General features: G+C 53.0%; 2 protein-coding genes across 3 annotated transcripts; one reads left to right on the forward strand and one right to left on the reverse strand.

The window, feature by feature from the left end:
• Positions 1-22,342: 22,342 nt before the first annotated feature.
• DRD2 (dopamine receptor D2) lies at positions 22,343-36,239 on the forward strand. 2 transcript variants are annotated; one of them, XM_065881360.1, is made up of 7 exons: positions 22,343-22,635; positions 27,616-27,725; positions 28,779-28,915; positions 30,076-30,266; positions 31,170-31,256; positions 32,860-33,187; positions 34,919-36,239. In XM_065881360.1, the coding sequence occupies exons 1-7, from the start codon at positions 22,351-22,353 to the stop codon at positions 35,110-35,112; spliced, it is 1,332 nt and encodes a 443-aa protein (XP_065737432.1). In that variant the 5' UTR covers positions 22,343-22,350; the 3' UTR covers positions 35,113-36,239. The 2 variants fall into 2 exon arrangements, with proteins under 2 accessions (XP_065737432.1, XP_065737433.1); XM_065881361.1 differs by lacking the exon at positions 31,170-31,256 and having other exon boundaries at positions 34,919-35,112.
• Positions 36,240-45,809: 9,570 nt separating this feature from the next.
• ANKK1 (ankyrin repeat and kinase domain containing 1) lies at positions 45,810-58,291 on the reverse strand. Its single transcript, XM_065883117.1, has 8 exons — positions 58,110-58,291; positions 52,049-52,343; positions 50,485-50,636; positions 50,186-50,235; positions 49,407-49,562; positions 48,597-48,715; positions 47,927-47,963; positions 45,810-47,023 (listed from the first exon to the last, which is right to left on the reverse strand). The coding sequence occupies exons 1-8, from the start codon at positions 58,289-58,291 to the stop codon at positions 45,810-45,812; spliced, it is 2,205 nt and encodes a 734-aa protein (XP_065739189.1).
• Positions 58,292-69,291: the final 11,000 nt, after the last annotated feature.

The following is a 69,291-nucleotide window of genomic DNA, read 5'->3' on the forward strand; positions in this document are numbered from 1 at the left end:
AGACATCTGCTTTAATGGGCAGTAACCATAGCAGACAGCTGTCCCCAGACTGACTGGGAGGACTGCCTGGGCCCTCTGATTACCCTCCTTCCACCACGGGCCCTCAGCACCAACCTGGCTGGAGCTCACATCGTGGCAGGTGGGAGGGCACTAGAAGGATGGAGCTTTGGAGCTCCTCCAGGGCAGCCACACGTACTTGTTAGAAAAGGAAACTGAGGCTCAGAGGTCACACGGCTGGAGGTGCAGGGCAGAGCTGGCCTCCTGTGTCCTTCTGTCCTGTCACCGGTACGCACTCAGCCCCAGAGCGCTGCTTGGGTGCCAGGTGTTAGCAGCTTGGCTACCTGGCCCGTGTGCTCCCAGAGTGCTGAGAAAGCAGCATCTTTTCTGTTTGTTTGGTTTTTCTTTCCCCAGAAGTGTGATACGGAAACCTTGAGAATTGGCAAAGTTTTTTCTCTTGTTCTCACAGCCACTGCCATCAACCATGCCAGGCATCCTGTGCAACAGAGATGCAAATTCAATAGGAAACCCGAGGGACTTCCCTGGTGGCGCAGTGGTTAAGATTCTGCCTGCCAATACAGGGGACACGGGTTCGATCCCTGGTCCGGGAGGATCCCACACGCTGTGGAGCAACTAAGCCCGTGAGCCACAACTACCAAGCTTACACTCTAGAGCCCGCGAGCCACAACTACGGAAGCCCGTGCGCCTAGAGCCCGTGCTCCGCAACAAGAGAAGCCACCGCAATGAGAAGCCCGCGCACCGCAACAAAGAGTAGCCCCCGCTCGCCGCAACTAGAGAAAGCCCGCGCGCAGCTACGAAGACCCAACGCAGCCCCCCAAAAATAAATAAACAAACAAATTAATTAATTAATTTATGGGAAAAAAAGAAAAGGAAACCCGAGGGAGCAAGCCAGGAAAGGCGCAGGAGTGGGAGACAATTTTATGATTTAAAAAAAAACACTTCTCAAAGCTGTGCAACTGCCAGTGCAGCCGTGGGGACAGACTCGGGGACAGAGGAACAGATCGCACCCGAGCAGGGAGTGGGTGTCCGGCCCTCGGAGCACGCCTCTCCCAGTCCAGGCTCAGTGTGTGTGTGGGCTGCTATCTTTGGAGGTTGGAGCAGAATCGGGGCAGGTTTGGACTTCCTAGGGCTGTGATATGCTACAGGTCCGTTTCTGAGGGCTCTGAGGGCTTCTGCACAGATCTGTATCAGCTCAGTGTTCTCGGCCGAGTTCTAGCTCTGCTTCAGTTAAGGCTGTAAACGAGATCACAGGAGGCCAGTTAGGGTTTCTCTGACACCAGCCCGTCAGCATGTGTGGCAGGGGGGCAGCCAGAGGGGAGAGTGAGCGTGGTTCCGTGGAGCTCCTCCCACTTTGGAAACACCTCAGGTGGTGCCAGCGTCATCTTCATTTGCCACAGACGCCTGCTTCCTAAATGGTGCCAGTACAGCTACGCAGCTCACTGGGGCTTCCTCCTGTCTGATTGTGCATTACCAATGGACCGAAGCCACTGGGACCTGGCTTTGGTGATGGCGGAAGGAATGTGGGCTTTGGGGAGCCCAAAGGGCCTGGCTTTGAACCTTGGATCTGCCGTTTACCAGCCGTGTGGTCATGAAGTTTCTGGGTGGAATGACAGGTGGGAACCAGCAGCACTTATTCCGGGAGAGTTGGCATTCTGTCTTCACACATCAGCATGGTAAATGCTGCCCGATTCTTCTTGTTTTCACAACTACTCGAATCAACCTGTATTGTTAAATGGGGTCATCGTCTAGACTTTGGAGGACCGTCATGAGGCTGAGCAGTGGTAAAATCTCTAAGAGAGTGTCTTGCTTTCCTAGTAGTTGGTGGGGGCCTCACAGCCCAGTGGACAAGAGGGGTTCTACTACTAGACATATCCAGGCTTCAATCTCCCACTCCGCTTACCAGCTACACTAAGTTATGAACCCTCTTAGACTCCCCCGCTTCATCTGTAATGAAAGGATTAATGGTATTTATTCCTTAAGGTTGTTTTAAGAATTAGGAAAAAGGAGTGTTAAGTATACAGCACAGAGTACACAGCCAATGGTTAAGGAACAGGTGCTATTACTGTTACTGCTGCTGTCGCTGTTGTTGTAGATAAGAGTCAGCTTTGTCCAGTACTGGCGTCAGCCTCATGTCTGACCCTCAGTGCCATAGGGCTAGAAACGAGTCTTCTCTGCAAAAATGACTATAAGAAAAACTTGGACGGCGAGGGTGTCTGGGTGATTAGGGATGGGATCTGTGGACCTGGGGCTCAGAGAGCAGCTCCAGGGGGCCCTGGAAAGGGGTGAGTGGACAGGTGGAGCCTAAGACCCTCCGTTTGCTTCCCATGCATGAAGCAGAGTCCATGTGTCCCAGCAGGAGTGATGCAGGCCCTGTGGTCTGCCAGGAAGCCACAGGAAGAGGAGTAGAGGACAGGCAGAGAGAAAGACTTCCTGGGCCAGGACAGTAGGCAACTCATAGACTCAGGCCCCTGGAAATGCACCAGAACTGTGGCTGGAAAGTGCCTCCAAGCCAAGCCACTCTCAGCATCTCTGTATTCAGCTCAGGTCTGGGGACAAGCTGCCCTTGGATAGAGTTCTGCTTCCACCTCCTACCGGCTGGGGCTGTGGATACATTGTTGACCCTCTCTGGGCCTCAGTCTCCTGAGAAATGGGGACATTATGATAATTAAAGGAGAATAACTATATAAAGAGACCACTCTGCCCAGAACACAGTAGGTGATTAAAATGACTGGTATTAATCAACTGGCAGATATGAATTTGCCTCTTTCTCCTCTGCCCCCTGCCCCTTGAACTAGCAGCTTGACACCCGCGTGATGCTCTGTCTGTGCTCCATCCATGGAGGAATGGATGGGGAACCTCCTCCTTGCTTAGGAGCAGCTCTGGCATCCTTGTCCGCCGATAGGAGCTGGGGCCCTGCCCCTTCACCCAGACACCTGTGTACCGGAGGTGCTGCCCTCCTGACCATTCAGTGCTCCACACCGGAATGCCTATTTTTGTTTGAGATAATTTTAGACTTACTGAAGAGTTCCAAAGGTAGTAGAGTTCCTGTATACCCTTCACCTAGCTTCCCCTAATGCTAGCATCCTACCTAGCCACAGCACAATTATCTAAACTAAGAAAGTAAGGTTGGTTCAATGCAAATAACTGACAGGTTTAATTTGCATTTTGCCAGTTTTTCCACTGACACCCTTTTTCTGGTCCAGGATCCAATCAGAATCCCATATTGCATTTAGTTGTCCTGTCTCCTTAGTCTCCTCCAACCTGTGAGAGTCCCTTAGTCTTTCCTTGTCTTTTGTGACCTTGAGACTTTTGAAGAGTACTGGTCAGGTATTTGCAGAATGTGGGATACCCATCTGAAATATTTGTGATGGAGTGAGCAGTCTTGCTTTAATACTTCTCCACTTTCTTATATTTCTCCCAGAGCCTTTACTTCTGCCAAAAATTTGCCCCACAGAGTGAAAGATCCCATTCAGCTACAAAAGTGGTAGGAAGTGCATTTGTTTAGCATACCGCGGTAGCCATGTCACCTCTCCCGCCCAGATTGTTGCCTCTTTCCGACCCGCTCTGTCCAGCTTGTGCTCACAAGGGAGCCTCAGGTGTTGAGCCACTCTGTCCAGATGGTAGACTCCATGAGAACAGGGGCCCTTGCCTCATTTCAGTTCTGTATCCCCAGTTCTTAATCAGTGCTGCACGTAATAGGGGCCACAAACACACATGGAATAAATGAGCAGTCACCTTCACCACCAGCCACCATTTATAGATGGCTCAGGAGGTGCAAAGAACAGGCATTTGGGCTGTAGACGTGTCAGGTATGCCATTTCCTCAATAGCCCTGTTAGGGAGACAGGGCTATTTCTGTAAACAGACGGAAAATGCTAACGTGCTGGCCAGACAATACAGTAGAAGCCCTCTTGCCCAGCATGGTGGATTGACCAGTTGAAAAAGTTCATTAAAGAGCAGATGCATTAAAAAAGGATACTTCAGACATTTCATGTTACCTTAGAACATTCATGTCCACTAATTTACTAGACTTTTGGTGTATATCTTGAGTTTTTCCTTTGAGTTATGAGTCTACCAACTGGAGTTTTGCCTCATCTTATTTGCATTAGAATCCCCATAATGCCTTATTTACAACTTCCGGTATTTTTACTTTTATTTTTAAAAGCAGAGCAAAGATTTAAACTTACAAAAGAACGTAAGTGTAGACTCCTAGATTTTCAGAATTTTTAGAGTTATCTCATTCACAAGTAACTAGTCAGGATTTTAAGCGATTTTTCTTTATCAAAAAATGTCCCCAATCCATTCAAATTAGTTTTAACGGAATCAATGTTTTAACTTGGTATTAATATTTTATTGTTTATTAAACAGCGAACTAGATTAATGGCAATTACAAGGACAACTAGCATGCACGGGTTTGGGAGCAGATCTAACTGACAGGAAAGCAGACAGCTCTCCAGGTGTGCCGGGAACATAGGCAGAGCACAGCTTCGTACAGTTAACAGACCGTGTGCCATGGGCACCCGTCAAGCATCCTTTCCTGAGAGTGATGACTAATCCAATGGGCCAACAACGTGGAGGACCTTGGAGAGCTTTTAAAGTACATGATCTTTCATCTTAATTTAGTTGTTATCTGTGGGGCTCCTACTCATGTACCAGATGCTGGAGGAGCCAAAGAAGAAGAAGATACAGACCTTGCCATGAAAGAGCACAGGAGAAGGGAAGAGACAGACTTTCAGGTTTTGATACCACAAACGCCAAAAAGAACAAATCCTGTATGTGAAGTGGAAGAGGAATCAGCCAGTAATCCTCCCTTGAAGGAGATCATGGAAGGCTACCTAGAGGAGGTGGCCTCAGAGACCACGAGTGAGAAAGGAATCTAGAAGAAGCAGGGACCACTGAGCATCATCCTCTCAAAAACTTCAAGATGCTGGTATTCCCTGAAATGGAAGCAGGAGGCACCAGCAGTAGGTGCGTCTGCTGTTTACTGTCATTCCCGTCTATACTGGAGGCGACAGTAAGCAAACCCTGGCATATTTGTTAGAATTACAGATAAGGAAGGAGGGTGGAGGCGATAGAGCCAGTCTTCCCTCAGGGAGCCCAGCACCCGCGCAGAGTGAAGAAGGCAGCAAAGATAACGTGCCTAGCACCTCTCCGGGGTCAGCCCAGCCTGCCTATCAGGTTGGTACACAAGGTAAACTCCAGACCTCGGTTTGTCACATGCCAGGAAGATGGAATGTTTTGTCTCAGCCTGCGGTGTGCACCCCAGTTGCTGAAGAGATTACTGCTTTCTGGGCCACAAATGTAATTAGATGATCAACCAGAGAAAGTCTAAAGCAAAGGCAGACTTGGGGGAGAGATGTTTGTTTTTCCTATGTCACTTTGAATATCAGTCGGGCAGAAAGGGCCCCGAGAGGGTCTGTGCTTCGGAAACAGTAGGACAGGGGCCTCCAGAGAGAGGGCTGGAGTCTTCAGGCAGGGCTGGGGAGTGGTAGAAAAATCTCTGCTTTGTCCAAAAGGCACCAGTGTTTCCTAAAGCCTCCACAGCCTTGAGGCTCCCATCTTGCTGGGGCCACCAGCCTTAATAGTGAGGATCAGGTGGGAAGATACTAGAGCACCGTTCAGACCAGCCTTTGTAGTCCAGCAATGTCTTTGCGACTTGGTTACCCTGGATACCGTTATAAAACAGGTGATGCAAACTGAAATGTATGCTGGGGCCTGGAAACAGACGTAAACTGAATGACGGCAGCTGGGTGTAGGGTTATAAAGATTGGCGGGGACTGTGGTAAACTCGAGGACATTGTGCCCCAGCTAGCTGGGGCAGGATGTAGTGACAGGAGGAGGGGCAGTCTGCCAAAGCCTCGGCCCTCACCCCTTACAAGCTGGGGCGAGTGGGGAGATTGCAGCGGCGAAGAGCATGGGGTAGAGATGTAGCTCTTTCCCCCACCCCCCGCCCCGCTTCCATCCTTGGAGTGCAGAAACAGTCTCTTCCCCAAAGCTGAACCCTCCTCTGGTCGGAGAGGGCCACCGCCTTCTTCAGTTAGTGTGTGCTCTGTGTAAAAAGGGCCGCGTTTATTGACCGCGGCTCGTTGTCGCCTCTTGGGAATGCTAACCCAGTGTTTACAGAATCCTGTGATTCTTTTGATGGGAACCCGTATTCTCATGTGAAATCTCCAAATTTTAAATATGGGCAACAAATTACAGTCTTTCAACAATGTTATGTAAGCCCAACAACGCATATCTGCAAACTAAATGTGGCAGCTTCTGGTATGAAAGGGTTAGCTAACCAGTGCCGAGTCTCTGTTAATGGGCTGGCAGAAACTAAACTAAGTAGCTGGCAACCTTGCAAAAAGAAAGGATTTTACTAGCCTGTCATCGCCAGCCTCTACTTTACCCACACAACAAAATGGATCGATCCCATGTTCTGGTATGTTCTGGTGTGTTCTGGCCTGCGCAAAGTCATTACTGCTTATGGCGTGTGGCTCACTGGAGGAAGATAGCCGATTCTGTTTCTCAGATACCCAATGGCTTAGATTCCTTGGACAGCGACTTTGTGTGTGTGAGAGCACATGGCTTGCGGATAGAAGCCGAGGTGCCTTGGCATCAGTGAGTTATTTTCACAAACTTGGCAGCTCGAACTAATCCCTGAGAAGAGCTTCCCCTCCCTCCTGCCACAGCCATCGGAGCTCTCCGTCAGCCTGTGCCTCAGGGAGCTGTCACAGCCTCATTACTGTTAATTCATCTTCACTTAGTGCATCGAAAAGCTGGCTGATTTATCAAATAGGGTGGGCGCACCGGAAGTTTGATTAGCGACATTATGTTGTTTGCAATGTCGGGCTCAGAAAACTTAGCTCATCTGTGTCCCAGGAGTCCTAAGATAAGACTGAAGTGTTTATGTTCTGCCTCAGCTATTCTCAGGATGGGAAGCCAGTGTGACAATTCGAGCCAGAGGTGTTTTCTTAGTGACGTTCCCGACGGGCACTTTTTCCTCACGTCTCTCCTTCCCTCCCTTCCTCTGTCCCCCGACTCCATAGGTGGGTCTCTGGATTAAAGTTACCCAAAGAGGGCCTGGGTGAACAGGGTTTCTGGTCACATCCATTATCCTCTGTAGCTGAGCGGCTGTCCTGACTGGGAATCCTCCGTGTCTCATGAAGCATTCCTGGGTTCGGATTGTTGGTCTCTGGTATTGTCTCCACCCTTGCCCATGTCAGGCTGCTGAGCAACAAATCCAGACTTTCGGCCCTTTCCCCAGACTCCTGGGGAAGAACAGGATAGGGAAACCTCCCCAAAAGTTGTCTCAAGGAGCAGCATCCCGCAAAGCAACCTAACAGGCCCCGTGGCCCTGGGCTGCTCCCTGAACAGATGTTCAAGACACCATGCATGAGCACATGACCTGTGGTCTACACAGCTTCATCGACATCCAGAGGAAAGCAAGAGAAGAGTGTCAGACTTAGAGAGCAACTCTTATAAAGAAAGGATTATTTCCAGGGGGTGGACAGGCTGGGTGGGGACCGGATACGTAACAGGTTCCCGGATGCCTGCTGTTGCCCATCTCTGCTGACATATCTCTGGGAGACATGAGCATACACAAGAAGTTGGATGAATTCAGGTTAGACTCAGGAGAGAGACCCACAGAGCCTCCAGAGTCACTCTCCTTTAGCTGACAGTAGCCTTGAAGATGTAGATGACGACGACGATGACAGTGGCCGTGTCAGTAGCTAGCACCTGCCATTTATTGAGCCCTTTGTATGAGCCACAGAGAGGGCCAAGTAGGGTCATGCAGGGGACCCATCTAGAGACCTTAACTGCAATCCTGGTAATGAAAGCAACCAGCTCTGTGAACTTGAGTGAGTCCTTTCACTTTTCTGGGTCTTAGTTTTTTTTAATCTGTGAAATAAAGGGGCTACATCTGATATTTTCTAAGGTTTCTTTGATGAGTAAAATTCAATACTCCACATTTTTCCAGGTTAGCCATCAAGAGAATAGGAACAACTGAGTGTCTCCTCCAGACCAGAGACTATGCTAAAAGCTTGATGTATCTCGTTTAACCTTCAAAATAGCCCCACGAGGAAGGTGGTCTCACCCTGTTTTAGAGCCACGCAAAGCAGCACTATTGCTGTCGACACCCACCAGCACCACCGACACACATTAACACTTAGCAAGCTGGTATCCTTCTCAGTAGACGCTGAGGATATACATGGGTCCAAGACAACCTCTGTCCATCAAGCCCCACAGACACACCACAGGGTTGGGACAGACACAGAAGCGAGGAAGTACCAAAGAACACGTGCAAACAGCCAGCGAACGGCACCAGCCTCCGTGCCGCCTTAGTGAGGGTGTCAGTAGGATCTATTTACAGGTGACAAAGGAAGGTCTAAGTTGAAGTGCTAATAGCACACTAACATTTCTATAGGACTTTAGACTTCGCAGCACACTTTGATGTGTGTAAATTTATGTGATTATTCCACCACTCTCTGAAATTAGGTATGACTGCTCTCATCAAATTATTATTAATTATTAAATTGAGGATTAGGGAACTGGCTCATCCAAGGGAACTGGATACCTGAAGTTAGATGAAATAATCCAGGCTGATGGTGGCTGGAGGATACCTCAGAGTCCCCGGGGTCTCATTGGGTACCTGGCCCACCTCTGCCTTCAAGAGTAGAGACGTCCCAGAAAAACAGATATCGTCTATTAACGCATATATGTGGAATCTAGACAATGGTACAGATGAACCGGTTTGCAAGGCAGAAGTAGAGACACAGATGTAGAGAACAAACGTATGGACACCAAGAGGGGAAAGGGTGGGGTGGGATGAATTGGGAGATTGGGATTAACATATATACACTGATATGTATAAAATAGATAACTAATGAGGAGTGCTGTACGGTGCAGGGAACTCCACTTCGCTGTGTAGTAGAAACCGACACAACATTGTAAAACAACTATACACCAATTAAAAAAAAAAAAAAAAACAACGAGTAGAGACATCCCATAGCTGTTGTACCCATAGAATTTATAAGGAAGGCTCCAGGCCAAGTAGGGCTTTTCCTTGAAGATTTAGAGGGAAGAGGCAAGGTTGCTGCAAATCCTCGTGGCACAGGCTGAGAAGACTTGTAACCAAGGTCACCTGCCAGGTGCCCCCAACATCTCAGGGCTTTTAGCTCAGGGCTGGTTGGTGGGAACTAAATGTTGGCTGTGGCTGGAGTCTCTCCAGAGTGTTCAGAGGATTGGGGGCCACAGAGAAATAGGGGGTCTCTTTCTCTCAGGGCCCCTCATCCCAGCGTGGGTCTTTTGCTGGTGGGCGTTGACAGCAATAGTGCTGCTTTGCGTGGCTCTAAAACAGGGTGAGACCACCTTCCTCATGGAGTTAATGTGAAGGTTAAACGAGATACATCAAGACTCTAACATAGTCTTCGGCCCAGAGGAGACACTCGGCTGTTCTTCTGCTGGGACCCGGCAGAGCTCCGCACCGCACCCCTCACCCCTCCCGCCCAGCAGTGATACTAGTTGCTGATTACTGAGCATCTTATTGGCCTCTTCATTTGCATTTTCTCAGTTAATTTCACAACCACTCCAATGAGGAGAGATTTATTGTCTCCATTTTACAGATGAGAAACCTGAGGCCCAGAGCTATTACACCGTCAAGACCACACTGCTAGCAAGTGTTGGAGACGAGACTGAAACCCGGGTCTATCTTTGTGTCTGATTAAGAAAAAAACAGGCCATATTGATTGCTCTCCTTCAATTCCCAGGATAGAAGGAAGCCACTCTTCTTTATTTTCTGGTCAGCACTGCTTAAAAGCCTCAATGTTGAGGACAGGGATGGGTGGGAGGGTAATGCAGTGCCAGTGGGCACACAGCTTGCCATCAGGACTCTGTGCCCATCGCTGAGACTGCCCTTCTGACCGACTTCCGTCATGTGGGAGAGGAAGGTAGGGGCGCTGCCCAGGACCCCCAGCCTGTTGCTGCAGCCGGGAAACTGTCTCTGCTGCCTTCTGTGGCTGTACCGTGTGCCCCTCACCTGAGTGAGGTGCCAGCAGCCCAGGCGGGGCTAGATGCCCGGACCCACAGTGCCGCCCCTGTTGGTGGGTCTACACCCGCACCCCATGGAAGGAAAGGAAACCCAGGAAGGAGCAGGAGGAAGGCGGGCTGAACTGGCCCAAAGGGATGAGCCTGGAGACAGCCAGCTCTCTTCCTCTCTACCCAGAATCCTGCGCGTCTGCCCTCCTCTGCCTCACTTGGTCCAGGCAGCCTAATGCTCTGGAGACTCCAGGAGTGTCGATTTCTGGAAAACACCCGGTTGCCTAAGGCCTCTCAGGACTCTGAGGAAACTTGGGTGTGGCTTGGACCTCATCTTCCCTCTTTATAAGGCTGTGAGGGGTTCCTAGAGGTCTCCTGTGAATACCGGTCTGAGACCTAACAGCCTGGTGAAGTGAGGCTCTGGACACGCCCTTGAAGGAGCTGTGTTTGCAGTGAGGTAAAGACATCGCTCTCCTGCGTGCATGTGGGACCTGGGCCCGCAGACCTCACTCCCTCCCACTCTAGACCCCTGCTAGACCCAGACTCAACCCCTGGTACAAGAAGAGCCTGGGTTCTGGAGGCAGATACACCTGTGTTCATAAGCCACTGCACTTGGATAAACTTGGACAAGTTACTCACCCTCTCTGTGCCTGTTTGTTCATCTGTAACATGGAAATAATATCTAATCTTATAGGGCTGCTGTGCAGGTAAAGTGAAATGCATGCGCTTCACACCGTGACTGGCATAGCATAGGAGCTCAGTAGCCGTTACGTTTGTCATTAAACTGGGCATCCACCCCTACCTCCCGTCCCTACCAGCCAAGCCTCATCCTCTGTGAAAGGGAAGAGACAGCCCATTAGACCAAGGAAGGGTCCCGGGGCTCCAGCTGCTGGACAGGGCACAGGAGTGATGGGGACAGGGGGATGGTCCGTCAGGCAAGAAAGGAAGTCAGCATTTATAACAAGTGAACAGGATCAGAAGGCTAACTTGAAGGCTGGCTTACATCTGTGTTTTTTGCCGGGGGGTTGGGTGGGGCTGTGTGTGTGGGGGGTTGAGGGGGTGGGGGTGTGGGGAAAGAGAGTGAGTGGTGAGGTTTAAAGAGCAGATTCGATTTTTAAAAATAGTTTGTTATAGAAAAGTTTAAACATAAACACAATTAGAAAGAATAGTACAATGAACCCCAATGTATCCATTACCCAGCTTTAACCGCAATCAGCTTACAGAGGATTTTGTTTCATCTGCACCTTTCATCGCACCATCTCATATTATTGTCAAATAAATCCCAGACATCATTTAATTTCAACTGTAAATATTTCAGTGTATATCTCTAAAAGATAAGGCCTTGAAAATAATTAACTGGAATGCCTTTGCCACACCTAAAAATTGGTATCCGTAATTCCTTAATATCATCAAAAAATGTACTCCAAATATTCAGTAGCCTCATGAACGTCAAGGATGGTGAAAAGTTGGTTTCTCTTGAATCAGGATTCAAATAAGGTCCACATGTTGCAACTGGCTGATAGGCTTTTAGGTTTCTGTTATTATAAGTGTTCTGTCCCCACCCCCATTTTTTCTTTTGTTTCCTTGCAATTTATTTTTGGAAGAAACCAGGTCGTTTGCTCTGGCACGTGTTCCACAATCTGGATGTTGCTGATTGCGTTCCTGTGGTGAAGTTTTACCCTCCATTGTCTTTGAGATACCGACACCAAATAGCTATTTGTGTGGGTGTCACAAAGTTAAAGCTTGCTTGCCACCTCACCCCCTTTCAGGAAGGGCTTTATCCCTTGTGGAAATGTCCCCAGTGTCCCCAGAGCAAGCCTGCTGGAGCTGAAGGATGGGGGGACATGGAAAGGGGCTTCCCGAGGGTTCCCAGCGGCGTGATGGATGTTGGCTGTTATTTGGACTGGCCCCTCTCTCTGTGTTTATGAGCAGGGGTGTCTTTTCATAAAGCAGAGCCATTTTCTGCCAAATAGCGAGGACTGTTTTTTGTCCTTCTAGAGCAATAAGGTTCAGGATTTGTCTCCCTCTTGACTTTCAAGAGCATGTTTTCTCAGTTCTTTCCTGAAATTAAAGTAAAGGTCAAGGAGTCTGGTCTGAGCCCCCGCCCTCCCTCCTCTCCAGCTGGAGAGCTGGCAGCTAAGTGGGCCTGCCTCCTGGACTCCTGTGACCTGGCCCAGGCCCCAGGGCAAACCAAGCTCAACTTCCCAATTCTTTTCTTCCCCGGGGGTGGGGGTGGGGAATTGAGGAGGGAGGGAAAGAGAGAGAAAAGAAAATAGAAAACAGTGCCAGCCTGTAGACTCCGCTCTGACTGTAGATTCCCTGAGCAGTGTCTAGACGTTCCCTCCCCTCCGTGTGCTCTTCCTCGGGGAGGGGGTCCTGAGCCCCACGCCCTCCACCCTGCTTCCCACCTGCCGTTTGCTTCTCGGCACGTGAGCTGCCCCACGGCTCTGCCCCTTCCCTTGCACGGCGCTGAGCGCCCAGGATTCCTCAGCAGAAGGCAGAGCAGGTAGAGAGCAGTGCCGCCATCACCCACCCCTTAGCAGTACGGGAGCCACACTCCCTACCCCTCCCCACCCTGAGTCACTCCCGTGAACAGTTAATTAATTTGTGACACTTTGACAGTTTGTGAGGAGACGTTTTTACGGAACCATCGAAATCCACAGGGATGGGGCTGTCAGGCAGACACCCCTTCCTGCACACGTTCCTCATTCTGCTGCAGACTCAGGGACCCCAGGCCCAGCCCCCGGGAGACCCGGGGCAAGGCCAGGAGGCCCTGAAGTCCTCTCCAAGCACTTCACATACCTAGGGACACATGGCCAGATCCAGGGACACTGGGCACCCGGGGAAGAAGCAGAACCGCAGAGGGGGCGTCTGGGCTGAAGCCTCAGAGGTGAGGAGGCCCGGTCACCCTCCGCTCTGGTCTCCTGCTCTCAGACGAGTTCTCGCTCAGGGCCCCCTTTCCACAGCTGGGGGAAAGCCTCTCCCTGGGACACGCGGCCCCCTGCGGCCCCTTTGACGGGCCGAGTCTCAGCTTCACCCAGTGTGCCCCTGGGAAGGCTTTACAGCCGCTAGCCTGTGCTCGGTGAGCAGCTGGCTCCAGGCCCCTGCCTTGGCCGGCTGGGGCTTCACGCCCACAGGGGGCGCTAGTCTAGATGCTGTGAAACCCTGGGTCCCCAGGCTTTCCTGCCACCCAGAAGCCATCCCCACCACGCTCTGTGCTTCCTCTTCCTACACAATTCAGGTCATCTCCCACCCACTTCCCCACATACCTACACTCCCCTTCACGCGGGGCATTCTCTTTTCCTTTCAAGGCCTGTTCACACTGCGTGCCCAGGGATGGCCCACCTGGACGGCTCCGTGGATGAGTCCCAACAAGCTGGGCACCCAAGCCCAGCTACCTCGTGACTGGGACCCAGGGGGCCAGGGAGAGATCTCAGAGGAGGCTCCTGGTACCCCATGAGGAGGACCCAGGGGAGAAACAACAACCGGGGTAGGAAAAGACCTAGGAGCTGACTCCTTTACGCTGGAGTGAGATACTAGCTCCTGTGGACGCCTCTCAGACATTTTTGGAGCACCTGCCGTTGCCAGGCGCCCTGCCGGGAGGTGAGAAAACCATGATAAGACAGCCGTGAGCCACACACTGGTGTAGCTCACACCTTGGCGAGAAGCACAGACACTAAACAAATAATTGGACAAGTAACAACTTAATTACACCTGTGATCACTGCCACCATGGAGCACGTGTGCTGGGGGGGCCTTGAGCAAGGGGACAGCTCTGAGCCGAAGCATCAGGGAGCCTTCCATGGGGAGGGGCTGTCCTGAAAGGTGGGAAGGAGGAGGGGGTCGGCCAGGACGGGCCCTGAGCCCAGGCGGAAGGCCTGGACCTTGCTGGGAGTCAGGACACTGGAAGCCCAGGGGCGAGAGCAGGTGGTCCCTCTGCCGGTCGTGGGTGGATCTGACGACAGGAAGTGGAATGGGCAGGCGTGCCAGGGTAGCTCCTGTTTGCTGTGAGGTGGGAGGCGATGCCTGGCCTGGAAGCAGCATCACCAGCTCACCAGCTTCAGGCTGGTCCCCTGACGGCCCTCGAGACAGTGCCCACCATCCTGGCTCCAGCTGGGTGGAGCCAGACACAGCCAGAGAATGGGAGAGAGATTCACCTGAGCTGTTCCACCCTTTCTAAGGAAACCTGGGCAATTCTCGCCAGAGATAACCTAAGTTCTGTTGCCGAGCTGCCCCTGTGGAACTTCCGGCTGGACCAGGGCGGCTCTCCAGGCCTGGCACCTGGGGGTGGTGCCAGTGTGTGGCCTCCCCTCCCCACAGGCCACCACAGGCAGGTTTCCCCATTAGCCTAGGTCTCTTAACAGCAGTCCAGATCTGTCCCCAGCCCACAGCAGCACTCAGGTTCTGGGGGTGGGTGTGGCAGCCACGGGGAGAGTCTCACTCCTGAGCTCGTGGAGCCTAGGAATTCCTGGGAGCTGGACCTTGCCCGAGCCCCGGAGGGTCCCACGCCAACAGCTGCAAAGAAGCAACCCGTATCTCTTCCAGCTCCTGCTGCCTGAGCCAGACCCACGCCTCACCACCCAGCTCCCCTGCGCGGGACGCCGGGAAAGACGCTCAGGGCGAGGAGAAAGATGCTCACCCTAGCCTCACAGCTCAGTCTCCCCTGTTCTCCTCCCCAACATTCCTCTCCACTCCTCCTCTACCCCTCCTCCCACAGATCCTTCCCCACCTCCCCAGCCCCCGGCCTTTCCAGGTAAGACGTGACTGTGCCCGTCACCAGCCTTCCCAAGGTCTGGGCCCAGAGGGCTCTCGAGGCTGCCTGACCCAGGGCTCTGGGAACCCCTGCTGAGGCCACCCTCCTGGGTTCAGTAAGTGAGGCCTCATTCGGTGACTCTTCTCCTTTTTCCTTTGGAGAAAGAAGGAACTCGGGGCTTCTCCCTACCGTTTCCCCTCCCACCCTTCTTTCCCAGAGCGGCCTGAGGAGCTGGGGAAGGGCCCAGACCCAAGTCACAGCCTGGACCTTTGTCTGGAGGTGCAGAGGGTGACCTGAGTCACCAGGGTCGTGGGGAGGAGCCCCTTACCCCTCACTCCCAATTCCCACCCAACTCCAGCAAGCTGCTTTTGAAATGCAAATGCGAAGCGCTTCTCCCTGCCCCCCCCCCTTCTTTTTCATTGAAATGCTTCAAGTCTCAGAAAAGAGGGAAAAGTGATGTGTTTAAGACAGCAGTGTCTCACCCGCCATCGAGCCCGATAAGGGATTGTTAAATTTTAATTAGACAATTTGATTCCTTTAAATGCCAACCTCTCGGGGGAGGCAGCACCAGGGAAACAGGTTGCTTGAGTTTATACAGCACCAAGCGTTCCTTGCCCCCCTCCCCCCGGCCGGCGCCCCAGAGTTTCGCTGCGGGATGGAGTCAAAACCAGAGAATGAAATCCTCTCCTCTCTCCTCCCGACCACCCAGCTCTCCTCCAGGGTCCCAGGTGCCCTAACAGATTGACCCTTTTCGCCCCACCCCACCCGGCTAGGGACCAGGGACTGGCCTCCAAGTCCCTCCTAAGAGAAAATACCAGTTCGGGGTGTCAGCCTCGAACTGTGAGCTCCAAAGGAGTTTCTCTCTTCCAACACACTTGTGAGAAGCTGTTTCTGTTTACAGGCTGGGGGTTGGCCACCCTCTCCCAGCTGCAGTATCTGCCCCATCCCCCATGCCCGGTGCAGTGGCTGGTCTGAGCATCCCCCATCCCCGGTGCAGTGGCTGGTCTGAGCATCCCCTATCCCCGGTGCAGTGGCTGGTCTGAGCACGGTGGGCCGCTGGCCTGGGCCGCCTCCGTGGGCCAGCTCAGCTCCGGGTGGCTGTCTGGGCTCACACAGCACTCCTCAACTTGAGAGCTAGCTAGTTTTCAAATTAGAGCACACACAGAAAATGCTAACAGTTGGAAAGCAGGTAGGGTAATGGCAGAGGCACTGGGGCTGGACACACCTGGGCCCACACTCCACTTGCCCCGATAACCCCGTACAACTCCATCATCCCAGACAGCTCGTGAGGGAGCTCTGTTGCGTAGGCTCTGAAGAGAGCAGGTGCCACAGCAGGCTAGAGTTGGGCGGGCCATTCGGGAGAACTTGACGGAGGGCTGCTGACCACCAGCGTGGATGATTCTGGAAGATCTTTCAGTAGGTCTTTGCCCTTCTGCGTGGAGGCAGGGCAATGAGTCCTGGAGACACGTGAGGCCCAGGTGATTTCTGGCACCCACATAGATGGAGTTTCCCTGTGCTTCCGGCTCCCTCCACTTTCCCACATGCCAGGGCAGCTAAGAAAGAAGAGCCTAGGTGGCCCCAGAGCATGCCTGGATCCTCATCTGGGAACCTCTGCTCACGAAGCTGGGGTAGGGAACAGCAGTTGCCCCACTTTGCTGCCCAGGGAAGGTGAGGATGGTACTCTGGGGGAGAGGCAGCCGCTCCGTGAGTGAGGCCTGCATCTGCAGGGGTCTTTGTCAGCTCAGCCTGCCTTCATAAAACACCCTAGACTGGGTGGCTTGAACAAGAGAAATTTATTTTCTCATAGTTCTGGAGGCTGGAAGTCTGAGATCAGGGTGCTAGGACGGTCAGGTTCTGGTGAGCCCTCCCTTCCTGGCTCTCTGATGGCTTCTCCTCATGGCTGCTCCTATGGCAGGGAGAGAGATCAAGCTCTCTAGTGTCTCTACTTATAAGGGCAGTCATCCGATTGTGAGGACCCTACCTTCATGACCTCCTCCTGACCAAAGGCCCCATCTCCAAAGAACATCACATGGAGGGTTAGGACTTCATATGAACCTTGCAGGGACACGGTTCAGTCCACAGCAGCAGGCTCAGATCATCCATCCCTCTCCGAGGAGATAGGACCCAGTAGCTAACCCGCTAAGAGCTTAGAAATGGCTGTGACTATGCATGTGTTTGGAGCTCACTAAATGACATTGACTGGGGACTGCGATTCGGAGCTTTTACGCACGAGGCAGGAGCCGCCTGGGAGGAAGGTGGAGGTGGCGTGTGGAGGTTGGTGAGCAAGTTGATCATATTTTCATAATCCCAAATCAAAAGGCTTGTTCTCACAAAAGAAATTTTTTCTGTGATAGAGGATCCTATTTATCTGAGGTCTTCTAACTGTAAGAATAATTCTCCTTGGGTCATACATTTAGCCAATCTCCTTTTTAAAAAAGATCAAGACATTTGGACCATCCTGGCAAATCCAGGGTGCGAGCTGTTGGGCGGCACTTCCCACCTCCAGGAGCCCCAGAGTAGGCACTGATCTCACCTGGCTTCTCCAGACCCGGGACCAGGCCAGATTTACCAGAGCCTTCCCTTTCCCCGACAGGCACAGGCTCTGACACAGATGGAGAAGTCCGAGGTGCAGGGCAGGGGCAGGGATCTGAGGGGTCCCTCGGGTGCCCTTGGAGCGAGGAAGACCATAGCCTGACCTCTCCTTTGTGCTTTCTTCTGACTGATGCCCCTTGGAGCCCTGGGCAGGAGGAAAAGAGGAGGGGCTGGGGATGGGACAGGGGGAGCCTGGGGACCAGCAGGTTTTCTCAGGCCTCCTGAGAAAATGCCAGAAGAGAAAGTCCAGGAGGTCACTATCTTTTATCCATTCTAAGATGCATATCCTCTCTAACATTCTGATGTCTCTGAAATCAGAACGCATTTTCACGATCAACCCTATCTTAAAGCAGTATCAGAGTTAAGATGGCATTTTTTCTTCCCTAGGGGTACCTAAGACAATGGTACATCTTACATTTAATTCTGTCTTAAAGCCTAAGAAATATGGCAGTTGGTATTACAGTCTCTGGTTAGAGCAGGTGGCCTGGGAAAGCTGACTCTTCCAGGCCAGCTGCGACCCCACACCGAGGGTCTCTCAGATTCATCCTGCAACCACTGCCCAGGAATACACTTCGTCTTTTCTTTCCTTCACTCCTTCCCAAGGGCTCGATTGCTGCATCTTGGAATCCTTCTCCCTTTGTCTAGACCTGTAAAAGTCTATAGACTTCTCAAGGATAAGCGGTAGGAGGCAACAGGATGTCACAGGAGGAGCCCAGCAGGACCTGTGACCCTGATGGGCTGTATTTGGACAGCGCCTGCCACTTCATCTCTAGGAGCCTCAGGCTTGTCTAATTGCTGGTTTCATTGAATTATTTAGCCTGGTTTGGTTTTTCCATGAGGGTTCACCTGTGCCGGCCACATATGCATCATCTTACTTAATCCTCACAACAGTAATTGCTCTCCCTATTTTGCAGATGGGAAAACTGAGGCCCAGGAAGGCCAAATAATCTGGCCAACACCCCCGAGCTAGTAAGGCTAGAGTTGGGATTTAACCCAGGTGTTTTGGTCTTCAGCTCCTATGTTATACTAGTGTCTCTTATGCCGGAGTACCCCATTTGTGGAGGTGGGTTTGCTGACGCCCGAATCCCAGATCAGCCTGAGAGCTAGCCAGGCAGCCCCTGCGGGTGAGAGGTGTCAGCCCCAACTCGGAAGGACACAGGAGAAGCTGGAGCTCACCCTGGGCTCTGGTTAATAGAGTCTACAGGTATTTAGGCATATTCCATATTTTCTCGTTTTTTCTACAATATAATTATATTACATTTGTATCAGCAAAAAAGCAACAAGAACAATTGAGAATGAATGCTCAGTTTGACAATTAAATGCATGGGGCCTTTCTAGCCTTGGTGAGACTTGCTTTGCAGAGTAACCAGCAGTGCAGAGGAATAAGTGCTAACCACCAGCCACCACCCCCTCCCCCGCCCCCAACCAGCAACGCTCACATTTGCCACTGAAACTGTACCCATAGTGTAAGTCTCAGCTGAAGCTCTCCCCTCTCCAGGAAGCCTTCCGTGAACACTCTGGCCGTGCCCATGCGCACATGCTCTCTGGTGTCTGAGTATCCCTGTATCCCCAACAGATTTCCTGTGTGCTGCCCTCCTCCTCAGTCTGCTTTCTGGGGACCAACATGTAACACCCATGATATTCTTAGGCTGCATCTTTCTTTGGTCACTTGTTGATCTGATGGGTTATGTTAACAGTTACACTTCAAGTGTGGAGGGGTTTTCTTCCCAGTTGGACTCACAGAGCCTTTGATTCAATTCTGCAAACAGCTGTTAAACACTTACTGCCTGCAAATCACAGCATTAGGAGTCGGAAGAGAAAGATAAGAGATTATGCTTTTTTGTTTATTCCACGAATAAGATGAGACATGAGCAAGACACGGTGTAGTCCTTGAAATGTTTACACCCCAGTGAACAAAACAGACACACAAATGGGGAATGTTCCAGAACGGAGCCATGAGACAATGCCTTGGGAGCCCCGAGGAAGATGGGAGATGGTCCAGCCAGGAGGACTTGGGATTGATTCCAGGGCAGGAGGATTCTGAGCAAGGCTTGCTTTGAAAGATGGGTAGGGATTGGCCAGCAGGGGCAAGGGAAAAGAAGTTTTCCAGACACTTTTCTGATTTGTAGAGTGGAGATAAGAATGACAAGCCTTCGAGGTTATTTTGAGGATAAATGAGATACTATATCAAAAAGAAAAAAACTTGGCAAACTGTCATCTCCTTTGCAAGCAGATGAAGCTGTCATCACAGGGCAGGGTCAGGATCCTGCTGCAGAAACAGTAGTCTGGTTGGGCATGGAGAATGGGTGGGGTGGGGGAGACAGGGTGCTGAGAGTCCCCATCAGATGCTCCCGGCCCTACCCAGAGAGGGACTAAAGAGGTGGGAGGAGGGGCAGAGAGGAACAGGCAGGATCCTGGGAGAGGGGAGTGTGTCTCGGAGTCTCCAGGCCCCTGACTGTGCATGGCGCGATGCTTTATGCCCAGCAAGCTCAAGAGATGCTGACTGAGCAAATGAAGGGCGGGATCCGCCCCTGCTGCCTGGTCAATACATACGTGCAGGTCTCCCTCTGCGTGCTCCAAATGGGAAAAGGTACCAGCGGGCTTTGCCCAGTGCAGCATCAGTATGACACAGTGCTTCACTACTGTGGAACTGGAAGACTTGTTGCATGGTGGCATTCCATGTCACCCCACATGGAATTAGGCATTTTGTTTTCTCTAGGGGGCTCCGGAGTGGTGGTGCTGGGTTGGACATCATCTGTACTCCACTGCTGAGAGCTGGTGGAGCAGATGTGTCAGAGGGTTGAGGGTGTAGAGGTGGGCAGACCCTTCTCCGGCGTCCCCTCTGACCCATTGCGGCTGGTGGGCCCTCCTCCCTGATTTGGGCATGGTACCATGTTCAAATCGAATGGCATAAGTTGCTGGATTTCAAATCCATTTGGGTAGCAAAACACCTGGAAGTCGTGGGGCTTTGTGTGGAATGCCTTGAAATACTGATCATTTAGTTCCATTGTGTGAAGGAGGAACACTTTTGTTAGCAGGAAAGCCAACTATATTATATGTGCGTTATGTTTCAATCACAACTGAAACACAGGCTGTCAGGCTCATCAATGCCCACTGCCTCTGAGCCCCTCTGCTTGCTTTTCCCAGTGAGCAGGCATCACCGAGCCTCCAAGAGCGCAGTGCAGAAATCCGGAGTTATCCTCCTCTCCTTTCTCTCCCTGCCTGCCCCCTCCCCTCTCCCACCCCACACCTATCCAATGACCAAATTCCATGAAATTGACTTCCAAGTTAGCTAGTGACTCTGAACACGCCTCTCCATGCTCATTCCCATGCCTTCGTTCAGACAATCCCCATCTCACCTGAATTACAGTCACAGCCTCACTTACCGCTAACATCCCCTCCGCACTGCACAGCCAGCGACCCGTGCAAAGCAGCAATCCAATGGAGTCATTCCTCTGCACCCAGGCTTTCAGGGGCTCCAAGCTTACAAGACCCATTCTGGCCCAAGAACAGCCCTCCAGTTTCATTTTCCCCAGCTTCACCATCATGCCCTACATTTTTAGCCAGAGTTATTTGCTGTTTGGGACCATGTTGTGTTCTCTCTGGCTGGAACATCTCCCCTGCCCTCAGTTGCCCGGTTAACTCCTTCTACTTCATCTCTGATGACGCCTCCTTCAGGAAGTGTTTCCCCCCTGAGACGCCCATTCCTCAGGGCTCTCAGTGCACAAATGCAGAACCTCATCAGCTCTTCCTTGGGTTCCTGCAGCTGGTCCTGCCACCCCACTGAGTGCCACACTTCCGTTCTCTACGCAGCAGTCAGACTCTTCTCTCTGAAAGGCAAATCTGATCGTGTGGCTCCTGCTGCCCTTAGGGTCAAGTCTAAACTCCTAGAGTGAATTACAAGGCCCTCTGTGGTGGAGCCTGTTGCAGCCTCCAGTTCAGCCCATCCCAAGCCCTCTGTGCTCCAGCTGTCCCGAATCTCCCGCCAGCCCTCCCACATGGCACCTACTCTCCAGCTCTGAAATTTGCTTACCTGCTTCCTATACGTGGACCCTTCCCCTGGCTCCCAACTCTTTACCTGACTGCATCCTGTAGGTGTCAATTGGACATCACTTCCTCAGGAAAGCCTTCTCTGAATCCCTAAACTAGGTTGTGTCTCTCTCCCCCCATTCCGTTTCCTAGCGCCTACCACCCATAGATTTAATTGCTTGGTTAATTGGCTATTGTTCCTTTTATTTATTTTTATTTTTTATTTTTTTGCGGTACACAGCCCTCTCACTGCTGTGGCCTCTCCCGCTGCGGAGCACAGGCTCCGGATGCGCAGGCTCAGCGGCCATGGCTCACAAGCCCAGCTGCTCCGCGGCATGTGGGATCCTCCCAGACCGGGGCACGAACCCATGTCCCCTGCATCGGCAGGCGGACTCTCAACCACTGCGCCACCAGGGAAGCCCCTATTGTTCCTTTTAGAATGTGAGCTGGAGAACTATGTATATTTTGTTCCTGACTATGTTTCTAGCGTTATACAGAACAATGCTCAATAAACATTTATAGAATTAAGAATGAATGAATGCATATCTCTAGTCTTCCCACTAGAAGCTGAACTCCTCACTAACATGTGTGGGGCATGGCATGCACTTAATTTTTTGTTGAATAAATGGGTGAATGAATGATCCGCTCTTTTGAAGATCATCTATTTTATTATAGTTAAAAAATCGTACTTTCTCATTTGTTTTACCATCTGCAAGAACTTGCTAGCAGAAGAGTGGCAGCAGACCCCAATGTTTTAAAAAGATTTGGGGATGCAAACCTTAAATCCTGAGGCTGGAGAATTCTCTTTTAACCTCCCGTGGTACGTTTTAGCCCCGGAGCCCTCTGTGGGTGGCAGCATGCTTTGGGAGGCCCTCCTGCTTACGCCCTGTGTCCGTTTCTCCTGGCCAGAGCCTGGCTACCCAGTGGCCCCGCTGCTCCCATGGATCCGCTGAACCTGTCCTGGTACGATGACGATCTGGAGAGCCGGAACTGGAGCCGGCCCTTCAACGGGTCCGAAGGGAAAGCCGACAGGCCCCACTACAACTACTACGCCATGCTGCTAACCCTGCTCATTTTCGTCATCGTCTTCGGCAACGTGCTGGTGTGCATGGCCGTGTCCCGCGAGAAAGCGCTGCAGACCACCACCAACTACCTGATCGTCAGCCTCGCTGTGGCCGACCTCCTGGTGGCCACGCTCGTCATGCCCTGGGTGGTCTACCTGGAGGTAGGTCTGGGCCCTGCTGTGCTCGGGTGCCTTCCCCGGGAGGGTCCAGGCTCCTCACTGGCTCCCTCCAAGGGTGCGCCTTCTCCTCCACTCCGGGCTCAGTCTTACAAAATGGGTAGATCGTCTCCTTAACAATCCCCACTGCCCGTCGTAAGGCGCTTAGTAAGTGCCAGGCCTCGCCTTAGTCCTTCACATACAGCATCTCCCCACCGAGCCCTCACAGCATCTTCTGGATGGTGAGCCAGATGGTCAGAGAAGTTAGGTGACTTCTCCAGCCTCGCACAGCGGCTGGAATTCGGGCCCCAGAGTTGGTTCATCAGGTCGTGTTGAGAACGGGAGTCATCGACAAGGATCCCTGAGGATGGCGGAGGCTCGCGCTCCCGGGCCTGAAATCTCCACCCTTCTCTCCCCGCTTCGGAATGCGGGCTGTTGCTCCACGCTCTCCTCCCTGCCCTCCCCACTCCTCCGTGTGTCCTAGGCTGTGTCTGGGACCTCCAGCTCAAGGCCGCTGTGAACTGTGCTGTACCCCCTTTCCTGGGGAGGGACCACATGGTGACGCATTGCTCGGCCGGGAACAGAGCCCAGCCCTGAGCCCGGAATAGTGAGTAGGCAGCCCCTGCTGTGGGCCAGGCGCTGCCGGGCATTCCACGGACACATACTCAGCAAACACTCGTGCTGGTTCTGACTCGATATCATTCTTCTCACTTTAAGGAAGAGGAAACAGAAGCTTTGAGAAGTTGCCTGTCTTTACCTGGATCACACAGCAAAGGGGGAAATCACTGAGAAGTCCTGAAGTGGGGACCCACCTCCAGGAGGACACTTTCCAGAGCTGGCAGGCAGATGAGGGAGGGCCTGGGGGATCTGGGTGGGCACAGGCTGGATCCCGCCACTTTCTCTGCCCTGGGTTCTGGGGGGTGGAGCCTGGATTCAAGGGAAGCTGACCAGGCATTCAGGAAAAAGCCAACGCCAAGGTCGCTAAGATCTCTGAGCTGTTAACTCCCCGCCCCGGACGAGAGGGGAATTTACCTGTGCCGTAGAGACAAGCCCCTGCCTGGGAGGGAAGGCTTCCAGCTTTCAAAGAAAACATGAAACCTTTGTAGGTTTGAGCAGAGGAGACATCTAGCAGAAGAAGCGGAGGTGGGGAGGAGAGGCTGGTCTTACGGTCTCCACGTCCCCAGGGGCTCCTGTTGTCACTACCACACGGGCCCACATGGAGCTCTGGGCCATCACTCCCTTGGTTTCCTTTAGCACGGCTCAGACAGGCTGGAACTTTCAAAATGACCGGAATGTCAAGAGACAACCAACAAGAAACAGACAATAGATACAATACAACCTAAAGGCATACAGGCGCCACCGGCCAGCCGCCCAATTATTCCATGACTGCACGTTTGTGGAGACCCCTAGACTCTGTCCATCCCACACCCTGTCTGAGGGCGTCTCCCTGAGGAACCCCTTCTTGATTCTTACACTTGTTCCCTGCCTGCTCCCCTGAAAAGGAGGTTCCCAGGCCGCAGACCATCAGGTGAAAAATGATGGGTATCTGGCCAAGCAAATAACCTCTCTGCGCCTGGTTTCCTCATCTAGAAATGAAGATAATCGCAATGCTTATGTCATAGCATTGTTTGAGAATCTCATGCGTTAATATATGAGAAGTGCTTAGAACGGCAGCAGGCATATAGTAGGCACCATGGAAACGTAGTCATGAAAAGGGTCATGAAGATACTGATAGGTAGCCACACCTCTGCACATTGAAGGACCCTCCCCATGCCCAGGCAAAGAGCTGCCCTCTTCCAGAGGGAGGCTTTCTCTGCCCAGGACTCTGGGTGTGGGATCTGGGGCTTCCAGACCCACCACCCCTACCCAGAGCCTCTAAGGGAGAGCCACATCTGTGCTTTAGGGCTCCTAGGAATCTATAGGTTCTCGACACACATATTTTAAACATACCTGTTCACATTATTTTAAAGGTGAAGCTCAGTGTTTCAGGGGAGGGTGAAGAATGGCATCTCAGAGGGCAGTGCTCAAACTCTCCCGTCAAACAAGAGCCGGACAGTGGGCCCTGCGGCATTGTCTCGGGTACTTATTGTCCCTGGAGAATGTCTCAAGTGGAGTCTCACCCTATCCCAACATCCTGTTAAAGTATCCTCCCAACCATACCCTCTCCAGAGACAATCTCGTTGTCCAGAATTTTCCATCCTGTTCCATTTCCAGGGATGTTAAATGCCTCTGATAGCCTGCCATGTTGGCATCCGGCTAGGTGGGGCTGGATGTGCATCATTTATTCTGCTCAGTGTATGGGAGGCACGCTGGTTTTGGCGTGAGAGAACCGGGTTCGATTCCTGACGTTACCACTTTCCACCTGGAGACACTGAGAGAAGAGAGCCAGGGCCTGCTTGTCTGCATAGGCCATTTTGGCCTCACAAGCCCTTGAGGGGAGGCTTTGCCTCGTGAATTTTCCAGAAAAGCAGATGCGATTGAGAAAGCGGGCAGACTCAGAACCCCGTTCTTGACTCACTCAGTCAACAGGTCTGAGCACGTCTGCGTCCTGCCCCATTCCTAGGGCTGGGCTCCAAGGCCTTGGCAGGGCCATTATAGTGCAGCCCGATGGAGATGACGAGGGAGCAGCCTCCACAGGAGATGTGGGAGCACAACGGGACGGGGAGCACAGGACCAGGCCTGGAGGCGTCGGGGAAGGCTCGCAGGCAGAAGTGATGCTTTCAGAAGAATTAGCCAGGAGAGGAGCAAAGGCACTAGCACTCCAGGCAGAGGAAAAAGTGTGCAAAGCCCCAGAGTGGGGTGTAGGGGCAGGGGCGTAGCTGGCTGGAGGTTTCGAGGGGCGGTGGCCTCCGAGGTTTGCTGTCACATTCCATAGAAATGAGCGTAAAGTGTTTGGAACCGTGCCTGACACATGTGTACAAGTTATCGTTAGGATTTAGCCAAGGCAGCTTGAGGCCCATCCCACCGGTCTCATTCTGTGCAAGAATATTGAGGAATGTTGTCCAAAGGTGCGGAGGAAACAGCCCTGAAGTGGGACTAGTATAGCTGGGGGATGGTACTCCCTTTGTTACTAAATGATCAGGTGATCTTGGGCAAGTCCTTTTTCTCCCTGACCCCGTTAGTCTGCCCTTGCAGTTACACTCTCTCCTTTCCCACTTTGTGTTTATCTAGTACTTTTTACATAATCATCTCCTCTTTTGACAAGCTAGATTGTCCCTTCCAAGGCAGCTCAGGAGAGAGCATAGGATGTGCTACCCAAAGAGCTTGCTTCCAATTCCAGCCCTGCTGCGTACTAGCTGGGTGTGCTCCTGAGCTTCATTCCCTCATCCAAGAACGGGCATAAGCAATCCCCTCTGTCCAAGCTTTAAGCACAATAAATGAGATAAAGTATGTGCCCACAGGAGACGCTCTGTAAACAGTGGCTGTCAACACACTTCCTTGAGCCTTTGATCCAGAAGCCCCTAACTGCGTTCTAGAGCAGCTGCTCCTGGAACCTCGGAGGAAGCCCCGCCTTCTTCTGTCCTCCAGGAAGGCTTTTGGCGGGCAGGGATTGAGAGCTCCCTGAAGGCTGTGTCAGGATTGTTCACCACTGCGCCCCAGAGTCTAGGACAGAGCCAGACGCATAGTAAGTTGTCCAATAAGTGTCTGTAGAAGAGAAGGCGGGGAGGACGGAAGGAAGCAGGGAGGATGGAGAAGACGGCCCTGATATCTCAGACCTAGATCCCCAGTGGAATGACAGCAGTTCGGAAATACTAGTCCTAGGAGGGCGCCAAGGTGGAGCACAGACCATGTGGGCCTGGGACCCTCTCAGTAGTGTCTTAAAGGTAGACTCTGTTGATGCCAGGGAAGCCCCTTCTATCCCCGTCCACCTGTGCCCGCCTTCCTGGCCCCCGGATATCCAGCTCACCTGGCCAGTGTGGCGACACGAGAGGTCTCCTGTCTTTTGGGAAAAGCTGCAGTTTCCTCCAAGCAGTTCCCGTCACTGTGCTTAAATGCCAGCAATTGGTTTTATGCCTGAGAGCAGCTAAGAGGCCAGTGCTGAGAGTAAGCATTATAATTAGCCCTGCTGCCCTGCTGTGCCCCACAGAGTGGGTCCTGCTCTGCTCCCGTCACTGGGAGGGGCTTTCCTGCTCCCCTTTTCTCCGATAGGTAGTAGTGCAAGTCGTATCTCTCTGTCCTGACTCTGTCCTCAGGGATGGGGCCTGCTCCAACCTTCCACGGCCGCCAGGGCCAGCCTGCTGTGCGAGTGTGTGTGCCTGTGTGTGTAAATGGGAGGTGTCGGGGTGTGGGTGTGCGTGGGGGGTAGGAATGTGTCTGTCGGGGGGGAAGAGGGGTGCAAAACGCTCTTGCCGAGAGCCGGGCTCCTCATTTTACACTGAAGCAGGGATGTGTCATGACACACCTTCCCAGCCCGTCCTGCTCTTCTGAAAGCTTTAGTCCAGGCTTGCCTTCTTTTACTCTCTAAGTGTAACAAGGAGCAGAAACGTCTTCATAGTCACTGTCTTCACCACTGTTCTTAACAGACACTTACTGGGTCCCAACTCCGTGCCATACACCAAGGAGCAGCCCGGCTTCCCTAGAAACCTGGGCCAGGGCAGGGCAGAAGCTGAGCTGAAAGGCCTTAGGCGAGTCACTGCACTTTTCTGAGGCTCGGTTTCCTCACCGGTAACATGAGGATCACAGGGTGTTCACACAAACGTTTTACAGGTGAGGGTTCAAAGCTGAGGCACTTGAGTAAGTTGGTCATCTTTCTCCTAGCAAAGTTCTTGGCACAAAGTGGCCTTGTGTGTCTAGGAGGAGAAGGGGCCAGGGCAAGGGCCTCAGACACCTGTGGGTACAGCTCCCCATTGCTGCCCCTCTCCTCCCTCGGCCAGAGCCCCACGAGACCCCCCACTGAGCCCATGGCCCGATCTGCCCCGGGACACCGAGCTACAGTGCCTGAGTCGATCTCCTCTCCTGTCCGCCCATTATGTTGCTTTGTCCTAGGTGGTGGGCGAGTGGAAATTCAGCAGGATCCACTGTGATATCTTTGTCACTCTGGATGTCATGATGTGCACAGCAAGCATCCTGAACCTGTGTGCCATCAGCATCGACAGGTGAGCCCAGCCAGGGTGGGGGAGGTGACCTAGACCGTTCACCTCTTGGGCTGCCCCACCTCTTCTGCAGGGTCAGGCTCTGTCCATGATGCTATACGGCTGGCTGTGTGCCTGTGAGTCCACGTGTCTGTGTGTGCATGTACGCGTGCACGCGTGAGTGTGTGCACGTGTGTGGGAGAGGGCAGACCCCCTAAAGGGAGACTGTCTATGGGCAGTGATGCTACAAAGAATACCCAGACAGGGACGGGCATAGAGGAGAAAGCCCCTGACCTGACTGAAGCCCTATAGCCCTATCACTTCTTACTTACGTGACCTCGGGCAGATTGCAGATGTTTTCAGAACCCTAGTTTCACTGTCTACAAACCAAGCATGATGGCACCTGCCCACGTGCGGGTCTCGTATCTGGTTGTGCATTTTGCGTCCAGCACAGGGCACAAGGCCAAGGGGGCCCAGGTTCTGCCCACCTGGCTAAGCTCTATCCCCAGAGCCTTTTACTAATTTACACACATGGGCCACATGGACTCCCAGAGGCCCTGGCTCTACACCCTTTGCTGGATTCTTGGAAGATGAATGGAACTAATGTCGCAGAAGTGCTGGGTAGGGCGATGTGTGGCATCACAAACAATCACCATTGTTATTATTTTTTGCTGAATGAGACCTAACCCTTGCTCTGAGGGTCCTGGCTACCAATCCATCAACAAACACTTCTACCCGCCACGGGCCCAGCACAGGTGCAGGGGGTACAGTTTCAAAGGTGCAAAGACCAAGGCCATGGCCCCTCGAAAAGCCTAAAATCCAAGCAGGGAGACTGGAGTGGAAGATACGGTCCAGGATTGAATGGTAGCCGGTCAGTCATCAAACACTTGATTGGCAGTCACCAACTGTCCTTGCTGTCTGAGTTGGGGGCGGGAGAGGGTTGATTTAGAGTAAACAGGAGGTGGACCAACTTTCCATCCTCCCAAAGTGGCGTGTCTCTGTTGTGCCAATGTTGTGGAGTGAGTGGTCCCTGGGCCTGCACCCCAGACTCAAGGTTCCCACCCTGTGCCCTCACAGGTACACAGCCGTGGCCATGCCCATGCTCTACAACACGCGCTATAGCTCCAAGCGCCGAGTCACCGTCATGATCACCATCGTCTGGGTCCTGTCCTTCACCATCTCCTGCCCGCTGCTCTTTGGACTCAACAACACAGGTGAGTCCTGACTCTGGTTGCCTGGGGCTCAGCTGGCCCCAGCCCTGGCCCTGTGCAGGACCTTGAGGGAGCTAAACCCTGGTGCGGACATGGGTGGTGACCCATCAGGAGCCTGTTCGCCACCTCGGACTGAGGCCAGGCTGAGTCTCCTGGGTCAAGCCCGACTCCAAGTTGTACCTGGTAAAGTCAGAGAGGAACAATGGCCTGGGGCACAAGGGAGCTGGGTGAGGAGTGGGGATAATGCTTCCGGAGGATGCCTGGCCATTTTCAACTTTGAATTGAAGCAGACCAGACAGCCTCGCGAAATGCACGTGTGTGCCTGTCTGTGTGTGTGCACACAGGGTAGGAGGCTGCTGGGCCTCCATCACCCCTGATAATAGTGTTTGTATAATGAAGCTGCAGCCTCCGGGCCGGCCAATCCCAGGCCAGGCCTGAGCCACCTGGAGCAGGAAAGGTAGAAACAAGTAGGAGGCCAGCTCACTGTGACTGTGTCCTGTGCAAGGCAGTCAGGAGCGCCTCCGACAGAAGAGGCACAGCGACCGTCAGGGAGATAGATGACACCGGTGTGCCTCCAGAGACCATCACCGGACAGGACACAAGGAAGCCTTGAAAGCATGCGGTTCAAGATCTAAGTGTCATGGGAATTCCAAGAAGCAGGAATAGGGCTAAACGTGCTTGGATTAATCTGGAAAGGCCCTGGGAGAGAGGATAGACATCTGCTAGATCTGGAAGGGAACTTGGAAAGACATTGGAACACAGGTGAGTTCAGCAAAGAGGACCAAGTCATCTTGTCCCTAAAATTAAAAGGTGTCAGACCTCCCGCCAATACACAGGAAAGGCTACAATAATAGGTTACTCTGCTTCTATCGTTTTCTTCCGTCATTTTGTCCCCAAAACCGTGGCGCCGCTCGTGTGCCCATGGATGACATACTAATGATGAAGTAACGAGGGGATATTAATGGAAACACTTGGAAACAGTCATCACAGCTTGGCTTTTTGCTCGTGGTTGTTTTTAATACTCTGATTTATGCTGTACATTTACTTACATCTAACGTTTCCAGGCCGCCTTAGGCATCTAGTCATATTCTCGGTAACTGGGAAGGCACTGTGGCCCGGGGGGGCCTGCTGACACACCCACCCGGGGCTCTCCTCCCCCCCAGACCAGAACGAATGCATCATCGCCAACCCCGCCTTCGTGGTCTACTCCTCCATCGTCTCCTTCTACGTGCCCTTCCTCGTCACCCTGCTGGTCTACATCAAGATCTACATCGTCCTCCGCAGGCGGCGCAAGCGGGTCAACACTAAGCGCAGCAGCCGGGCTTTCAGGGCCAACCTGAAGGCCCCGCTCAAGGTCCCGAGATCCCCTCCCCCGATGTCCCTGCCTAACCGTGACCCAGGGGTGCATGGGGTCCAGGCTGGAGGAGCTCCGAGGAGCTGGGCGCGGGCAGATTTCGAAGGCTGGGACCTCAGTGGGCGACTTGAATCTCCAGGGGTCGGAGGTGGGGAGCGGGTGGAGACCACCTGGGAGGAGAGGACTCTGCAGGGAGACCACTGTCTGAACCCAGCAGCTCCTGGAACTCCACGGCTTTGCTGTCCTCCCTTTTTCCTTTCCTCACTCTGGCCCTTCTGTCTCCCTTTCTGCCCCTCTGAGGCCTCCATCCCATCTCCTTTATCTCCCATGCTCTGTCCTCTTCTGTTCAAACCTCCTTCTACCTCACCTGCTCCCGCCTACTTCCCTCCTCTGCCTCCCTTTCTTTTCCATACTTGTGTCTTGTGACTTCCCTCCGCTCAGCCCTCCCTGAGGAAGACGGCATGTGGGCACAGAAGGAACAAGTGCTTTGGGCTTAGACACATCAGGTTCAAATCCTGGCACCGCCACTTTTTTGCTGAGTGACCTTGGGCAAGTTGCTTAACTTCTCTGAGCCTTGTTTCCTCATCTGTTAAACGTGAATCAAAATACAGATCTCACAGGGTGGTCTTGAGGATTCGGTGTGAGAGGGATTGAGCATGCCTACTAGGGTGCCAGACCCTTAGCAGGTGCCACACAGAAGTCAGGGCCCTGCTGTCCCTCATTCTGCCCACCTCTTCCCATCACAGTACCGAGCCTCACCCTTGCCTCGATTGCCTCCTCAGGCCCCCAGCCTCCTAATCTCTGCCCTCCTCTGAGCTCCTGTGCCCAGTCTGACTATCCTGCATTGGGATTCTGCCCCCAGCCCCCTCCCCGTCATGACCCATGTGCTGGCTCACTCCACAGGGCAACTGCACTCACCCTGAGGACATGAAACTCTGCACCGTTATCATGAAGTCTAATGGGAGTTTCCCTGTGAACAGGCGGAGAGTGGTAAGTGTCCAGGTCAGGGACCTGGAGCCTGGTCTCTGCCTCTAGGGAAATGCACCTGCCGTGATTCTCGAAGACCTCACCAGCTGCTCAAAGGGATAAGCACCTCTCAGGATCCCCCGCTTTGTTTCAGCTGAGGCCAGGCTTACCACACACTCTCGTAAGCAGGCAAGGAGCAAGACACCTCAATTCTGCAAGGCACAGAGAGGGACCCCTAGCACAAGGAAATGGTTGGGAGAAAGGACTTGGCCATATAACAATAACAATAATAATAATGGCTATGACCATTAAGTGAGCACCTACCATCTTCCTAGTATCTCATCAAATCCTCACGGCGACCCTGAGAGGTTAAGTCTTCTTGATCTTATGGATCTTCATTTTATAGAAGAGAAAGAGAGGCTCAGAGGGGTTAGGTAACTCACCCAGGCCGAACAGTGAGTGAGGGACTGAATAGTTGAGTCCAGACCTGAGTGACTCTGAAATCCATGCCCGTGTTCTTTCTACTTGCATACGCTGCCTTACAGACAGGCAGGTTCTGGGGCTGGAGGCTGGGTGCTGGGGGAGGAGGGAGCAGAGCGGGCATGGGGCTCACGGTAAAGTGCAACCTGTAAGGAGAGCCCAGAGATGCAGAATCCCAGCAGACCCCAGGGTCTGCTCAGTGACAGGAGCACCAGGGTCCAAGCAGCAGATGTCCCATCCCCTGGGGGTGAGAAGAGGATGGGCCAGGGAACCCACAGAGAACTGCACACCAAGTCCAGGTCAGGTGTTCTCAGGAAGCAGGGCCCCTGCTCTTCACTTGAACATTCACTGTTCACCTGCAAGGGCAGGGCTCCAAGCAACCGTTTGAGATACAGGGGCCGAGACAGGCACTCAGGATCGGGGCACCTGGGCACGCAGTGAGGCTGCGTTTCAGAAGCTCAGGCTGAGACCCTAAGTCCTGGAATAAGAGAGCATGAGGAAGGACCTGAGGCCAGGGCCCTCAAGATCAGCCCAGCGAGGAAGATGTGGGGACCCAGGGGTCCACCCTTCGGCCCCTGCGTCAGTCTACCAGGAGAAATGGAGCTCACCTGTGAGTGCTGGTACAGGGGCCTCGGGTCAGCCTGACAGCCCCTGTTTCAGCCTGGCAGGAGGAACAGGGTTGCCCTCATGCAGTTAGAACGTGAGGTCCTGGAGGCAGGCACTTGGCGCCAGTCAGTAACTTATTCCCGGCAGCCGGCTGGCGCCTGGCACTTAGCTGGCACTCAGTGAGTGTTGCTCAGTTCCTAAAAGAGAAGTGCCAGGTACGAAGCCCCCACAGAATGGTGGTGGGGTCGCTGAGGCTGCCTGGGGATTGCTCTGAGAAGGACGCCAGGGCTGACCTGGCAGGTGGGGACTGCCTTGGGCCCTGGGTCCTGCCCCCAGACAGTCCCTGCCTCCCAAAATGATCGTCCCCCTTGCCTCGCTGGCAGAGTGTCCCTGTGGTGCTTGTAGGAGTCTCCGTAGGGGGATAATGAAGGTCTGGGTGGGGCTGGGTGAGGCCAGGTGAGGCCAGAGGGGCCGGGTGAGGCTGGGTGGCTATGGCTGAGAACTTGCCTGGCTCTACCCAGAGCTCTCTGCCTCTGTGCAGGAGGCTGCCCGCAGAGCCCAGGAACTGGAAATGGAGATGCTCTCCAGCACCAGCCCGCCCGAGAGGACCCGGTACAGCCCCATCGCGCCCAGCCACCACCAGCTGACCCTCCCCAATGCATCCCACCACGGCCTCCACAGCACACCTGACAGCCCTGCCAAACCAGAGAAGAACGGACATGCCAAAGACCACACCAGGATTGCCAAGTTCTTTGAGATCCAGACCATGCCCAATGGCAAAACCCGGACCTCTCTCAAGACCATAAGCCGCAGGAAGCTCTCCCAGCAGAAGGAGAAGAAAGCCACCCAGATGCTCGCCATTGTTCTCGGTGAGTCGGCCCTAGCTGCTGGACACAGCCCGCCTCTGCCCAGCCCTGGCTGAGAAAGGGACCCATCACTGTAGGTCCCATTACTTACCATCACTCCCTAATCATGGCCGGTAGGTCACAGGACTGCCACTCTTCAGGCACAGGTCAAGCCCACTGACATATCTGACTAGGTAGATTCTATAATTACGCTCATTTTAAAGATGTGGAAACTGAGGTTCAGGGAGCTTTTGTAACTTGATCAAAGAGGACACATGATTTAAACTCAGGCAGTCCCATTTCAGAATCTGAACGTGACCAGTTTACCATAATGACGCCCAGAACCTCGTGACCCTGGGTAGGTCATTTCTCTCTCTCATCTCCCCATCAGTAGAGTAGGTTACTTTTCAGGGTTGTCGTGGTCATCAAATGATACACGGTGGTGAGAGCATTTTACAGACTACAAAGCCGTACACACAAGCGCTGTTAATATTGCTATTGTTGAGGAATCAGGAAATTCACTTGCCTCGACCAAGACCCGGCGGGACCAAAGCTGTGAACGATAAACGGGGCTGTGAGGGGGCCTCCGATCTAAATGAGAGTGAGTGAGACAAGGCTTTAGAATAAATTCTCGGTCAGGAATCCAGGGCTGGACTGATACGGGTGACGGGGACAGGATGGAGGGACTGATGTGTCTCTGTCTTCCAGGCAGCACCCAGGGCAGTTGTGACGCCCACCCACACCCACCATCCCTTTGGCCTCCCAACAGTCTTATGACATGAGAAGGACAGGTGTCACTATTCTGGTTTTACAAATGAGAGCTCGTGGTCATAGCAGGTTAGGGGACCAACCCGTGATCACGCGGCTGGGAGAGGCAGAGCGGGCTCTGGCCAGGGCCTCTGCTCCAGTCCTGGGGGTCTCTGCTTTGCGGCCCCGCCCTTCCCAGGCACTGCTCCATCCCCGGGGAATTCCCGTGTGCCCGTGTGGCATTCTGTGCAGACGGTGCCTCCCCACGGAGCGTCCCACCCAACAGGAGGTCCTGAGTTAGGCAGGCAGAGAGGTGGGCAGGCGGTCGGACTCGCGACAGCCTCGTGTCACCAGGCGGGGGTTAGCAAGGGGTGTCCACCAAGGGCTGGGGAAGCTGGGGGAAAGCGTAGCAAGCGCCTGGCCACTTGGGGACCTTGATAGACTGGAGTTCAGATCTTGGCTTTGCCACCAAGAGTGGAGTGGCCTTGCGCACATCACAGAGCTGTCCCGAGCCTCGGTTTCCGCCTTCCTCGTGGGGATGCCAAGAGGACTAAGTGGCTCTGCATCCAGCTCTCCCTCTGGCCCCAACCGCACGTTCCCCACGGCAGTGAACAGACTCTCCACTCCCAGCTTCTGCGGAAGGTCGTCTCAAAGACGACGTGGAAGTAGAGTAGATACAGCCATTTCTACCAGCTGACCCGTGTCAGGATGTTAAGCGTTCGGATTTGTTTTCAAGCCCTTTATCCTCTCTTATGAGGTGGGTATCGTTATATACACTGCACAGGCAGGAAAACAAGGCCGAGGGAGGTGAGATGACTGCAAACTGGGGTCAGAGGCAGGTCCAGCATCCAAGACCATGGCTCCCCCTGCGGTGCTCTTGCAGCCTTGGTGCCTGGGCGGGGCCTGAAGCACGCGATCCGGGTCCTCCCCCCTGCCCCACCCGGCGCAGCCTCCCCACCCAGGCCCTCCCCGGCCCCAGGCACCCCTGACTGCCCCCCTCTCCCCCAGGCGTGTTCATCGTCTGCTGGCTGCCCTTCTTCATCACCCACATCCTGAACATACACTGTGACTGCAACATCCCACCCGTCCTGTACAGCGCCTTCACGTGGCTGGGCTACGTCAACAGCGCCGTGAACCCCATCATCTACACCACCTTCAACATTGAGTTCCGCAAGGCCTTCCTGAAGATCCTCCACTGCTGACCCAGCTGCCCACCTGCACGGCAGCCTGCTTCCCAACTCCCTGCCCAGCGGCCCTGCCTCGGGCCCTGGGAGCCGTGGGCAGGGTGACACAGGGCAGACTCGGCCTCCTCCTTGCCCGCAGGCCCTGCGGTGTTAGCTTGGCTCCATGGCCCTCACTGACCGCACACCCTCGCTCTACGAGGGCAGTGCTAGAGAGCCAGGCACGGTGCCAGCCCTCGGGCCGGACCCCTGGCTCAGAGGCAGCTCACGGAGCCCCCTCCCACTTCCAGATGCTCTCTCCTTGGCACCAAAGACACAGCCGCCTTCTCTAACCTTTCTCTGGGGCCCTGGGGTTGCTGGGCCAGTGTCAAAGCTCAGAGGCCGTGCTGGCCTGGTCTCACAGGCCTGTGCTGGAGCGGGCAGCGGGGAGCGATGGACAGTTCACACCCCCCAAGACCTACACCAGGGAAGCCAGAGCTCTTGCCAAGGCCCCAGGCAACTTCAGGCCAGGGAGACCCATGTACATACCAGGTCTGGATGGACCCCAGAGAAGCCCAAGCCCCAAACTTCACCCCTTCTCCCCCACCGAACCTGGCAGGAGCTGCTACTTCCATCCACAGCAGTGGGTCCCGACCCCACCCAGCTCCCCGTGAGGTTTCCATACTCCAAGAGCCCAGGAGGGTCTGCGGGGAGAGGACCACCCCTATCCCAAGCCCACTCTACTGCCCCCCTGATGGACGTGGGTGCCTCTCTGTAGCACATGTCGGGCCAACCTGGGAGACATGTTTGGGGCTTGGTTGGGGGTGTCTGAGGTCCTATGGGAGACTGCTCCTGACACCCTCTGCCGCAAACCACGTCCTTTTCTCTTCCTTTCGCCTCTCCACTCCCCAGTCCTCTTGTCCCCCTTCCTTTCCACTGCCTCCGCCTCAGAGGAGCCCACGGCTAAGCGGCTGTTGAACACCGTTCGGCCTGCCCTGGCCCTGCCAGAGGGAGGAGGGGAAGCTGCAGCTTGGGGGAGCCCCCAGGCCCCAAACTCTGTAACATCACTACACATGCTCCAAACTAATAAAACTTTGACAAGAGTCACATCCAGGGCCCCTCAAGCGGAGGGTACAGTGTCACCTCCAATCTCTGCACCCGGTGTGGCCAAAGCTCCGTGTCTGTGCTGGGGGTCAGAGTTGGAGAGGCTTTCTGCAGACCCTCCAGAGAAGGTGGCCCTGGCCACCATCAGAAGGTACAGGACTTCGGGGGAAAGGAGGAGAGGAGCTGCTGCAGGAGGGCCAAGGAGAAGACGTGTGTGCCTGTGTGTTTCTCCCCTCATCCAGTCCTCTCCTCCCGAGGGACGTGAGCGCTCTCAGAGCTGCAGTTGGGTGGTCCTGATCTTCAACCACCAGCTAAGATGGAAGGGGAGAACGTTTCCAGTAGCCCACGGGCCCCCTAATTGCCAGAGCAGCAGGGTCCTAGCAGAGGCAAGCCAGGCTATCCCCACTTCCCTTCTCCTCCTCTCCAGGTGCTGGCACCTCTACAGGCCCAGTCCTTAGCCCTGCTCGTCCACCAGGGCAGAGAAGGCTCTGTGGGAAAGGTGGCCTTCGAGGTGCGGCTGTGCCCACGTCTGTGTCTGCCCCTTCCCCTGTCTCGCATCAGGACCCCCTTCCTCTGGGGCAGCGGGGGAGGCCCTGGTAACGTGGCCTGGTGTCCTCCTGCCTCTTGGCCTCCAGACCAGTCACAGCTCCAAGCCTTCTGGGGCCACGACTTGGCACTGACCCAACAACAGAAATTTGGCTTTTTAAAAATGAAATGTAAATCAACCCAGTGAAGGAGGAATATTCTTACCACCTTGAGAATAACAGCGGTGATAACAAACAAGGTGCTGGCACCCACGGGCTCAGGCTCCGGGGAGCTGTCAGGGCATAATTTGCATGCTAAATACAATATTTTTAGCACCAAAGTTTGGAGCACTTAACTTGCCCTGAACACTTAATTATGGACTTTGATCTTCTCCCTGAACCTGAATGTAGCACGAAGCCCTGGGAGAGGCTCCTGTCCCCAGAATACCTGATTCCAGAAGGTGGGCAAAACAGGCTCCTGGTCTAGCTGGAACGGGGGGGTCAATAACCCAGTGACCCCCTCCTGTGGAAGGCACCAGACCCCCCAAGGGGGCTAGAACCCCCCCCCCAAGACCTGTCAGCTCTGTTACCCACCCCATAGCCAAGGCGCACGTGTGCACGCGTGTACACACACACACACACACACACACACACACACACACTCAGTCTATGAATGATCTTGACCTGGATGGGAGCTTAAAAGCTCATCATTAGAAATCTCAGGAGGTCACATAGGTTTATTAGCTGTGGGAGTTGTAAGAGATGACGAAAGGATGGAGAGAGAAGAAGAGAAGAAGGGAGGGAGGGAGGGAGGAAGGAAGGAAGGAAAGAGGGAGGGAGGGAAGGAAGGAAGGAAGGAGGGAGGGAGGGAGGGAGGGAGGAGGGAAGGCAGCCTGAAAGCAGTTTGGGAAGAGCACTGACAGGGAGCAGAGGGGAAGAGGGCAGGCAGGGGCGGGAGGCGGGGCAGGGAAAGTTGCCCACAGCTGTCATGAAGCTTCAAGTCTTTCTTCCAGACAGCAGATTGACAGCTGGAGTGGGCAGGGGGAGGGCTGGGCTCCCCCCTCTCCCCACTCGGTGCTTCAGGGGCAGAGGGATGGTGCGCGACCCAGGAACGCCAAGTGGAAGGGGGCGGCCCAGGCTCTGGCTGTCTCGCAAGAGGCCCTGACAGCGAGGGCAGTAGCAAGCCAGCGGCTGGGCAGGCTGCAGCTCCGATTTTTCTCTCCTCACTGCCTGTCCCTGTGCTTCTGCCTCTGTGCTCGTCTTTGTCCGTAGAATGCCTTTTAATCAAAGGATCACTGACCTGCCTTTACAGAAGGGGGAGTCTGCACCCCCCAACCCCCTCTCCCAGAGCACAGAAAGGAAGCCCCACTTAAGGTGTGAGCCTTCCTGGGCAGGCACAGTGGAGCACTTTGCATCATCCTCCCAGATGTCCATTTGTGCCTGCAAGTCTTCAAGCTTCAGGCCCTTATTCGTCCCCTTGTGGGTTCTGGAGAAGTCCCAGGTGGCGATGGGCTGGGGAGGTGTCCTGAGAATTGAGAAGGCAGTAGCGCAGGATAAACCGCATCGCCTCATCCATCCATCTCACTCGGTGAATATTTATTGAGTAACTGTTTATTGTGCTCCAGACCCTGAGCGAGGTGCCGGGAATGAACAGTGGAAAAGGGGGTCAGCATCCCTACCTTTGCAGGTTCACAATCCAGTGGACGCCGGGCGTTACCCACAATCACACGATAGTGGTAAAAGCTCCTGGCGGAGCCCCGGCTGGGTGTGGTGACCACTGCCACAGCACACGCTGCCTCGCCCCAGGGCGCTCTTAACCTAGATGATGCGGCTGAGTGGGAGACAGCAGCCCCGGCATGCCTTGGCCCGGAACAAGTAGGTAGGGACCTGGTGAGGGCAAGAAGTGTGACAGTAGAGGACTTCCTCAATGGTGGGGCAGCAGGCCCCCCAAAGAAGCAAGCGCATAGCCTGCTGCCTGGTGGGCTCAGAACAGGGCAGTCAGTTGCCTGCACACAGGGACTTTGAGGACTGGCACATCTTGGGGGCCTTTCTAGTGTGCTCACCTATCTGGGGATCTCTTCCCACGCCACCCCTGTCCTGGGGATGTGTGGCCAGGCCCTGTGCCCCACTGTCTCTCTGCCCTCCCTGGTCCCAGGACCCAGGCTGTGTCCGTAACGTTGGCAACCATCTATGCTGCGTGGGCCTCACCCCAAGTGCTGTCCTGTCCTCATAACCCCTGGGGGAGGAGAAGCCTTTCATACAGGGAAGGTGGTTGCCCAGGTCTTTCAACTCTGCACCTTTTATTATTCATCCTGCCCTTTCCCTGACCAGCCCCAGGTGAAGTTGCGAGAGGCTACTGTAGTCAGAAAAAAATTTTTTTAAAGGAGAGAAAAAAAGAAAAACCATTTGGGACCAGACTTTTAGGATGCGGCCCTTGGGGTGACTATGAACAGCCTGATGGCCATTGGGGCTGCAAGAGTAAATGAGTAGGTGCTGGGGTGGGAGGGGCGCAGGTTAGGGGGAGCAGATTTCAGTAGTGGGCGTTTCAGAAGTGGGAGGCCAGACTCTGTGCATCCATGCACCCGAAGTTCCTCTCTCGCCAACCAGGTGCCCCTGGCTCTGCTTCTGGGGGATCCAGGGAAGCGGGAAGCTGGCAGGAAGAGAGCACACCATCTTTGCAGAGGGAGAGCCACTCTGGCTTTGTGGGGTGATCGGGGGCAGGGAGAAGGAGGTAGCTGGTAGGAACAGCTTCCTGTTCCCTCTCCCATCCCACCTTTGCTACTTGGCAAATAAAGCAGGGTGAGAGCTGCTGGGCAGAACCCCTGGCCTGGAGGGCATCTGGAAAGGCCTTTTACGTGGTTGGAGCCATGCAGCTCCGAGTCCGCAGGAAATGCTGTGTGACCACCACACTTGCCTGCACTTTCTCCAGTCTTCACCCCGGCTCTGTCCTGAAACCTGGAGATGTGTGTGTGAGGCTGGAGAAAGGGAGGCAGCCTCCCCAGAACCTCAGGGGCAGTGGGAGTCAGATGTTGCCGATGAAGCAGGGCGGGGGACAGAGGTGGTACCACCTGGGACATGGGAGAGGCAGGGGATTTTGTAGGAACAAAGCCACAGCATGCACAACTTCTGGGTTTTCCTGACCAGGCCCCACTCCAAACACTGTCCTGTTGGCCCCATGAGAATAGTCTGGCTCTGGGCTGCATCCGGGGCAGGGAAAAGATGGAGTGGGCAAGAGAGCAAGGAAGTTGCCTGGAGGAGGCGCGTTCTGTGGTCTAGTTCACCCCGCAGCAGGGACCTGACCCGGCCCTTCTCAGTACAAACCTCTTCTCCCCACCCTGCACCCTACCCACGGTGCAGTTGCTGTCTTCAACCATTTGTCCTCTCTGTGCAGCCTGAGCCCTCTCGCTGCCTCTGCCCCTCGGAACATCAGCCCTGGACCCTACCCTCTCCTGGTAGATGCAGACATGGCCACCTTGCTTTGCTGACCTTGAACCCCCTGACTGGCTCCTGGGGCCTCTCAGCTGTGTGTCAGTCGGCATGACCCACTGGTGGGGCTTGCCCTGCCCTACAGCTGACCTGACACTACTTTAGGTGTGTCCCAAGAGGTCTCAGAGTCTCAGTCCACACCAAGGCACTGAAGAAGAACCGGCCCTTCCTCCCCTGAATAGGCTGGCAAAGAAAAATAGGCAGCCGCTTCCAAGAGCATCCTCGCCAAAAGGCTGCAGGAGGCGAGGTCGTCTGTGCCTCCTTCCAAGAGAAAAATTCCTCTGACTTGGGAGAAACTGCAAGATACCGTGTTGAGTGCTTACTAACAGCTCTGCCCTCTGACCACAGGGCATCCAGGTGGATCATTACCGCAAGCCAATGAGATAAGCATTATCTCCGTTAGGTGATGCAGCCAAGTCTAAGGAAGTCTTAGCAGCGGAGGGTCACACGCTAGTGGCTGGCCCAGCTTCAGAGCCTTTCCACTACCCAGCCCCCAACAGCTTCCCTCCTCATCTCAGCCCAGACCGGCAGCTACCTCTCTCCCTTAAGTTACAGTAACAACCCCGCTGCCTGTATCCTATCCAGCAGGTACAGACGGAGGGCAGAGGGAGGACCGGGTCGAATGCAGAAAGAAGCCGAGGCAGTGATGCGCTCACAACCAGGCAGGAACCTCACCGCAGGCGGTATTGGGACAGGGTGACCATCTCCAGCTGGGCAGTCAGAGAAGGCTTCACATGCGGGGACAGGCAAGTTGGGTCTTGAAGAATAGGCAGGACCCTGACCCAGGAGCACAGTGGGGGGTGGGGGGCGGGTGGAGGGGGCCTGTGCTTGTGAGCAGGGTGGCAGGACCAGCTGTAGGACCAGAGGAACTCAGGCCTGGGGGCGCTGGAGCCCCTGCTGGAGGCCCGAACACGGCGGGAATTGTGTTCTATGGGCGCTGGTGGGGGCAGGGAGGGAAGGAATGGTCTCGAACAGAGGACCAGAGCTGCCCTCCGCGTGTTCAGGGAGCCCTGGGGGCCCTCTGGTGCTCTGCCCGCTGGCTGCCCCCTCCTCCACTCCCGGCCACAGGCCCAGAGACCGGCCTCCTCTTCCGCCAGCCCCTGTCACTCTTTCCAGGAGCTCCACCCACCCAGGTCGGCTTCGGAGGGACACAGTCTCCCAGCCCCCTCATTTCCTTGATGCTTCTAGGGTGCCTTTTCAGTCCAAGGCATTTTCCGCTGATCCCTGGGGGAACCCTTGGTGACTGCGGTGTGAGGTTACACAGGTGTCAGGACTCGGGGGCAGACACCACTGGTTCCCAGAGCCGGCCTGCCTGCCGAGACATCACAGAAGCCTCTTTGGACTTCCGTGCTGAACTTTAACTCCTGTTGATACAGCTTGCCAACCTCCCTGTCCCTTCTGGTCTCCTGGCCTCACAACCAGGAGAAGCCCCGTGAGGGACGGCTCCTCCCAGCACAAAAGGCCTCCCAGGCAGAACAAACAGGGCTGTCTGCATCTCTGGGGACAGCCAGATAGGTGGTACCATCTCCCAGGGCCCTCCTTGGGGAGGGATGGATTGGCTTAAGCAGCAGCACTGAGAATGGGGAAGGAGGCTCCTGTCTAGATAAAGGGTAGTGAGTGGATGGACAGGATAATGGTGAGAAAGGACAGAACCAGAACAATGGAGAAGCAAAGTAAAGGGAGTCCCAGCGCCAGCCCGGGAGGTGCATATGATCTAATTTCATCCCCTCAATGATACGCGTTACAAGGAGAGAGGCGGAGCTCAGGCTGGGTAAAGACCTCACCCCAGCTCTGCCAGACTACAAGGCCCTTCACAGGCAGGACCCCCTTCTCCACCACCTGTTTCCTTACCCTACACATGGCTGAGGGGTCTTTGGAATACGCGGTTCATTCCGATAGCACACTCCCTCTGCTCGGAGCTCACAATTGACCCTCACGTTGAGTCCAAGCTCTGCAATCATGAATGGTGTCATGGTCTCCTAATGAAGTACCCACCCTCCCCCGCCCCCGCTCTTCCGCTGTGCTGTCTGCACCCACAAACAGCTTGACTGCTCTCTCACATTCCCCAGTCTCCCGTGCCCCGGCCTCTCCCACCTAGTCCGAGTCTTGCCCCTCGTCTGCCACGCCCTGGTCCTCCTCTAACATTGCAGCTTCCGGAAAGCCCTTCCTGATGAACCCCACTCAGCTGGGTGACTGATTGGATGGGGGGAGATGGAGAGGAAGAGTGTAGACTGCGCTGTCTGTTCGCCAGCCACCTGTAGCTGCTTAATTTAACTTGTTGAAATTAAAAATTGGGTCCCTGGGCTTCCCCGGTGGCGCAGTGGTTGAGAGTCCGCCTGCCGTTGCAGGGGACACGGGTTCGTGCCCCGGTCCGGGAAGATCCCACGTGCCGCAGAGCGGCTGGGCCCGTGAGCCGTGGTCGCTGAGCCTGCGCGTCGTCTGGAGCCTGTGCTCCGCGACGGGAGAGGCCACAGTGGTGAGAGGCCCGCGTACCGAGAAAACAAAACAAAACAAAACAAAAATGGGCTCCTCAGTTGCATCAGCCACATTTGAAGTGCTGAGCAGCACGTGGAGTTAATGGCAGATGTGGAAGGTTTCCATCCTCCCAGAGAGTTCTGTTGGACAGTGCTGGTCCGGAAAGACTCCTGGGTTAGGAGTCCCCTCAGCTAAGAAGAACCAGGAGCAGGCTTGGGAGGGGACGGGGAGGTTCAGTTTGGGACACTGAGTTTAAGGGTCTATAGGATCTTCACGTGGAAACGTCCAGTAGGAAATTAGGGGTTCGCATCCTCGTCTACCCTCATCTCCCCTAAACAGGTTCGAAATTCAACCGAGATCCTCTCCTTGGGAATTGCAAAGGCCTTACTAAAATCCAATTCTAAACATCCCTAGGAAACCTCTAGAAGGCAGCTCTGTTGAAATGGGACTCAGGGTAGATGCTGTGTGTGTCTGTAGGGTCTGTGTCTGGCTAGGGGTGGCTTGGGAAGGGAGAAGGTGGTGATGAAAAGCAATGATAGGGCTGTGTTGGCTGGAGCTGGCCTGAAATTGTGACCTCAGTTATCTCTTGGAGGAAGGGAGTAGAGAGAACAGGGGTCTGAGGCTCTCTGCTTAGACCCTGGGATGATCAGAGTTGAAATGAATCCTAGGCATGGTCCCATGTGCATCTCCATGGGACCTCTGCCATTTATAGGACCACAGGTGCAAGAAAAAAAAAATCATTTACCTTTTCTAACTGCATTCTTCAAAGTCTTCCCTCAAACTCTTCCCACCAGGATAAGCCAGACACCATTGTCCTTCTGTGGTTCACTCCTGACATTCGCACGGCTGTTCTGAGCTCGCCTGGCTTTGAACATGCAGCCCCACGTCCCTTCTCTGGCTCGTGCAGAATTCTCACCTTGGAGCTAGACTCAGACCTCAGGGTGTGAGGAGAAGCAACCAGCGCTGTGCCCTCTGCCTTTCCTTTTCCTGCCCCAGCCGTTCTAGGAAAGACAGAACTCCCAGGGGCACGTTTAACTACAAGTTTTGCCCGAGGCTTAGTCTCAGCGAGAAAGAGGAGAATGGGCCAGGCAGCTAGCAGGGAGCAGGGGCATGAAGCAGTCCTCTGAGTGAGCCTTGCCCCGGCCCTCAGAGTCTCCACTCATCCAACCAGGAGGGGAAAAGACCACCACCCAGGCTGCCAGCTGGTGACTGTCTTCATGGCCATGCTAAGAAGGGCCCAGCAAGAAACCACGGGACGCCCCCTGGTGGTGGTCCTCAGCCCTGGCTGCTCTCCAGCTAATACCAGGATCCTGCCCTGGAGATTCCGGTTTAACTGGTCAAGGGTAGGGCCGGGTACTTTAAAAACCCTTCCATTCCTCACCACCCTGCCACACCTCACCCAGGAGATCCCAATGTGCAGGCTTGATTTATAGCCTTTGTTCTAGGGCACAACCCCGTTCAAAGCTGCTCTCAGGACTCTCTGTGGTGAATGTAGTCTGTGGCTTGGTGAAGTGTCCATGAGGCTGGCACCACAGCCCAGAGACCACAGGATGGGAGACCTCTGCCACCAGCTCTGCTAGAACAGACTCGCACTCAGCATGTCCGTGGGGCGACAGGTGTCTTCTGCTCCGCCTCTCTTACCCCATGCCCACGTGACGCTGGTGACTGGTGGCCCCACACTCAGCCCATGAGGGTGACGCTCAAAGGCAAGCCTGCGGGTTGGCTGGGGTTGGAGCTGGCCAGTGGCTGGGGCAGAAGATTCCTCTTCTCTGACAATTACACGATATCCTTGAGTTGGAGGGGCTGCTCCAGCAGTGTGAAGAGGGAGAGAGGAGACGTAGAGGACCCCTAGGGCACCTGCCCTGCTCCCACCTGCAGTCCCGCCCTGTCTCCTCCCAACGGTGGGCCAGCCCCGGCACAGCCAGAGAGGAAGGAGAAGCTGCCAGCCGCTGAGCCCAGGACTGGTCACACAAGGCTAGTCTGAGCAATCCCAGGCCTGCCGCAACCTGCCCTGCAACTCGCAGACCAGGCCAGGCCAACTGATGGGGGCAGGACAGAGCTCCCTGAGCCGCTGCCAAGGAGGAAGTCCCTGCCTGGCAAGCTCCACACCACGCCCAGACACCTCCCCTCCAGGTGACATCACCACCACCCACCTCCCCACGTCTGCCCCCGCCTCCTCCCCAGCGGGAACTCACACACGATCATATACACACCGCACCGCACGTGCACATGCATACGCCAGCCCAGCCCCCATAGCCAGCCGGGCGCCACGCGTCAGACCACCTCTAAGGCAGGGACTCAGATCCACAGCTTTAGGACAGTCAGATTTGAAACAGGCCATATAACTGGACACAGCAAAGGGTGAAGGGTGAGGCAGGGGGACCAGGGACCAAGTGTCCCATGTAGGATCACTCGTGGGCGGTTGGGGCAGACCCTTCCTTCCCCGCAAGAGATCGTACGGCAGACCTGGGCCCTGGGACCAGAGCCACCAGGAAGGTGGTCGGTGCAGCAGCAGGCTCTTGGCTGGGGCTTTCAACTGGAAGTGGAAAACTCCTCCGAACTTTCAGCCCCTGCCCTTGCACAAAGCACGGGTGTCTGGTTGTCCTGACCACGCCCGAAGAAAGGGGCCAAGTCGCACAGACGTGAGCTGGGAGGGAACACTTCCCTCTCCTCTGTGCCTCCCTCCTTCTTCAGAGAGAGTTCTAGGATGCAAGAGCCCCTGTGGACTCAGGGGCAAGTGATTAAAGGTGGCAGGAACCTTGGGAATAAAGAGGGAACTCACTTTGGGGGCCTGAGTCCAGGTACAGGAGGAAGAGGCTGAGAGTTGGCTAGAGACACACGTGGAGGAAGGGCTGAAAGGAGATCTCTGAGCCGGGGCCTCTTCCCCAGCTACAAGCTCAGTGGTCCTCTCCCTATCCCTCCACCACCCAGGGGACCAGGTTCCCGTCTCCTCTCAAGGTCTAAGGGGCAGCTGGCAAGGACAGGGAAGGGGCCCTGCCAGAAGCCCAGCATCACTTGCACCAACCTCTCTTCCTTACAGGTAAGGAGGCTGCAGGTTGTCTAAACTTCCATCTGGGCTCCAGGCTCAGCCCCGGCCAGAATGGCCAGTGAGGGCTCCTTGCCCTCGAGGAAGGCGACAATGCCCTGCTTTTAGCTCCAGAGGGCCAGCTGCAGGGGTGTGCAACCCACCCCGTCCTGAGTGTCCAGCTGGGCACCGGCCTTGACCAGCACTCTGAGGATGGCCATGTTGCCCTTGAGGGCGGCCAGGTGGGCAGGCGTCCAGCCCACCTTGTTGCGGGCGTGGACGTCCGCATGGTGCTCCAGGAGGTTGATGACGCTCAAGAAGGCCCCCCTCTGGACTGCCAGGTGGAGGGGCGTCCAGCCTGACTGCTCGGGAGCATTGGGGTCAGCCCCACACTGCAGCAGCGCGGACACCACCACCTCTGCCCCATGACAGGCAGCCAGGTGCAGGGGGGTCCAGTTCATGCCTCCGGGAGCCCCCACGTCTGCGTGGCTCTCAGCCAGCAGGTGGATGATCTCCAGGTGGCCCTTGTAGGCTGCTAGATGCAGGGGCGTCCAGCCCTGGTGGGTCGGCAGCTCGAGGCTGGCGCCGTACCTGAGCAGCATCTTGCCAACGAGGTGCTTGCCCCTGGCAGTGGCGATGTGCAGTGGGCTGTAGCCTCTCTGGTCAAGGGCATCAGCGGCCGCCCCACTCTTTAATAGGTGTTGGATGGCCCTCACTTTGCCTCGCTCCACCGCCAGGTGCAGCGGTGTCCTCAGGTTTCTCTGCCGAGCATCCAACTCGGCCCCCTGGCCTGTTAGCAGTTTGACCAGGCTGACATGGCCAAAGTAGGCAGCCACGTGGAGAGGGGTCTTGCCCTCAGCCTCCTGCAGGTTGGGGTCAGCCTGACGGGAGATCAGAAGCCGTGCCACATTCTCAAAGTTGTTCTGTACAGCCAGGTGGAGCGGGGTCCACCCCCCGTGCTCCTGGGCATCCACATGGGCCCCGTGGTCCAGGAGGAGGCGGGCGGTGCGGTCGTCCCCATTCTGGGCTGCGAAGTGCAGGGGGGCCCAGCCGTCCTCGTCCACCAGGTTGGCGTCGGCACCATGCTTCAGGAGCAGGGCACAGAGGTCAGGGTGCTGGTCCTGGGTGGCGACGAGGAGGGGAGTGTAGCCGCAGGCCGTCTGGCAGTCCACGTCAACCTCCTGGGCCAGCAGAAGCCTCACCCGCTCCAGGCGGCCCTGAGCCACCAGGAGGTGGAGGGCAGTGACCTTGTTCTCACAGATGCGCAGCTGCTCATGGCTCAGGACCAGGCTCTCGCTGTCTGAGAGAGTCAGGACCCGCTTCAAGTAGTCTCCTGAGTCTGCTGGGAGGAAGGTGAGATTGAGAAGAGGAACTCTAACCTGTCCAGAGGTCATCTCGGCCATCCCCCTGCCTCCTGGAAGTACCAGCCAGGAACAAAGACATAGGAGTGAGGGCAACGTCTTTCCCAGCATCCCGGATCTCTATGCAGGCTCCACTGCCCTAGAGAACTGACTCTGGCAGCTCTTCCCGTAAGGATGAGGCAGAAGGAGGCCGGGGTGCAAATCCTGACTCTACCTCTTGGCATCACGTGTTCTCTGCCTCTTTGAGTTTGCAGCTCCTGATCCGTAAGGGGACACGAACAATGCCTAACCTCATGCTACCACTGGGAGGACAAATCATATCATGTAGGTAAGAACTCTCCCAGCAGTGCTTGGCACAAAGTAAATAAATGCAAATTGGAGATAAATTTGCAGCTGAGCTCCGAGATCTGAACTCCTCCTGAGCCATTAAGGACCCACTTCCTCCTGCTCTACCCAGTGGTGTATTAGAATTAAAAGCAACAATTTCCAAAACAAAAAAAACAAACAAATGAAAATCACTGCTCAGCCCAAACCCCCAGAGATTCTGATTAAATTATTCTAGGGTGGCTCAGGCATCCTATACTTTTTCATTCCCCAAGTAATTCTAATACGCAACCGGAGTTGAAAACCAATGCTCCTCCCCGGCCAGGAAGGGAGGAGTCCGGCCTCAAAGACTTGAAGGGGAAGCAGAGCCAGGCCCCCGGGGGCATGTGCATTCCTGGAGCACAGGGCCGGGTGCCAGGAAAGGGAACCCGGATTCCTGATTTGTGACAGGCCTGGGAGGGAAGGGGGGCCAGGGAGGATGGGGACAGGATATGGTTTGAGTTCACTTTCTCCTCTGCTGTGGGTTCTCTGGTTCCAGCTGCGCACTCTGGACTCACCGCTGTCTGTTAGCTCCTGGCTGATCTCCTCACTGACCTGGGGAGGGAGAACCAGAAGACAGGGGGCGGATCAGAGGATCAGGGCAGTCCTGGCCTATGCCGGCCTCCACTCCTCCCTTCACCTGTCAGGACTCACATTCCACCCTGTCCTAGGAGACCCCCTCCTCTCTCATCCCTGCCACCAGCTGTGTCTAGGGGAAATCCCCGAGCAGAGGAGGCCCTGCCAGAAAGAGGTGGCCCAGGGCCTTGACTTCCCCTTGGGCCACAGGGAAGGCAGGGCGGCCCTGTGGGTTCAGCCAGGAGCCCCACGGAAGCCCACAGCTGGTTCCCAGGTGAGGGAGAGGACAGCAGAGCCAGGATGACACTGACCCATAGGGTGTGAGAGCCTGGGAGAGCCGAGGTCTCCCTCTGCAGGACAGGCTCTGTTTAATGTCACGCATGTGAGGGATGGCACGTCCTTCTCAGAGGCTCTGAGCCACGGCTACCACCAGCCCTTAGAGCATCTTCGAGCAACTTAAGAAAAGGTGTCCCCGAGTGGCTGCCCGGCTTGGCGAGCAGAGCGTGCACTGGCTCCGGTGCCCACCTGCCCCTCAGCCAGGCAGCCTCATGAGGAGGGACCTGTGCGCACATCCTCAGCGCCTGCCGGAGACCAGGCCCGCCCCACACTCACCTCCCGGGGCCGGCGCAGACACGCTGTGCGGGACACCTTCCTGGCCAGGGCCTCGCTCTCTGGGTCAGCCACAGGACTCTGGAGCAGGGACAGCAGCGTGTCTGTCTCCACTGTGATGTCTGCTCCAAAAAAAGCAAAAGAAAGTGACAGGCTGGGCTGCAGTTCTTCCCCATTTTCAATACCCTAATACGTCCCATGTCCCCCCTCCCAAAACCCATCCCTGGGCTCAGGGGCATCCACACATGCGCACCAGAAGGCCGGCAAGCTAGGGTCCTGCCTTGGCTCAGTGGGGCCACATTTGGCAAGTCCCTGGCCCTTTTGGAGGGTCACACCTGTTCCATAAAGCATTGCTAAGATGCTCACGCTTACACGTGCACGCATTTGCATAGTTCCTAAAGGAGTGGGTGACCGCAAGATCCATCACGCCTGTGATCTCACGGTCTGGGAACATTTTACCAATAAGGACACTGCAGCCTGAGAGGACGCAGGCTAACTGGAGCCTCAGAGCCGGGCCCAGATGCCTTCCCGCAATGAAGGTTTTCTATTCTACCTCCCATAAGGTTACACATTAACCCAAAGAGACCAGACCGCAGTCCTCAGCTGCCACTGGCCCTCTGCCATCCACACCCCCCACCCTCCCACCCCCTGCCAACACCGCACTGTGGTACAGAGTCTGCCCTAGTGCCACGCAGGGCCCTCCCTGCAGAGCTCTCAGGAGTGGCCCGGGGCTTCAACCACCGCTCCTGGCCCGTGGGCCCCCCCAGCCCCACCCATCTCCCTCATCCCGGTGTACATCAGGCTGATGAGAACCTGGAAAGCAGGGCCTCTTCTTGGGGTCCTGGTCCCAACAGCGCCTCATCAGGTCCACCATATGCTGGGCCTCCGCCGGCCACTCATCAGAGACAGGCTGCAGGGAGGGCCGCAGGCCTGCGGCCACTCGCACCATAATGGTCATCACGTTGAAGCCTGTGAGAGGGGGCCCAGGCTATGCGGGTACTGAGGCAGGGCCAGAGGGGCTGGGCAGGGGATGGGGGCTCTGAGGATCCCGACAGGGTGGTGCACACAGCAGGGGCCCCATAAATGCACAGTAAGTTAATAACTAGATTGCAGGCTGACTTGAGGCTCAGATTTGAGCAGCTGGGTCTCTGGTCCAGCTCCAACCCCTCCCAGGCCGAGACCGGCCATGGCCCCTCACTGCGGGCTTTTACTGTCCAAAGATGGCAGGACTGACCAGCAGGCCCAGTTACAGGCTCTGATTTCGAACCTTGCTGGATTATCCAAATTCCCTGACAATCTATTTGCCTGACACCTGGGTGGCAGGGTTGGGGGTGAGAGAAACAGGAAAGAACACTTTGAAGCAAAGGAACTAGAGGCAGAGAGTATGGCCTGGGCTAAGGGTTGCCCTTTCTTTCACGGTCATGTGAGCTCTAGAAAGCAGGGGGAGGAAGGAAGGAGGGTGAGAGGACGGGAACCTTTAAAGAGCAATACGGTCCCCAAGAAAAACCTGCCGCCTGCCCCTGCCCCCACGAACCCCCAGCCTCCCAGCCCCTTCCAGGACCCCATCTGACGGTGCCACTGTCGCGTGCTACCTGAATACGGTTTCTTCTGAGTGAGGATCTCCCAGATGACAATCCCGAAGCTGCAGATGGGGGAAAGTGCCCCCTGAGTGGTTCTCGGATACCCAGCAGGGGGGCCCCATGGACCACACAAACCTAGGCAAGGCCTCTCCAGCCAGAATCCCCCCGCATCCCTCCTCCTCCCACGTGGGCAGGGAGGGGCCAGACCTCATCCTTGTCCTGCCCTGCCCTTTGGGCCTTGGGGTCCAGGCAGGGCGTTGACAACAAGCTACGCCCTGGGTATGTGGCCTGGAGCCCAGCCTCCATCTCACCTGTACACATCGTATTTGGGACCTGGACCCTTGTTGCTCTCCAGGAACATCTCAGGGGGGATGTAGCTGAGGGTGCCCTGCAGAGCTGACCTCTTGACGTACTGCATCCGGGACGACTGTTCCATCCACTTGGACAGGCCGAAGTCTGAAACCTGGGAGGAAGCCCGGATGGGGATGGGGGGAAATACAGTCTTGCCTCTAGAAAACTGCCTGAGTTTCTCATCCCTCCCACTGTCTTCACTGCCAGTGTAGTGTAGCCGCTGAGACCATAAGCTCTCTCCCAGCACTGCCATGTACCCCAGGATGACCTTGAACAAGTTACTTATTTTCTCAGAACCTCCGTTTCCTCATCTATAAAAGGGAAACAAGATAAGTACTTAACTCACAGCGCTATCATGAGCATTAAGTACGGAAATATACAAAAGGCACTTAGAACAGTGCCTGGCACATGGTAAGTACTTGGAAGCTGTGGCCATTACCCAAAGGGACTGTGGATAAAGTGGCGTCTTTGGTGAGCTTCTGTTCATCCCACTTTCACGGGCCCTGAAGCATTGACACCATGTATATTTATCTCTGACTTTGCTTCCATCCATTGATTCATTCATACATCAATGAACTGACAATTCACTGAGTGCCAACTAGGCTGGATACTGAGGATCGGGGAGCAGATAAGAATGATGAAACCCTCGCACCCATTACTCTCCTAAGTGCTTATTCAAATAGGGGGTATAGTCGCTAATGAAATAGTTTCAGAAATGACTATATACTTACAATTGGGGTTAGCAGTATAAAAAGAGAGGTACGGTGAGGGTATATGACAGGGGCCCACGGGGGTGGATCAGGGAAAACCTCCCTGAGGAGGTGCTGTTTAAGCTGAGACCTGAAAGATGTGTAGGCCTTTGCTGGATAAAGAGGGAGTGGGGGGACACTGTTCCTGGCAGTGGAAACAGCATGTGCAAAGGTCCTGGGGCAGAAATGAAAGCGGGGCGTGTTTTAGGAACTGAAAAACTGGCCATCGTGACATTTCTTAAGAACATCTCATTTACACACATTCTCACCTGAAGCAAAGAATGGGATAGAGATTATTCTACCCACATTAGAAATGGAAGACTGGCATTCAAAGAGGGGTTTTGCAGACATCCTGATACCCAGTTTCATGCACCGAATTTCATTGTGCATCTATCTGTTTTAGGTGTGATCCCTGCCTTCGGCATTTGTCCATGAAGGGAGCTGCTTAAAACTCTTGACAGGGGACTTCCCTGGTGGTCCAGTGGCTAAGACTCCACACTTCCAATGCAGGGAGCCCGGGTTCGATCCCTGGTCAGGGAACTAGATCCCACATGCATGCCGCAACTAAAAAGCTCCTGCATGCCACAACTAAAGATCCCACATGTTGCAACTGAAGATCCCACATGCCGCAACTAAGATCTGGTGCAGCCAAATAAATAAATATTAACAACAACAACAAAAACTCTTGACAGGCCAGTCAGGCAGTAAATAATCCTGTTCATCTGGAGAAGGCTCTGGAGTGAAAGGGGGCAGAGGGGTTCACTAGGGTCCTTACCTTGACATGCATGTGACTGTCCAGGAGGATGTTGCCTGGCTTGAGGTCCAGGTGGAGAAGTGGTGGGTTAATGCTGTGCAGGAAGTTCATGGCCAAGCCGGTCTCATGGATGATGCGGAACTTGAGCTGCCAGCAGAGGCTGTGAGTGGGCAGCATCTTCTCCAGGGAGCCGTTGGCCATGAACTCCATCACAACACCCAGGGGCTGCTTGCATACCCCGTAGATGGACACGATGTACTGAAACTTGATCTTCTCCATCTTGGTTGCTTCTTCAATGAGGCAATTCACATCAGAGCTATGGAGGGGTAGGAGCGAGAGACGGAAGGAGCTGACCCTTTAATTACAAGAGCAACTAGCAGGACACACAAACTAGACTTGATGCCAGGCTGTGCAGACCCAGAGATGCCTTGGGAGCTTGCAAGGTAATGGAGGGGGAAAGAGAGACACGAGAAGATGTCCAGTGGATGCACAGATTAGGGTCCAGATGGCTCCAGCAACAAGACAGGAAGTAAAGGGGTCTGCAAATTTAGGAGCCAGCCCATTCTACAGAGGCGGCCGCAAAAAGCCTGCCATTTATTCTGGCCACTTCTATATGTCTACCTCCCCTAGGAGATCGCAAGCCCGTGGAGGACCAAAATTATGCCTCCTGCTTCTCTTTTAAAATATGATTTATTGAGGAACCACCTCACAATGGTCAGAATGGCCATCATTAAAAAGTCTACAAATAACAAATCCTGGAGAGGATGTGGAAAAAAGGGAACACTCCTACACTTTTGGTGGGAATGTAATTTGGTGCAGCCACTATGGAAAACAGAAAACTAAAAATAGAGCTACCGTGTGATCCAGCGATCCCACTCCTCGGCAGATATCCAGACAAAACTGTAACTCAAAAAGATACATGTACCCCTATGTTCATAGCAGCACTATTCACAATAGCCAAGACATGGAAACAACCTAAATGCCCATCGACAGATGAGTGGATAAAGAAGATATGGAACATATATGCAATGGAATACTACTCAGCCATAAAAAATGAAATAATGCCACATGTGTAGCAACATGGATACAACTAGAGATTATCATACTAAATGAAGTAAGTCAGAAAGAGAAAGACAAATACCGTATGATATCATTTATATGTGGAATCTAAAATATGACACAAATGAACCTATCTATGAAACAGAATCAAGGACACAGAGAACAGACTGGTGACTGCCAAGGGGCAGGGAGTTGGGGGAGGGATGGAGTGGGAGGTGGGGTTAGCAGATGTAAGCTTTTATATAGAGAACAGATAAACAACAAGATCCTACTGTATAGCACAGAGAACTATATTCAATATCCTATGAGAAACCATAATGGAAAAGAATATTAAAAAAATAATGTATATATATATGTATATATATATATACGTATAACTGAATCACTTTGCTGTACAGCAGAAATTAACACAACATTGTACATCAACTATATCTCAATAAAAAATATTGAAAAAAATTGAAAAAATATATCATTTATTGACTTTTTGATGGTGAAAGTAATATATATACCTTGTAGAACATCTAGGGAATAGAAAAGAAAATTAGGGAATTCCCTGGCGGTCCAGTGGTTAGGACTCAGTGCTTTCACTGTGGGGCCTGGGTTCAATCCCTAGTCGGGGAACTAAGATCCTGCAAGCTTCATGGCACAGCCAAAAAATAATAATAAAAATAGTAATAATAATTAAATCATCAGTAACCCAACCCTCTAGAGTTGGCCTCTGTTAATAATTTAGCGTATCCTTTTACAATACATTTCAAGGAACCTCTCTCCTTTTCTCCCTCCCTGTCACTCCTTTCTCCTCCACTCCCTCTTGCCATCACATAGTGTGGGCTGTTCCGCGATCTGCTTTTCCCTGTTGGTGTAGCGGAGCACTTCCTGCATCGCTATTCTCTCAAAGCAAGCTCGGTCATGGCTGCACGGGATTCCATTTTGGAGATGAAGTATAAGTTTTCATCTTGGTACTCCCCACAGCACATGGCCACATACAGCACAAGGCATCTTTGTTGAACTGAACAGAAGTCAATACTTAAAGGAAAGCCTTACAAAATAAGCATCTGCAAACTTTTCACTCTTTTCACTGTACGGGCCACAAAACAGCAAATATGCAAATTGTTATAAATTGTTCTGGGATTGCGGGGATGAAGATTAAGGAGAAATGACATCTTTAAAAAGCAGAGTATTTGCAAAGCTGCACTGGCACTGCAGTCAGAGGCTGCTGGAAATGTGCTCACAGGGCCTCCCTGGGAAGCCAGCCAGAGACTCCTCTGCTCCAGGGAAAAGCACCTGCTCTCCCTCGCATCTGGACAGGTTGGCTAGTCCTGGTTTCTGCCGTTCTTGTCTTTACTGCTCTACTGTTCAAGGACTCTCCCCCTCAAACCTCTGCAATATTTTTTCTTTTATCTGTCTCCTCTTGTACTTTTGAAGTCACAAGAACTGAGAAGACACCTGTCATGAAGTGGAAAAAACAAGGGATCTGGGATCGCGTTGCCCTGCTTTCAAATCCCAATTTCACCTTATTCTGTGTATGACCTTGAACAAGCAAACTATCTGGGCCACAGTTTCTTAACTGTAAAATGGGAACAACAGTAACTTGCACAACTCCCCTGGACACCCCGACTTCTTGAAAGTGTTTGCTACACCTGTTGTCTTTCTCTTTTCTCCATCTCCCCCCATCCCCTTTCATCTGGTTTCTGGTCTTAATACCTCACTGACAGGCTGTTGCTAGTCACCGATGACCTCCATGTTGCTGGAGCCTACAAGAAATTTTCTCGTTCTCAGTGTAGGGTCAGTGCCTACTTTGCGGGCTCCTATTGTGTGACCTGATCATTAGGCCCAGTCCCAGGCCCTCTTCTTATTCCGTACTCTGTCTCTAGGCGACCTCAGCATCTCCAACTGGGTATTCGACACTTTACGTGTCTAAAGCCGAACTCTTGATTCTCCCCTCAAACCCGCTCCCCCCTCAGCCTTCTCCATCTCAGTGAAGGGGGCCTCCATCCCTCTAGCCCTCAAAGATCTTGCTTATCCTGGACTCCTCTCTTCCTCTCCTTCCCACAAGCTGCCCCTCAGCACATTCCGTCAGCTCTACCTTCAAAATATAGCAAGAATCTGACCACTGGTGACCACCTCTATCCATTGGCATCTTGGCCCAAGCCTCCTAACTGGTGCCTTTGCTTCTCTCTCTTCCCCTCCACCATACAATGGCCTACAAAGCCCTCTATGACCTGCCCCACCATGTCAAGCTTGTTCCCTCCTCAGGACCTTTTGCATTTGCTCGTCCCTCTGCCTAGAACACTAAGAGCCTGAGAGAGCCACGTGGTTTGCTCTTTCTTTGCTTCAAATCTTTATTCTCAAATAATGCTTAATTAGGAAGGATTTCAAGCCTATAGAAAATAGCAACCCTGCTCCATCAATCCTTATCCCCCCAGAAGAGAATGAAGGAGGAGAAGATGCCCACAGGAAGAGGAGAAAAACAGTGAGAAGGGAGAGTCTGATGGTGAACAGGAAGATGCAGAAGGGGAAGGGGATGAAGTGAAGGGAGGGGAGAATTTGGATGTGACGGAGAAGGTGATAAGATGAAGAAAATGAGGAGGAGGAAGGGGAGGAAGAAACTAGGAAAGCTGAAGGAAAGACTCCAAACAACCTGCACAAAACCCTACCTTGCTTTATTTGTCCTTGAGTTCCGTATTGGCTGGACTGCTCAAATGGAGTTGGTAGCTTTTCTTTTAAGGTAGCTGTGATACAAACCCTAGGACACCCACCCACGCAAAGAACCAAAGAAGAGTTCCTGTGACATTCTGCCTCCACCCATTTAGTCCCTCTCGGAAATCTACCACCAAGCATTATAACAAATTTATAGGCGACGACAAAATTATAAGCATTGTCAGAGTTTCGTGTAAGACCCTTGCGGTAGGGTGGAGAGCTGCGATTGGTAAGTCAACCATGTGTGGCTACCACTTACACTGAGATTGTAACAGCATTTTTCCTTTCTGTACAACAAAGAAGCTTGGTAAATAGCATCTTAACATTTCGGGCAAAAAAGCCCACAAATTACTATTTATTGGAAGATCAAAAATTTTTTTTGGAAGATCAGACTACTCAACTCTCCTTAGGTATTTTAATCAAAGAAAATGTCAGGTGGTTTGTAAGGGATATAGATAAAAATATTTGTTTGTTTGTTTGTTTTCTGTCTCCCTTCATTAGATTATAAAATCCACCAGGGCAGAGACTTTGTTTCGTTCACTTAATGCTTAGAATGAGTGAACGTCATCTACGTCCTAGCTTCAAATACACCTATAACAAATGATTCACAAATTTTAATACTGTTAGCTCACAGCTTTACTCTGAAGTCTACTTGACAATTCTTCTTGGTTGTTTAAAGGCACCTCAAACTCAACATGGAAAGCTTTCCTCTCTTCACCCACTTAACTCAGACTCATATTTCAGCTCAAGTGTATCTTCCTCAGAGAAGCCTTTTCTGATCTCAAACTCCAATAATAAGCCTTCATGGAACCACAACTCTCTCCTCTCTTACACCTCTCACAGCAGCACACTTACATTTACACGTGGGGTTATCTGATTAATGTCTTTTCTCCCCTATCTGCAAGCTCCTGGAGAATATTTAGAGGGCTATATCTGTGGCATTCATCATTATATCTCAGGGTCCAGCACAGAGCCTGGCACATAGCAGGTGAGCAATAAACATTCATCAGGAGGACAAATGAACGAGATGATGGAAGGAGGATTCAGTGAAGTCATACTCATGAAACTCCTCATATAGCACTCCACATGTGGCAGGCATTGGCTACCGTAAATCCCTTAGTCCTTTCCACCCAAGGATTCCTGGAATTGGGAAGGGAATTGAGATGGGAGCTACTGTCAATGTCTCATGAGTAGTCTTGTCAATGCTTCAAAGGCTGTAAATGATTTGAATAGATCCTAGAATAACCTGACTCTACTCCCAAGCCAGGATGCTGAGGGAGGAAGGTGGGTGAGTCTGGGGCTATCTCACTTTGCCCTTATTCATTAAGCAGGTGGGGGTCTGGGAGTGAGAAGGGACTTGGGTGTGTGGGACCGGAGGCTGTGTCTTGGGAGCTTGCATAGTGACCACAGAGAATGACCAGAAAAGATGCCAAGAGGAGTTGCTCCCTGCACCCCCAAGGCGCTCTAGGTGATGTCCCAGGAGGCTTGGGAGGAGGACATGGTTATCATCTCAGACTTCACATCCCAGGGTCTCCATGGCTGCACGAGGGGCGAGGGCACAGCCAGTACCAGCAAAGATGGGTTGAAGCAATGGGAAAGAGGTAGCAAGAGGGAAAAGGAGGCCTGCCAGGGAGTGGTCATAGTACGTATAATGGGACCTGGGAGAAGCCAGAGACAAAAACAAGGACGGAGACAGAAGCATTCCAGGATTGACCTGCTGGCAGTGCCGGTGTGAGGCCTGGACAGGCTCTCAGGCCAGCAGGCTGGGCAGCCTCCACCACCACCCCCTGCAAGCCCCCATCAGCCTGCACGGGCTGGGCTGGGACCACACCAGACAGGAGTTGCCCCTGGTGTGGAACCTGTGATTCCCCCCAGGTCACTGAGCATCACTGAGCCAAGTGCCACAGGCTCTGAGCAAGCCCAGCCCTGCCCGCGCTGCGAGTTAGGGGGTGGGTAGGAGGGTGGCAGAGGGTCATCCAGAGCAGTCATCACCAAGCCGACACCTGGAAGGAAGGTGAGGCTGGAAAGAAGGAGGCGCGACCAGTTTGGGAGGTTGAATGGAACAAAGGCGTATTTGGAGGGCAGTTCCTGCTCACCTTTGACCTCTGTGGATTTCACACAAAGGTTTGATTCCACAAACAGAGCCAAGTTTATTTCAGAGCCGTAAACAGACAGGGCTGTGCCTGGGGAGCTCAGGGCCCAGGACAGAGTTTAGAAAAGTGGAGAGGACAACCCTCAGCCTCAACCCGGCCGCCCCTCCCTCGGGAGCTCCCCGGGCCTCGGGTTTCCCTCCGCAAAAGGAGCGGGGGAGGCAGGCGGGTACCTGATGGTGTCAGGCTGGAGGCAGCGGGAGCACTTGATGGCGTACTCGGTCCGCCAGCGCTTGTGCCGCGCCTGGAACACCTGGCTGAAGCCGCCGCTCGCCACTGGGCGCCAGGTGCCCTCGAAGTCGTCGCGGGTGAAGACGGGGAGGCCGCCCAGCCGCTGCTCCACGCCCGCGGCCATGGGGGTCGTCACGGCCCGGGCCCTCCAAGCCCCGCGCGCTCCCGGCAGGCCGGGCTGCACCCTCCGCTTCCTGCGAGGCAGGTTCCAGGAGGGTGGGGTTGCGAGCGGGGAGGAACTGGTTCAGCCCCGCGAGGGCGGGGAAAGCCAGCGTGAGCCCTGAGGCCGCGGGCAGCGGTGGGGGCGCGGACCGGAAAGAGGGTTCGTCTCTGCGCAGCACCCCAAAAGACTCTGCCCCGCCCCACTATCCTTCCTCAGTCTCGGCCTGTGATTTTTTCCCCCCAGCTTGATCCTGGGTAGGTGCTGGGAGTGGAAGGTGTCCTGAAATTAGAAACAGGAGTCTGGCCAGAGCAGTTGGCCCCCTTTGATTTGGACCTAACTCTACGCGGAAGTAGATTCATTTATTCATTAGTCCTGAGGCTTTATAAAAGGTTCAGGGCTCTGCCAGGGGTCTCCATTGTAGAGCTAGGGGCCTGGAACCCAGGCCTCCATAGCAAGTCTGGAGTAAAACGTTGTAATGCGGATTTTCTGGTCTGAATCAGTTGGCTTGGCTGACTTAACGCTTCTTTTGTTGTTGATGGCTTTTTGTTTGTTTCTTTGCCAGTCAGTCTCTGCATGCAAAAGGTCACCAAGGAGGAGTCAGCAGGACCCATGGGGTGAGAGGCGGGAGCTCCCCTTCTTGGCACTGCTTTTGGCCCCAACCTGAGAGGGATGAGTGCTGGGTCTGGGGTTGACCATGGGGGAGGTGAACTCCTTAGCCCAGTTACTGGGGTGGCTTGTTGCCAGGGGCCAGAGATGAGGCTCAGGGAGCAGCTGGAGCATGACTGGGGCAGCCTGGGAGGAGATGAACACAGAGCAGGGTGGGGCTGTGGAGGAATCTGGTCAAGGGCTCAGTGTGGAGACTTGGGGCAGGAGGGGAGAAGATGCACCCACAGAGGCAAACGTGGCTTCTGGACAGATGTGAAGCTGTCCTGGTGGGTAAAGTTAGCTAGTGGCAGAGGGAAGGGAGGTGTCCTGCGGAAGCACATCTGGGTGGCCTCCCCTTCCTTTCTCCGAACTCCCTACTTCCTTCCTCTTTCCTGGCATCCACTGTGGGAGGTCCCTTGGTCCTTGTCTGGGGATACAAGTGAGGATACTGGAAAGCTTCCTGGTGCTGAACCTGGGCGGGGCACGGGGTGTTTCTGGGTTTTGGGTCCATGGACTTGCCCTCTCACCTGAGAGACCCCCAGAACAGAGAAAATTATAAGTGCTTGAACAGGTGGCTTTCCCAGGGCCATTCCAGGGCAGGTGCTGCTAAAGGAACTGTCACAGAGCAGTGGAGGGTAGGTCACTTCTCACCTGCAGCTGGGCAGGTAAGCCAAAGTCCACAGGGAACCCCCAGGTGACCATCCTCAAGTTTGAGGAGCCTGCCTACCAGAGGAGGACATGCCTTGCCTTTGGCCCTAACCTGTAGAGCCCTATATCCTGACTCCTACCAGACTCCTGGGGAGCAGCATGGCCATGATAGGTGAGCAGGGACCCCTTGTGGGAGTTGGGGCACTTGCGCTTCCCATAACAATTTACCCGCCTTCCCCAGGATGAATTCTGGTGGGCAGAGTGAAAACTGAAGATTGGCCCGGAGACAGTGCCACTATTGAGCCTTAACTTTGTTCCAAGGTCAGTAGTTCCTTTACCTGCTGTACAAACTTTATAGATATGATCTTGTTTAAATCCACAACAACAGCATGAGGTTAATATCTCCCCATTTGTGAGGGATGGGGGGACCAGGCTTGAAGACAGTAAGTAGTGAATGGCCACATAACTAGTAAGTGGGAGTTGAGATTCAAACCCAGGTCTGTTTGGTCCCTGTGGAAAGGGTTGGGCATAACAGGAGCCTTTAAAGGATATGGGGGAAAAGGAGGGAAGGGGGTCATGCTCCCTGGAAGAGGGTGGAGGCGATGGAAACTGTTCCAGAGCAGGAGACATACCCCCAAAGACAATGTCCGAGGGAGGCCCTGGCTTGCTTTGGTTGGAGCAAGACAGGGCCCGACAGAACTTACTGGCCCTGGAGCAGCCCTGCCTACTCCTGACAAGTCTCAGACCCTCCCCCAGGGAAGCTTGGAAGATGACAGAGGATATTATTGCCAAGGAGATCAGGAGACCAAGGACAATGCTTCTCAGCTTCTGCTGGGTGGGTGAGCATGGAGATTGGGAAGGTGGCCCACTGGACCTAAGGAAGGTTGACTCTGATCTCTGACCCTCAACATGATCTATCTAGGCCACTGGGGGGAATACCAGGGTCAAATGGCCTGAATCCATCAAGGAAATTCCCCTTGTACCAGTTACACTTGAAGTGGCTCTCTAGGGAGAGCAAGAAACCAGAAGCTGCCATTGGCCCTCTGCAGAGACCATCACAGGAGTGCTGGGGAATCATCCCTGCGGGAGGAGATACCCAGGGTTCAAGGCAGATGTCAGAATCCCAAATAAAACTCTTCTTCATTTCTTTACAGGGTGGGCGGAAGGACACAAAGGACCTGGCATGTGTTACTGTTGACCTATCTGTTGAAACAGCCAAGCTGAGGGATCAGGCACCTCCGAGGCTTTTGAAGAATCTGGCAAAATAGATATGTGCATGTACCTATAACTACAAAATAGATATATACCTGTAGCTGGGCTCTCTAAAGTGGGCCAGGACAAAAGCCTAGTAGTCTTTGGAAAAACTCTGAGAGAAGTAAGGGGAGGGGCTCTTTCTGAATGTAAAGTCACAGAGGCAAAGAGTTCCTGGATCCCTCATTAATAGGTAGGGTGATACTTAGGGATCTGGGAAAGAACAACGACAATCTATAGACTGCTGATTATTTTTCCCAGTGGTCTGAATGCAGAAGTTCCTAGGTCCTGCCTGCCTAGGAAGTCCACAGCCAGTGGGTGGAGAGCAGAGAGCTGGAGAGGAAAGCTCCACATTCACTGCCCTCCCACCCATGAACGGGGATGGGTGTGATGAATGGAAATGAACTACTAGGGTAGTCTGACCATGATCCAGTCCCACCAGAAAGAGCAAGAAACATGTTCTAACCATAGGAATTTTGCTCCAAGATGCTCCGAGTCCTTCCTGTTGACTCTATCAATATATTTTACTTTGGCAGATCAGGGATGAAAATTTTCTGGACTCAGAATTATTAAATGAATTTTGGTGTCTGATTGTTCTGGGGGAGGGCCTGCCACCCCCAGACCAGTGAGTTGGCAGTGCAGCTCTGGAATACTTTGAAAGATGCTGAAATCCAGTATGAGCCTTTCCCCAGACCAGAATGACAAGCTCTTTGCATACAGGGAAGTTCACCAATCTGTCCCCATTCTCCACCCTGCAAACATGTCACAGAAGGACACCGGGATGAGTTGTGGCAGGCTCCAACGTCTGGTAGCCCATGAACCGAGGTGAGGGCAAGGTTAGTCAAGATGAAGGAATGAGTTCAAGAAACCGGGACACCTGCCCAGGAAGGAAGGCTCTCCCAGAAAGAAAGGGAAGGAATGAGGCGGTGGCAGCAGGGCTTAACTGCAAAAGCATGTGAGTCAGGTAGACCTGCTTTCAAACCATGGCGTTTTTCCTACCACCTGTCAGGAGTCGGGCCTTGGTCACATTACCAAATCTCTCTAGGTTCCTGCACCTGTGAAATGGGATGATAATATAATATAATACTCATTTCAGATGGTTGCTGAAAGGATTAACCTTTTTAAAATATACCTAAAAGGACACCCATAGGCAAAAACATGAACCAACCTCAACCTCACATGATCAAAAAATTATCTCAGAATGGATCATTGACTTAAATGTAAAATGTAAAACTATAAAACTTTTAGAAAAAAGAATAGGTGAAAATATTCTGAACCTAGGGTTAGGCAAAAAGTTCTTAGGCTTGACACCAAAAGCAGAACCCACAAAAGGAAGAGTTGAGAAATTGACCTTACTCAAAATTAAAAAGTTTCACAGTGTGAGAGATCCTGGGATGAGGATGAAAGGTCAAACTGCAGATGAAGAGAAAACATTTGTAAAGCACGTATTGGACTAAGTGCTAATTTTCTAGATATCTCAGGAACCCTCCAAATGCAACAGTAAAAACAAACAAACAAAAAAGCTATCCCATTAGAAAATGGAGAAAAGACATGAACAGACATTTCAATGAAGGGGATATACAGATGGTGTGATAGGGAAGAATAAACCAGACTCCATATTAGGTCTGTTTCTTTTACTGTAATGTTTGTATTCTGTTGCTTTTGCTTCAAGTTTAGAATGTTGCCTGTAGACTGAAATATACGGGATAGCCCATTCTCAAGTCTCTGACGTTTAAGGGTATAACACTTTTCCATTCAAATAGAGATAAAAAGTGCAGAACAGAGAATAACATTTGTCTTGTTGGATGTTTACAGGAACATTGTGACCTGACCTAGGTGGACAGTTGCAAGAACAAAGGGTTCCTACACCAAGAAGTGTGCAACAACCAACCATGCCCCTCCCTCATCTGGCCTTTAAAAATGCTTTGCTGACTGTTTACAATAGCCAGGACATGGAAGCAACCTATGTGTCCATCAACAGATGAATGGATAAGTGGTGGCACATATGTACAATGGAATATTACTCAGCCATAAAAAGAAACGAAATTGAGTTATTTGTAGTGAGGTGGATGGACCTAGAGTCCGTCATACAGAGTGAAGTAAGTCAGAAAGAGAAAGATAAATACCGTATGCTAACACATATATATGGAATCTAAAAAAAAAAAAAGGTTCTGAAGAACCTAGGGGCAGGGGCAGGACAGGAATAAAGATGCAAATGTAGAGAATGGACTTGAGGACACAGAGAGGGGGAAGGGTAAGTGAGAGGTGGCATGGACATATATACACTACCAAATGTAAAATAGAGAGCTAGTGGGAAGCAGCCTCATAGCACAGGGAGATCAGCTCGGTGCTTTGTGACCACCTAGAGGGGTGGGATAGGGAGGGTGGGAGGGAGACGCAAGAGGAAGGGGATATGGGGATATATGTATACGTATAGCTGATTCACTTTGTTATACAGCAGAAACCAACACAAACATTACAACATTGTAAAGCAAGTACACTCCAATAAAGATGTAAAAAAAAAATGCTTTGCTGAAAACTTTCAGGGAGTTTGGGGTTTTTTGGGCATAAGCCACCCATCTCCTTGCGTGGCCCTCCAATACACCTTTCTCTGCTCCACCCTTCGACGTTTTGGTTTGTTTAGCCTCACTGTGTGTCGGGTGCATGAACTTGCATTCAGTAACAATGGCTAATAAGTGCATGCAACGATGTTAACATTAGCCATTAAGGAAATGCAAAGTGCATCACGACACACCTATGAGACTGACTCAAAGTAAAAGAAGACATCACCAAATGCAAGTGAGGATCACTGACACGTTGCTGGTGGGAATGGAAAATTGTACAGCCACTCTAGAAGTCTGTCATAAAACTAAACATACAGTTACCATACAACCTAGCAAAAGCACATTGGGCATCTGTCCTAGAGAAACGAAAACATATGTTCACACAACAACCTTAACCTCAATTTTCATAGCAAATTTATGTGTAGTAGCTGAAATCTGAAAACAGCCTAGATACCCTTCAACAGGTGAACGTTAAACAAACTGGGATATGGATACTGTGGAATACTACTCAGCAGTGAAAAAGAAGGAACTCGCGATGCACATAACGCGGGAGTCTCCAGGGAATTCTGTTGAGTGAAAAAAGCCAATCTCAAAAGATTACATTTGTATTAGATTTTTGGAATGACAAATTTCTAGAGATAGAGAACAGGTTAGTGGTTGTCAGAGGTGGGGGGTGGAGTGGGCGTGGCTATCAAAGGGCAGCACAAGGCACTGTCTGTATCTTGACAGTAGTGGTGGTCACAAGAATTACACAAGTGATAAAACTGCAGTGAAAACGCACACGCACACGCACACGAGTGCATTAAAACTGGTGAAATTTTGAATAAGATTTGTGGATTGTATCATTGTCAATTTCCTGGTTGTGATATTGTGCTATAGTTATGTAAGGTGTTACCATTCGCTTGGTGAAAGGTGCGAGGGATCTCTGCATTATTTCTTACAATTGCATGTTTATCTATAATTATCTCAAAACAAAAAGTTTTAACAGTGCCTGTAAAGCCCTCTTCCTCCATCTCGTCCTCTAATTTCCTTCTATCTTCTTCATCCTCCTCTCATTTCCCCTCCCCCTCCTCCTCCTTTTTCTCCTTGTTATTTCCAGGCAACATTACATTCTCAGAAGAAAAATCTTTCCATTACAGCGGAAAGAGAGTGAGTAACCTAACATTTACCACGGAAAGCCTGGAAAATACCTGGCCCCCCATGGACACACAGAAGTCCTAAAGAGGGAGAGCAAAGGTCACTTGTGTTAAAATGTCTGAGGCAGGAGAGGATGGTGGGAAGAAGCCATCCAGTTCCTTCTAAAACTCAATACTCTCACCCAGGTGATTTGGTCAGGTAAGCTGGTACTTCTGGATAAAACCAGAATTACATCTGATAATCCAAATTTGAGATAGTCTTTCAGAGAAAGCCAGAAAAAAGATCTACTTACCATTCTCAGAATTATTTCAGTGCTCTCTATTCAGCATACCTCACCGAGGCTTGTGAGACTGTGGTCCAGCAGTGGAGATGTGCAGGCATCAGGTGTGGGCTGGGCTGCAAAGCCAGGGGCACCAGCACGGCTTCACGGGGGCCACAGGGTGTCCCCACCTGGCCTGCTGCTAGTCAGGAGGGCCCGACGGCGAGGGGCTGGCATATATGTCTGCTGGGTTTGTTTCTACCCAGGCTGATGGTCTTATTTCTTCAGAAGAAGAGCCCCTCTTAGGACCAAAATGAGTACAGAAGCAGGAGTGAGAATGGGATAAACCAAGGACGGAGTACAAGCATTTCTGGATTTGGCAGGATATCCATTCTTTCCCCCTGATGTAAAACACCAGGTTCCCCTTAGAACAGCTTTTGATAAAAGCTATTTTAAGTGTCAAGAAGGCAGAAATGGAAACCCTGTGTTTCAGGAAAGACAGTTCTCATTGTCATAATTATGACCACAGGTTCTTTGTAGCCTTGGGGGCTTGTGATCCTGGTTGGGTCCATATCAAAATAAGAAACAAATGTCCCAAGAACCCTGCCACCTCTATCAGCTTAGAAGAAACGCTTGGCCATGGCCAGGGCTTACACTGGACCTCCTCAGGCTTAGAGCTCTACACTGGATCCAAGAGATCATGGTCAATACCTTCTCCAGGAGTTACAAAGGGGCTTTGAATTTAAATACGAACGCTTTTAATTTAATGACAAGTCAGGCAGGGAGATGTGAAGGAGGAAACTGAGACTCCCTTTAGCAGGGACCCTGGAGGGAAAATACCCCCCCAGACGTCAACCTTGAGATTGGTCGGGGCTGGATTGTCTGCCTGGGCATCCGCCAGCCTCCTCTTTCCTCTGGGCCCTTCCAGGGTTGGTGGGAGCCAGGAGGAGTGGGACCAGAGAGAGACCCAATTGCTAAAAGGTGGCTTTCTCAGGTTGTACCAAGACAGGCTGGGACCTGGGACCTGGGGCCTTTGCTGCAGTGCTTGCACCTGGACAAACATCTCCTCGAGCAACAGAATACAAAGAAACTATAAGGGACTAAAATAACTGCGTGCGTGCGCAGTTGGGGCAAATCATGAACAAGATACAGAAAGGCCAAACCCAACTGCCCTTCCAAGGTGCCGAGGTGCCCGGAGCAAAAGCAGGGTACTGGGCATGATCTCTGCACACGGCACCACCAAGGGGATGGGCAGAGCACCTGAGCCACGCCTCCCGCCCGACACACAGATCCGTCTCCACCCTCACCCTGTTTGAGGGATCGAGCTAGGTAGGGCACCTGTTGCTTGTTCTCGGTCTCTCATGTGCAGCAGGGGCCCCAGTAAAGCCTTGCCTGAATTCCTCATGTGGCCTCTTATCAATTCCTCTTGATTAAAGAGTCCAAGAACCCAGGTAGGTAACAGTACAATAGGAAGTGCTGGAAGCTTGCTGGCTCTGAAGGAGAAGAGAAGAACTTCTAAGATGGACTGATTTCATGCTTCTTGTATTGTGTTTCTTTTTTGTTTATCTTGCTGTTTAGTAAAGGTCTTTCTTTCTTTCTTTCTTTTTTTTTTTTTTACGGTTTGGAAAATTAGACTACTTTGGGCACACTAAAAGAAACCAAAAAAAGATTTTGTTCGTTTGTTTGTTCACCAATTGGTTTAGGTGATTGTGAAGAACACAACTCTTAAAAGTCAAACCTCAAATAGACTAGTAGAATGTAAGCTCCTGGACAGGAATTGTGGTGTGTCTTGTTCACTGCTGTGTTCTCAGCACATGGCATATAGCTTGGAGGGAGCTCAAGTCATATCTGACAGTGAAGGAAGGAATGAAGAAATGGAAAGGTGAAGCTCAGGGGTAGAGGCTGACTTTTGGGGTCCCTCTGACATTTCTCCAGGGTCCTCTCTTTTCCCAGTGAGTTCCTCCTCCTGTTACAGTTTCCACTTCTGCCCACACCCCAGGGCCAAGATGCAGAAGCACATAACATTTGCACCGACAATTTTAGGGTAAGTAGATCTTAAGCAAGGTAAAGGGGACAAGGGGAATCAGGTGGAGGGTATCGATAAGTGCTCTTTTGGTAACAGTGACAATTCAAACTGGCTGAAGCAAAAGGGGGACTTGTTATCTCACATAACTGGGAAGCCCAATGATAACCTCAGGCACAGCTGGATCCGGGGGCTCCAACAATGATATCAGGGCTCTCTTTAACTCCACCTGTTGGTTCTCCTTTCCTCTATGCTGACTCCATTCTCAGTGAAGGCCTTCTCAAGGATGGTAAAATCTCCACCAGCACAGCTCCAAACTCGGGTCCTAGTCTTCTGAGCAACCTCAGTGAAAGTAAGTGCTCCTCTCTTTCCTTTGTTCTCCATGTCTGGGCTGAGCTCTGATTGGCCCTCTTCAGGTCACATGACCACCTCTGAACCAATCACTATGATGAAAGGGATGTACAATGCTATGATTGGCTTACATTCCATGCCCATCTCTGGAACCAGGGTTAAAATCAGCTCCATCTAGGGCTTCCCTGGTGGCGCAGTGGTTGAGAGTCCGTCTGCCGATGCAGGGGACGCGGGTTCGTGCCCCAGTCTCGGAAGACCCCACATGCCACGGGGCGGCTGGGCCCTTGAGCCATGGCCGCTGAGCCTGCACGTCCGGAGCCTGTGCCCCGCAACTGGAGAGGCCACAACAGTGAGAGGCCCACGTACCACAAACAAACGAACAAAAAATCAGCTCCATCTAAATCATGTGGTCCACGCATGGGGAGGAGTGGTTCCCCAAGGAAGACTGAGGTGTCATTTGTACAACACGGGGAATGGGTGCTGGGCAAGCAAATCGACTGTCCAGTCTACAAGGAAATAGCAAATCTAAAGGTCCTGACCCAGAGAAGTGAGCTGGTCAGTCTGAGGTCATAAACATGACTAGGGCAGAGTTGGACCTCAGGCTCTTGGTCCAGGCTGGTCCCAGAGTGCCTTCAGAAAGAACCCACTGGGGCCACCTTGTTTGGCCTCCTGCGGCTGAACACACAGTATTCCCTGGCCACCCCTGCAGACGCTGATCTTCTTTCCTCAATGACTCTGGTTACAGCAGGAAACAGCCCAACTATTTGAAAGTCTGTATTTCAAAAACACCATTCCTGCTTCAGTGCCTGACCTGAATTTGATTCCGCCAGTTCTGAGAAAAAAAACAAAAAGGCCTTTTTTTTAAAATTGCATTTTTAATGATCCAGAGCCTCAGATGTGTGGTCCAACAAGGACTAGAGATCCTAAACACATAGCACTTTCATGGAGGAGGTTGTCCCCAGCAAACGTCTATGGGAAAGGTGAGACCAAGTCTAGCTCTAGTTATCAGAGTTTATTCACTGGTGCTCAGAGGGGGTCAGTGCCTTCCACTGATTGGGTAAAGAGAGAAGACCACATTTCTCCTGATGCACTTCCAAACTGCCCTTGGGAGAAAAAGTCACAGCTGAGTTCAGTAGGAATAAAGACCATATAGGAGAGGATCTGTTTCATCAGACATATGATCCCTCCATTTATAAACTGTAATACTGAGAGCACTCCCACAGAATTCTGAAGTCTTCTAAATGTTTCCTTTTGCTTGAAGGACACCAGGCACCTTGCCATACCTGGACTTTGGAGTGACAACCCCTGTAATCCAAGGGCTGGGGTTTGGAGGATCCTTGCCCTCAGTGGATGTTCCTCTAATCCTTGAGGTCAGGTGAATGGATCAGAAGCCAAGATCACATTAGCTCCAAGGAGAGTTTTTGCTTGTGTCTGATTTGTTTGTCACCCTGATACTGCCCTGCTATAATTATCATAGCAGTGGATGAGGAAATATCATCCATTTCACCCAGAGTCATTTTACAGTATCCAGCACAGTGCTTGGCACATAGTAGGTGCTTACTGAATGAATAAGGAGCTTATTCAGGATCAATGAGGAGCTTTTCAGGATCAATCTGTCATTTAAGTGACCTTGGCTGAGGAGTTGCTTGGACAGACCCTGGGCTCCCCCACCCTGTCTGAGGGGGGACAGCAGTGTCTGGAAATCTGAGCACCTCCATTTCTCAGAGAAAGTGTCCCAACTTCCACGCTCATGCCACCTCACACCTCCTCTAATGTGTTTGGGAATCTGTTGGGAGGGTACTTCTTAGTGGTGGGGAGATTTAAGCTGCTATCTAACAGACTGCTGATGGATTAGCAAGGCTTTCAGATAAAACCTTAAAGGGGTTAGAGTTTCATTTTTCCCCCATGCTCAGGGGGAAGAACTGCTGCTTCATTGTTGCCGTAGTTTGGGACCGACAATGAATGAGAGGGGAGGCAGGGCTGGGTGGTGGGCAACAAGGTTCAAGGGAAAGGCCAGATTCTGGTTCCAGCCCAGCCATGGTTTCCTCAGGAAATTCTGGACAAGACATTGAATTTCTGGGCT

Source organism: Phocoena phocoena, chromosome 8 (genome assembly GCF_963924675.1).
Source record: "Phocoena phocoena chromosome 8, mPhoPho1.1, whole genome shotgun sequence".
NCBI classification, from domain to species: domain Eukaryota; kingdom Metazoa; phylum Chordata; class Mammalia; order Artiodactyla; family Phocoenidae; genus Phocoena; species Phocoena phocoena.

What these genes read in the sequence shown, in the direction of transcription:
- DRD2 (XM_065881360.1), top strand. Translation starts at nt 22,351, where the DNA reads ATGGATCCGCTGAACCTGTCCTGGTACGATGACGATCTGGAGAGCCGG. An exon ending in CTTTGGACTCAACAACACAG is followed by an intron (nt 28,916 to 30,075) that starts GTGAGTCCTGAC and finishes CCTCCCCCCCAG; the next exon opens with ACCAGAACGAATGCATCATC. An exon ending in GATGCTCGCCATTGTTCTCG is followed by an intron (nt 33,188 to 34,918) that starts GTGAGTCGGCCC and finishes CCTCTCCCCCAG; the next exon opens with GCGTGTTCATCGTCTGCTGG.
- ANKK1 (XM_065883117.1), bottom strand. Translation starts at nt 58,291, where the DNA reads ATGGCCGCGGGCGTGGAGCAGCGGCTGGGCGGCCTCCCCGTCTTCACC. An exon ending in ACAGTCACATGCATGTCAAG is followed by an intron (nt 50,637 to 52,048) that starts GTAAGGACCCTA and finishes GCTTCCTCCCAG; the next exon opens with GTTTCAGACTTCGGCCTGTC. An exon ending in CCCAAATACGATGTGTACAG is followed by an intron (nt 50,236 to 50,484) that starts GTGAGATGGAGG and finishes CCCCATCTGCAG; the next exon opens with CTTCGGGATTGTCATCTGGG.